Source organism: Chelonia mydas, chromosome 1 (assembly GCF_015237465.2).
Source record: "Chelonia mydas isolate rCheMyd1 chromosome 1, rCheMyd1.pri.v2, whole genome shotgun sequence".
NCBI classification, from domain to species: Eukaryota; Metazoa; Chordata; order Testudines; family Cheloniidae; genus Chelonia; species Chelonia mydas.
In genome coordinates this window covers 278,423,036-278,494,793 of record NC_057849.1, presented here as the reverse complement: position 1 = coordinate 278,494,793, position 71,758 = coordinate 278,423,036, and the positions used below count along the sequence as shown (strand labels likewise).

The 71,758-nt window shown below is 44.4% G+C and overlaps 1 protein-coding gene and 2 long non-coding RNA genes across 7 annotated transcripts in view; 2 read left to right on the top strand and 1 right to left on the bottom strand.

Annotated features, from left to right (window-relative positions):
• The window catches only part of LOC122462292, a 20,278-nt gene extending 18,789 nt beyond the window's left edge, over positions 1–1,489 (top strand). The window contains exon 3 of the long non-coding RNA XR_006284765.1: positions 1,270–1,489. This is a non-coding gene — a long non-coding RNA (uncharacterized LOC122462292). The remainder of the gene's footprint in view (positions 1–1,269) is intronic.
• A 17,401-nt stretch (positions 1,490–18,890) lies between these two features.
• Positions 18,891–50,142, bottom strand: E2F7 (E2F transcription factor 7). Of its 5 annotated transcripts, none has more exons than XM_027819646.3 (13): positions 49,916–50,142; positions 49,135–49,227; positions 44,512–44,790; positions 40,925–41,093; positions 37,596–37,883; positions 35,856–36,014; positions 34,843–34,980; positions 32,942–33,136; positions 32,345–32,429; positions 29,937–30,477; positions 28,655–28,931; positions 25,750–26,174; positions 18,891–22,905 (listed from the first exon to the last, which is right to left on the bottom strand). In XM_027819646.3, exons 2-13 carry the CDS (start codon positions 49,225–49,227, stop codon positions 22,729–22,731), a joined length of 2,826 nt encoding a protein of 941 aa, XP_027675447.1. In that variant the 5' UTR covers positions 49,916–50,142; the 3' UTR covers positions 18,891–22,728. The 5 variants fall into 5 exon arrangements, with proteins under 5 accessions (XP_027675447.1, XP_027675449.1, XP_027675448.1 ...); XM_027819648.3 differs by having other exon boundaries at positions 32,942–33,094; positions 49,916–50,113; XM_027819647.3 differs by having other exon boundaries at positions 19,599–22,905; positions 49,747–50,113.
• A 15,418-nt stretch (positions 50,143–65,560) lies between these two features.
• The window catches only part of LOC122465997, a 25,313-nt gene continuing 19,115 nt past the window's right edge, over positions 65,561–71,758 (top strand). The window contains exon 1 of the long non-coding RNA XR_006291176.1: positions 65,561–66,335. This is a non-coding gene — a long non-coding RNA (uncharacterized LOC122465997). The remainder of the gene's footprint in view (positions 66,336–71,758) is intronic.

Genomic DNA, 71,758 nt, shown 5'->3' with positions numbered 1-71,758 from the left:
CATTCGGTCCCTAGTCTGTAGCGATCCATGGGGTTCTTCCGTCCTAAGTGCAGGACTCTGCACTTGTCCTTGTTGAACCTCATCAGATTTCTTTTGGCCCAATCCTCTAATTTGTCTAGGGCCCTCTGTATCCTATCCCTACTCTCCAGCATATCTACCTCTCCTCCCAGTTTAGTGTCATCTGCAAACTTGCTGAGGGTGCAATCCACACCATCCTCCAGATCATTAATGAAGATATTGAACAAAACTGGCCCGAGGACCGACCCTTGGGGCACTCCACTTGATACTGGCTGCCAACTAGACATGGAGCCATTGATCACTACCCGTTGAGCCCGACAATCTAGCCAGCTTTCTATCCACCTTATAGTCCATTCATCCAGCCCATACTTCTTTAACTTGCTGGCAAGAATACTGTGGGAGGCCGTGTCAAAAGCTTTGCTAAAGTCAAGGAACAACACGTCCACAGCTTTCCCCTCATCCACAGAGCCAGTTATCTCACATAGAAGGCAATTAAATTAGTCAGGCATGACTTGCCCTTGGTGAATCCATGCTGACTGTTCCTGATCACTTTCCTCTCCTTTAACTGCTTCAGAATTGATTCCTTGAGGACCTGCTCCATGATTTTTCCAGGGACTGAGGTGAGGCTGACTGGCCTGTAGTTCCCAAGATCCTCCTTCTTCCCTTTTTTAAAGATGGGCACTACATTAGCCTTTTTCCAGTCATCCGGGACTTCCCCGGATCACCATGAGTTTTCAAAGATAATGGGCAATGGGTCTGCAATCACATCCGCCAACTCCTTTAGCACTCTCGGATGCAGCGCATCCGGCCCCATGGACTTGCCTGCACAGCCCCGAGTGCAAAGTGCAGAGGACTGTTAGCCCCACTAGCCACACTACACCTCCCTCCCTCCCCTGGGATGAGCTGAGAAGGACGGGCCCATGGCCCTGACCCCTGTGTGCACTGGTGGTGGCTCTAGGTTAGTGGTGGAGGGAGTGCATGCTGTACACTTGCAGTAAAGAGACTTAAGAGCTGCTCCTGAATGTTGTGAAAGCCAGAGCCATCCTGGCAGTGGGATTGTGTGCAGAGGCGCGTCACTCCAGCAGCAGTACCAGAGACATTGCCGCTGACATCACTACTGCTGAAGTGGTGCTCCACTGCAGCCTAACTGCCAGGGCAGCTCTGGGCTTTAATAGCTACAAACTGGCAGATAACGGGAAAGGGAGCAAGAAAGAGACAGAGAGTGAACACTGTGATGGTGCCCCCCATTAGGCTCTATGGAAATATGCTTATGAATGTATATATGACATAACTTGAATATGTTTTATTCTACATATGCCATATAACATGTCTCTGTAAAGGTCATGATCTACTGAATCTATTAATCCTATTTGTATGTACGCGTCATTTTTGTATTTGAAGTTATGAATATTGGCTGTGTACTGGCTTGATTTTTAAGTAGCCTTTGTAAAGCATTTGGTCAGTTTCTTGAGAAAGGAATGTGCAAATTAAGTGCCCAATCAAGAAGCACTTAAGGGACAATGGATCTTGGAAGGTTCCAATCCACATAAGAAGTCTACATGAGGATGTTCAAGGTAGCAGGTAAGCAATGGCTGCTGCCTGTAAAAACTGAGTCATGCATGGACATGTGACTTTCCCATGTGACTCCAAAACTCCATCTTGGAGCTGGACTTTGCATAGGAGAGAGGAGGGGGGTCTCCACCCACAAGAGAAAATCTATTTAAGCCCTTGAGAGACCCCTCCATTTTGTTTTCAGCTGGCTCAAGAGATAGCCTCTCCACCCCCAAGGATACCTGAAAGAAACTGGAACAAAGGACAGTAACTACAGGGGGTTTGAGTGATTGCTGGACCCAGATTAGAAGGAGACTAGTCTGTAAAAGGAAGCTTACTGGAACACCACTGAGGGTGAAATTTTGTCTGTATTCAATTTTCTTAGACATAGACTTGCATGTTCTATTTTATTTTGCTTGGTAATTCACTTTGTTCTGTCTGTTACTACCGGGAACCACTTAAATCCTACTTTCTGTATTTAATAAAATCACTTTTTACTTATTAATTAACTCAGAGTATGTATTAATGCCTGGGGGAAGGGGGGCAAACAGTTGTGCATATCTCTCTATCAGTGTTACAGAGGGCGAACAATTTATGAGTTTACCCTGTATAAAATTTATACAGGGTAAAACGGATTTATTTGGGGTTTGGACCCCATTGGGAGTTGAGCATCTGAGTGTTAAAGACAGGAACACTTCTTAAGCTGCTTTCAGTTTAAGCCTACTTCTGTTAGGGGACATGGTTCAGACCTGGGTCTGGGTTTGCAGCAGGTGAGCAGGTCTGGCTCAAACCAGGCTGGGCACTGAAGACCCAAGCTGGGAGGGCAGGGAAAGCAGGGGCAGAAGTAGTCTTGGAACATAAGTTGGAAGCCCCAAGGCAGCCCCATCACAAACACTTCCTGTTACTGACAGCTGTGCTACACATTCTCATCAGTGCCATAGTCATCATGACTTCAAGAATTCTGGGGCAGTTCCTCTTCTGGAGTAAATTCTCATAACTCCATGGAAAGCAATTGATCTAGGACAATTTGCACCATCTGAGGATCTGCCCCATTATATCTGTCCAATCTGTCTAATCATTTACCCCATCCTTGTCACTGTACTAGAATTGCTGGGTCTCTCATTGCCTGAGGATGGAACTCTACTAGTTCACACCAAACTTTAGGGCTATAGCTTCTTCAGAGATTATCTATTAACCCCCTCATTGGAGAGCTGTTTTGCCGGAACTGATGTGAGTGTTCTGTTTTTTAACTAAACCAGCATGATCCCATGCATTTCCATGTACGTGAGTTTGTACGGATATCTTCTTTGTTTTTTGACTTGCAACTCCTGTCACTGCATCCTCACTTTCCCTTTCAGTTTGAGCTATGATCAAACCCCCAGATTCAAAGTGAAACAGGGGAAAGGACAAGTATGACCTGCTATCACATCGGACTGCAAAGTTCACCCATTTTTTGTGCATAACCATAAACTGGCCTAGGTTTGCTCGACTCTGGGCCTAGGTAGACTTGAAAGGTTTGAAAGCCTCAGGGAATGTTTTGATTGGCTCAGTTCAGGTCACTTGAGCTCAAAAAGGATATTGGAGAGAAAGAAAGGGGTTTCAGACATGGACAATGAGAATGATTAGAGGCATGGCTAGACTTATGTAGAAAGAGACTGAGCCCTGATCTACACTGGGGGGGGGGGGGGGAGTCGATCTAAGTTATGCAACTTCAGCTACGTGAACAACTTAGCTGAAGTCGATGTACTTAGATCGACTTACCGTGGTGTCTTCACCATGGTGAGTCGACTGCTGCTGCTCCCCCTTCGACTCCCCCTGTGCCTCTCATGGCGGTGGAGTACAGGAGTCGACAGGAGAGTGCTCAGGGGTCGATTTATCGCATCTAGACTAGACATGATAAATCAATCCCCGCTAGATCGATCGCTGCCTGCCGATCCAGCTGGTAGTGTAGACATAAAAGATTTAGATTCTATTTGAGTTCTCTGGTGTAATAGGTCTGTAAGGCTATGGAAGCTATTCCAGCCATGAGGCAGCAGAAGCCTCTTGACTAGCTCCACTGCTGTTTTTTGGCCTGAGAGAGGATCCTTGCATCTTCTGCAGAGACCCCTAGTCCCCAGCTCCTCTATTTGGCTGGGTACTCAGTAGATGCCTGACTGCACCTGAAGTTCAGTCTCTTCTCTAATATTATACACGAGAAAGGCTGCAATAGCTTTTGCTGCCTCAGTCTCTTACAGGTAATCCTGTATCTAATGCATCTTGTAGTATTTTGCAGATGTCTGTTAGAACTAATAGGTTCCAGTTCATCTGATGTCAACCTCACCCATTTCAAGAGGAAACTCACATTAAAAACCAAGGGTGCACTAGTGGTCAACCAGCAAGATTAAGGTTATTCCAAGATTCTCAGACATGTACTGAAATAACACAATGGTAGATTTTTATTATATTGCAGGTTGGTTGGAACTGTCATGCTTTCATAACTTCATCGGCTACCTGCGGGGCCCAGGGTAACGTGAGGAAAGGAGTTGGTAAGACAGGAAAGTTCAGATTTGGTGCTAATATATTAAAGGAATGAGACTAACACTTTGCATTAACTGTACTAGCACTTTTCATCTGAAGGTCTCAAAGCCCTTCACAGCATTAATCAATGTCAGAGCACTTGTGAGATAGGAAAGTATTATTAGTTAATTATTATAACTATTTTACAGATGGCTAAACATAGAGTGATTTGTTGAGGGTCTCACAGTATGTTGGGAGCAGCGTTGGAATAAAACAAAGTAGCCTGATACTCCTCACACTCTCCCCAGTGTACATCTGTGATAACTCCATTGAAATTATTAGGGTTATGCCAATGTAAAACTGATGTAAGTAAGAGAAGAATCCAGACCCAAGAGTTTTAACTCCTAGGCCATGTCTACAGACCAGCAGTCATAGGCTGTGCATTTTTTTCTAATTCTCTCAGTTGCTCTAACACCAGTGCAGCTCCCCCAGTGCTAGAAGCAAGGGGTGCCCTAGTGTAGATCAGATGCCGGTGCTTTTACAACCAGGATAACTAGAGCTGAAAAACTGAAATTGAAAAAAATCTTAAGTGTACACAAGACCCAAGTTATGTCCTTCAGCTAAGAGTGACTGGGCCAGATTCACCTCTGACACCAATGTAAGTTGGGCGTGATCCCACGGACATCAATAAAGTTACACTGAAGTAAATGAGAGGAGAATGAGTCCCATTCATTCCGCCTCTAATCCAAATCCTGCCCAGGACTTCCATTTCTGTGTATATGCTACATTTATTAAAGCCACTTTGCATTCCAGGCACATGCAGATGCTTTTAGCATCAACTAATTGTTACCAGTTAACAGAGACAGTAGAGGGGAATAGGGTAATTAAACCACATATTGTTGGGTTATCAGTTGAGGCTCTGGGCCAATAAAAAAACGTATGGCATTGTACTGCCACTGTTCCAATACGAGATGGAGAATGAACTCACAAAAAAAGCAAATAAGAAATATTTATTCTTCCTCTAATCAGTTCATTTTTGTGGAGGAGAGTATATCCACAGCTCACTTTTACACTCCCCAAACTCTTTCCCTTCACTAGGGCCTGATCCAGAGCCCATTGAAGTACATGGAAAGATTCCCGTTGACTTCACTGGCTTTGGATCAGAGTCCTAAAGTACTAATCATGTCCAGAATATGCCCATTGCAATGGATGTTTTGGTTGCATTCTGTTGTAGCAAATTACAATATTTTGGGATCTACTGCACCTTTAACTGCCTTACCTGCAGCCTGCCCACTAATGCATGTTTTCTAGCTCTGCAAACTACTGAACAGCTTCAAACAGCTGCCATTTAAAAAAAAGAAACCAGCCTCACACAAAAAATGTTTCATCCTTTCCCCAAATATGGAATGTTCTCCCCAAAATTAAAATGGTCTCCCATTCAGGATGGGCAATATTCAGACCTGGACCAGGGACAGGATTAAGATTGGACATTGTGTGACCTCGCGAAGTGAATAATGGAAGCTTTATACATTTGGAAAGTGCCTATTTACAGTTTCCCAAGGAGCCACAAGGCACCAGAAGGTCCTGAGATATCAGACGTTGAAGTCAAGCTATCTTTACATATAGAAAAGCTCTTTTGTTACTTTTGGAGGTTTTTAAATATATCGTAGTGTCATAGAGTTTAAGGCCAGAATGGACCATCAGGTCAGCTAGTCTGACCACCACCAACACCCAGCACCTGCACACTAAACTCAGCCACTGATATTAGCCCCAAGTATTACAGACCCATGGAGACTAGACTGTTATGTGCCACAGGAAGAGAATAGGAGGGACGGAGGTGCATCAATGCCCAAGGCCTGCACAATGGCAGGGAAATGATTAAGTGAGTCCTGGCAAATGACCTGTACCCACACGCTACAGAGGAAGGCAACCGCCCCCCCACCCCCACTATCTCTGCTAATCTGACCTGGGGGGAGGGGAGGTGTGATCTGTTAGACCCTGACAGATCCATCCAGCCAAGCAGCTGAAAGAGAGAATGCTCGGTTCTATCTCAGAGCCCTGGCCCACCTCGTCCAATGTCCCATCTCCGGATGCGGACATCCTTGATGCTGCAGAGGATGGAGATTAAAAAAAAGAAAAAGAATACTTTGGGGTGTGAGGGTGGAGTCCTTCGTGACCCCTGCAGGTGGCCAGCTGAAACCCTGAACCATGAGCTTTTAGGCACATAAGACATAAACGGAAGTGAGTCCCAGGGCTGCTGAGACCTGCCCCATACCACTTATATTGTTTCTTTCTCTCTGATCCCCAGTACAGTTAGACTCATGGTAACAAAGGAATCTGACCACAAGTGGAAGTTTACAAAACTTAGTCCCAGTAGAATTTTTAAAGGTTTTTTTAAAATGTGTCATATAAATACAGTGGAACGGTGTGGCATTAACATTTCACTGGCGTTTGTTTGAGATAATATGTTATTTTATGGTGATAAAGCCTTCATCCTACACCACAATATTGGGCACTCGTGTATTCCAACACGTATGTAAATCAACCTCATATAGCTCTAATGTGAAACTGAGTTGAGGACGGTATCCTAAGAACAAGCCGCAGTGTCTCCAGGACTTTTTCCTGATCGGCCATCTATACAGTAGGACAGTCATCAAGCTTCCATTTAACAAAGACTAAAACAAAGCTCAGCATAACACATGCAATAGAAGTCAAAATATGATCACGAATGACTGAGGTTGTAGCCATTCCCGAGCAGCAAATGGTGCAGTGACAGCTATAGCCAAGTACCCATTTATACTGCCTGTGTACCAGTCTTTAAGAAACAGTGAAGGGGTAGCTTTATTGCTGGGAGGTCCGGCGTTACCATGTTAGTTCTACCTCTATTCCATCCTAACTCCTAGGATCAGAGTTTTAAAAATCCTGGAGCTCCTCCACTTCTGATGGCTGGTATTTCACTGAAGGTGCATTCGACCCTGATGGACTTAAACACTGAGACAGCAGCAGCCTAAAGATCCTGGCCCTTGTCTGGCTGATATGTGCCTGAGGGTTCCCCTGGTGGTGCAATGCTGGGGAAGTGGCTCCTACCTCATTCATTTTCTGGTCCCTGGAATGGGGGCATAGCCAGGGAGCCATGATGGCTGGCCAATTCCTAGAGGCTTGAACAGCTTCTTAGTGGCCAATGCCAGCCCGTGTAAGGTGCTCTAAGTAAGTTGCACCCCAGGACCAAGCCAACAACCCCAGCTTTGTGTTTGGGGGGCAGGGGGGAGGGAGGCAGGGGAGGAAGCTAAAAGTGGCTCAAAGCCCACCAGTGCTGCGTCAAGCACAGAAACCATGCCTCTGAGGACCTGGCCCAGTGTTAACAAACTAACAACTCAATCCATTCCCCATGGACGTCAATAGCAAAATGCCCATTGACTCCCAGTGGGAGCAGGATCACAGCTGAGGCTTTTGGGGCCTGAGCCAGTGCGCATGGAAATCAGTGGGACTCATTCCTTCAACTTCAACAGGCTTTGCACCAGGCACTTGAACAGTAGCCTAAAGTGAGGGGAGTTACACAGCTGTAGATGAGAAGAGAATCAGGACTTTCATATATAATGCCACCAGAGCCTCTCGACAGGCCACGTTTAACAACAGAGTTGCACCAGGGATAAATTTAACCCATTGTGTTTGTAGCGTTGTAGTTCCAAGTTTCCTTTCTTTTAACTTTGATACATTTTCAATGAAAATACGGGTCTACCAGATTTTTTTAACTATGTATTGTCTCTTTGACCCCGCTGCGTTGTTCTGTTAGGACAAGAAATTTATTATCTGAGTCACGTATCTCTTTGGTACAATCCTGTTTGTTTACAAAGAATGCACACAGAGTCCCATTCCCCTGAACAAAATAGGAACAAACACCAGCAGGCAGCTTCCTTGCTCAGTGATCCGCAAGCCTGCCTTGCCAGCCAGTCCTGTGCCCCAAGGAGCTGTCCTGCTCTGCTCGCTTGCCGGCCACGCTCATACCTCTCTCTTAGGCTTTCTGACTGCTTTTCTCTCTGCCACCCACACAGACACATCTGCAAACAATCAATGTCTCAGCCCCTGCATTTGCAATCTGCCCCAGGGACATGCTCTGATTCCTCCTGAGTTACTTCTTGAGCAGGCTTTCCCAGGTGGCCCAGTGCCTTGGGCAATAACTTCAACTATCTTACTCCATAAACATGGTCCCCAAACCTTTTACCTCGTACCCCCCCCCTTACTCCTGTCTGCACACCTACTCTGGAGCCAGGGCTGGGAGGGGGCCACGGCTTTGGGGGTGTGGGACACACAGACAGGGGTGAGGATTTCTGAGGCTAGGGCCACAGCTGCGGGCGAGGGCAGGGCCAGGAACAGAGCCTCAGGAGGGGGATAAAGGGGATTGGGTGGGAGGCTGGGGCCAGGAGTGGAGCTGTCCTCCATGGAGGTTGGCTCCCTCCCTGTCCTCCATGGGGGTTGGCCCAGGCCCCCCCACAAAATGTTTTTGAGCCCCCCCTGGGGGGGCATCCCACAGTTGGGGGACCTCTGCCATAAGGGGACTCAACTGCTTCTTCCATTTAGTCTGAATGAAGGGTGGCTTGCACATCAGCTTTAATGTGGTTTGTGATGGCCTATTGCTCAAAGACACATTTGAAGGCAGCCATTAATGCCTTTCAGCATAACAGTATTAGCCCTGATCTACACTAGGAGTTGAGGTCGAATTTAGTAGCATTAAATCGATTTAACCCTTTACCTGTCCACACGACAAAGCCCTTTTTTTCGATTTAAAGGGCTCTTAAAATAGATTTCCTTACTCCACCCCCGACAAGGGGATTAGCGCTGAAATCGGCCTTGCCGGGTCGAATTTGGGGTTCTGTGGATGCAATTAGATGTTACTGGCCTCCATGAGCTATCCCAGAGTGCTCCATTGTGACCGCTCTGGACAGCACTCTCAACTCAAATGCAATGGCCAGGTAGACAGGAAAAGGCCCACGAACTTTTGAATTTCATTTCCTGTTTGGCCAGCGTAGCAAGCTGCAGGTGAGTGCAGAGCTCATCAGCAGAGGTGACCATGATGGAGTCCCAGAATCGCAAAAGAGCTCCAGCGTGGACCGAACGGGAGGTACGGGATCTGATCGCTGTGTGGGGAGAGGAATCCGTGCTATCAGAAATCCGTTCCAGTTTTCGAAATGCCAAAGCATTTGTCAAAATCTCCCAGGGCATGAAGGACAGAGGCCATAACAGGGACCCGAAGCAGTGCCACACGGAACTTAAGGAGCTGAGGTAAGCCTACCAGAAAACCAGAGAGGCAAACGGCAGCTCCGGGTCAGAGCCCCAAACATGCCGCTTCTATGATGAGCTGCATGCCATTTTAGAGGGTTCAGCCACCACTACCCCAGCCCTGTTGTTTGACTCCTTCAATGGAGATGGAGGCAACATGGAAGCAGGTTTTGGGGACAAGGAAGATGATGATGATGAGGTTATAGACAGCTCACAGCAAGCAAGTGGAGAAACCAGTTTTCCCGACAGCCAGGAACTGTTTCTCACCCTGGACCTGGAGCCAGTACCCCTCCCGAACCCACCCAAGGCTGCCTCCCAGACCCGGCAGGTGGAGAAGGGACCTCTGGTGAGTGTACCTTTTAAAATAGTATACATGGTTTAAAAGCAAGCATGTTTAATGATTAATTTGCCTGGGCATTCACGGCTCTGCTGAATGTACTCCCCAAGCCTTTGCAAAAGGTTTCTGGGGAGGGCAGCCTTATTCTGTCCACCATGGTAGGACACTTTACCACTCCAGGCCAGTAGCAAGTACTCGGGATTCATTGTAGAACAAAGCATTGCAGTGTATGTTTGCTGGCGTTCAAACAACATCCGTTCTTTATCTCTCTGTGTTATCCTCAGGAGAGTGATATCATTCATGGTCACCTGGTTGAAATAGGGTGATTTTCTTAAGGGGACATTCAGAGGTGCCCGTTCCTACTGGGCTGTTTGCTTGTGGCTGAACAGAAATGTTCCCCACAGGGAGGGGGGAGGGGTGAGAGGCTAGCCACGTGGTGCGGGGAGGCAAAATGCGACCTTGGAACGAAAGCACATGTGCTATGTATGTAATGTTAACAGCAAGGTTTACTGTGAAAGAGTGTACCCATTGTTCTATAAAATGTCTTTTTAAATATCACTGTCCCTTTTTTTCTCCATCAGCTGCATGTGTTTCAGGGATCACAAGATCTTCTCCTTCCCAGAGGCTAGTGAAGATTAGAAGGTGAAAAAAATGCACTCACGATGAAATGTTCTCTGAGCTCATGCTGTCCTCCCACACTGACAGAGCACAGACGAATGCGTGGAGGCAGACAATGTCAGAGTGCAGGAAAGCACAAAATGACCAGGAGGAGAGGTGGTGGGCTGAAGAGAGTAAGTGGTGGGATGAAGAGAGGGCTGAAGCTGAAAGGTGTTGGCAGCATGATGAGAGGAGGCAGGATTAAGTGCTGAGGCTGCTGGAGGATCCAACTGATATGCTCCAGCATATGGTTGAGCTGCAGGAAAGACAGCTGGAGCACAGACCGCTGCTACAGCCCCTGTGTAACCAACAGCCCTCCTCCCCAAGTTCCATAGCCTCCTCATCCAGATGCCCAAGAACACGGTGTGGGGGCCTCCAGGCACCCAGCCACTCCTCCCAGAGGATTGCCAAGCAACAGAAGGCTGGCATTCAATAAGTTTTAAAGTTTTAAACTTTTAAAGTGCTGTGTGGCCTTGTCCTACCCTCTTCCACCACACCTCCCGGGCTACCTTGGCAGTTATCCCCCTATTTGTGTGATGAATGAATAAAGAATACATGAATGTGAAGCAACAATGACTTTATTGCCTCTGCAAACGGTGATCAAAGGGAGGAGAGGAGGGTGGTTAGCTTACAGGGAAGTAGAGTGAACTAAGGGGCGGGGGGGTTTCATCAAGGAGAAACAAATAGAACTTTTAGAACAAATAGAACAAATAGAACAGAACACTGTAGCCTGGCCAGTCATGAAACTGGTTTTCAAAGCTTCTCTGATGCGCCCCGCACACGCCTGTGCTCTTCTAACCGCCCTGGTGTCTGGCTGTGCATAACCAGTGGCCAGGCGATTTCCCTCAACCTCCCACCCCGCCATAAATGTCTCCCCCTTACTCTCACAGATATTGTGGAGTGCACAGCAAGCAGTAATAACAATGGGAATATTGGTTTCGCTGAGGTCTAACCCAGTCAGGAAACTGTGTCAGCGCCCTTTTAAACGTCCAAATGCACATTCTACCACCATTTTGCCCTTGCTCAGCCAGTAGTTGAACAGCTCCTGACTACTGTCCAGGCTGCCTGTGTATGGCTTCATGAGCTACGACATTAAGGGGTAGGCTGGGTCCCCAAGGATAACTATAGGCATTTCAACATCCCCAATGGTTATTTTCTGGTCTGGGAATAGAGTCCCTTCCTGCTGCTTTTGAAACAGCCCAGAGTTCCTGAAGATGCGAGTGCTGGGGACACTGGGGCATGGCCACTAGGTAACTTGAGGGGATGGAAGACCACGAGTGTCAATGAAGCCCCCTCGCACTAGGCCCAGGTGTCCTTGGCCCCCCCCCCACTGGAGGCACTCGCAGCAGCTCTGCATATTAGGCCCAAGTGTCCTTGGCCCCCCCCGCCTGGAGGCACACACAGCAGTTATGCTGAGAATCTGCAACAATATGTTGCAGAGTCAGACTGCCTGAAACTAAACAAGGCCACACAGGGGAGATATGGAAGAACAATGCTGAATAAAGCAACTCTATGTATAGTTTAACAAATGATACAGAGAACCAGGGAACTGGATTGGCTGGCTATATGGATACTTAGGGCAGCTTGCTATTGGATAAGTATGCTGGGGAAAAGGATGTATAAAAGCCTGTGTAATTTCCTGTTCTGGGTACAGGATTTGAGATTCAAATCTCCCTGTACCTTTTTGAAGCTTCAAATAAACTTTTCTGCTTCTCCACCCCTTTGTGATTATTGGGTGTAGCACACCGGGTAGCGAACCAACTCAAGCTGTTGTTCAGCCTCTCGGCACTGGGTATCGGCAACACGAGCATCATGTACCTTTCCCGGCCATCCCACGTTGATGTAGGTGAAACGTCCCTTGTGATCCACCAGTGCTTGCAGCACTATTGAAAAGTACCCCTTGTGGTTTATGTACTCGCCGGCTTGGTGCTCCGGTGCCAAGATAGGGATATGGGTTCCGCCTATGGCCCCACCACAGTTAGGGAATCCCATTGCAGCAAAGCCATCCACTATGACCTGCACATTTCCCAGGGTCACTACCCTTGATATCAGCAGATCTTTGACTGCGTTGGCTACTTGCATCACAGCAGCCCCCATAGTAGATTTGCCCACCCTAAATTGATTACCGACTGACTGGTAGCTGTCTGGCATTGCAAGCTTCCACAGGGCTATTGCCACTCGCTTCTCAACTGTGAGGGCTGCTCTCATCTTGGTATTCATGCGCTTCAGGGCAGGGGAAAGCAAGTCACAAAGTTCCATGAAAGTGCCCTTACACATGCAAAAGTTTCGCAGCCACTGGGAATCATCCCAGACCTGCAACACTATGCAGTCCCACCAGTCTGTGCTTGTTTCCCGGGCCCAGAATCAGCACTCCACCGCATGAACTTGCCCCATTAGCACCATGATGCCCACATTGCCAGGGCCCGTGCTTTGAGAGAAGTCTGTGTCCATGTCCTCATCACTCTCGTCACCGCGCTGATGTCGCCTACTCTCCCAGTTTCGCTTTGGCAGGTTCTGGTGCTGCATATACTGCTGGATAATGCGTGTGGTGTTTAATGTGCTCCTAATTGCCAAAGTGATCTGAGTGGGCTCTATGCTTGCCGTGGTATGGCGTCTGCACAGAAAAAAGGCGCGGAACGATTGTCTGCCATTGCTCTGACGGAGGGAGGGGCGACTGACGACATGGCTTACAGGGTTGGCTTACAGGGAATTAAAATCAACAAAGGGGGTGGCTTTACATCAAGGAGAAACAAAAACAACTGTCACACAGAATGGCCACCTCAAGGATTGAACTCAAAACGCTGGGTTTAGCAGGCCAATGCTTCACCCACTAAGCTATCCCTTCCTCTGGTATTTCAGGCAGGACTGAATCTCCATTAAAGTTTTCAAGGTGCCCCTGGCAGACCTCACCAAAATGATTGTCGGCCGTTGATTTCATGGAGGGAGGGAGGAGCAAATGAATACAAAACAAATCTGGTCTATTTCTTGTTTTGATCCACTCCATCTATCTTTTACATCTTTGGCTGGCAGCAGACGGTGCAGGAGGACTGCAAGCCATCCACATCTCCTGGCTGCTCGGCAGAAGATAGTACAATAGGACTGCTACCCATCCTCATCTCCTGCCTGCTCCCCCTAAAATGGTACAATAGGACTGCCTGCAGGACTAAAGAGAATGACCTGGTCGAGTCACTCCTAATTTAGTCCCTGCACCCATGTCTGCCCAGGCGCTCCTGACTGACCTTACCAAGGCAGCCAGGAGCATCTCGGACATGATGACAATGGTTTACAGGCCTATTGCACCATCTGCTGCCACAAGGCAATGGGTTGCTGTTGCTGTGTAGCAATGCAGTACCATGTCTGCCAGCACCCAGGAGACATACGGTGACAGTGAGCTGAGTGGGCTCCATGCTTGCCGTGGTATGGCATCTGCACAGGTAACTCAGGAAAAAGGCGCGAAACGATTGTCTGCCCTTGCTTTCACGGAGGGAGGGATGGAGGGAGGGCCTGACGAGATGTACCCAGAACCACCCGCGACAACGTTTTTTGCCCCATCAGGCATTGGGATCTCAACCCAGAATTCCAATGGGCAGCGGAGACTGCGGGAACTGTGGGATAGCTACCCACAGTGCAACACTCCGGAAGTCGACGCTTGCCTCGGTACTGTGGAAGCACTCCGCCGAGTTAATGCACTTAATGCACTTAGAGCATTTTGTGTGGGGACACACACAACTGACTATATAAAAACGATTTCTAAAAAACCGACTTCTATAAATTCAACCTAATTTCGTAGTGTAGACATACCCTTAGTTTCAGTCTGCTCTGGGCTGCTCAGCCAAGACATTGGGCCATCCAGACTTTTATCCACAAAGCTGCTGCTTTTAATTTTCCCTTCTTATTAAAAGAGCTAAATCAGGGGATATTTACCGTTCCTGCTCTAATTACCTTTTTTTACTTCAGAAAGCAGAGTTAAAAGCACAATGCAGGTGATAAGCTACTGCAATTTGCATTTCTGATCTTTCATATGAAAACTAAAATTCAGTTCTTTGTAGTGGAGTTGGACCAGAGTTAATGTTCCTCACACCACATTTACTCTTGTTAAACTTGTTATCTTTTTCAATTAAAAAGAAAAACTTAAAACTGGTAAGGACTCAGGAAAAAAATCCACTATTGAATCCACTGGGAATACTAGCAGTGATTTTTGCTACATACAGTCAGTCATAACTCACAAGTTTATTGCATACTACAAACATTTGTTCCCAATGCAGGCTACTAGTTCACATTCCCTTAAATGCTGGGGTCCCAATTTTGCACCAACTGGAATCAATGGCAAAACTCTCATTGACATTAATGATAACAAGATCAGGCTGCAGGTCAAGCAATCAACTTGTTCTTTTGCAATTAAAAAAATGGAAAACTCAACAGAAAGTGAAATGCTTTAGCTGATTTAACAAATATAGCAAGTTTTCTACATTCCTACACATTAAAAATATATTGCAGAATTGCTGCTGACCTTGACTCATTATGGAAGAAGAAAATGCAAGCGACTGACTGCCCCATCTCACATTAAGCTTCTTTGCAGGTAACATGTCTATAATTGTTTTAGGTGAGTCTCTGGGTGAATGCTAATGTATAATACCTTGCATTGTTTGCCTACACCCGCCTATTAAGACATATTGTGATTCACCAATTTAACCCAGAGAAATAATCCACAACCTTCTGTGTTCACATAGCCCTTTGTGAGAAAGAGGCGTCTTGGGCTACTGCCATATTCTCATGTTTTGGGCGGGGGGAAAGGCAGTTAATGGCTAATAAGCATGCACAACAATATGATTGCAGTTGCATGGCAACGAAAACAGACAGCAGAATATGGGAGCACTGCGATGAAACACATGAGCGTGTGAGCATACATTCAGGTACAGAGAGAGGACTCCCTGGTGGATTAATATGAATGCTTTGTTAATATCTTTGATAACCAGGTGCATGCAGGAATGTAGTTTCAATGTTAGTACTAATTATTTAGGCTGGACCGTTATGCTTTTAATAAGAACAGATTTAATTTTTTTATTAAAGCTAATATTAAAAAAAATATCTAATACATAGGTTGGGAAAAGAGTGTCTGTACATCTGAGTATAGTGCTTAGATTATCCACAAATAAAGTTAGTTTTTAAAAGTCATATGATACATAGAGTACATAATCAGCAATAACCCAAATTTAGGTGAATAGATTAACAATACAGTTTAGATATTAGAATCTGAATACTCAAGTACATCACTCATGAAAAGTTATACGGAGATTTGGTTGTGGAAAGCAAAATATATCAATGAGTGGAGATTGTCCTTCAGTAATTGAGAGTTAGGTAGGTTGTCTAGTTAGAAAATACAATCCACGAGGAAAGTATTTGTTACTTTCCTGACTGCGCTTCTCAGCAACCCACCCCCTTTGAAAATGATGGGCTATATGCAGATGGCTGACTTTAAAAAAAAAAATGTGTTTAGTTTTATAACTATAGCTGTCACATAGACACTAGTGCCATCTCGTGGAGAACAAGGGCAAGAATATTGCGTGGTTGCTAGAGGGATGGGATGGACCAGCATAATTAATGCACAATCTGTCATCTCACTAAATGTTCAATTTCTGCATTCCAGAGGAGCTGCATATAGATGTGCTGCATGCACGGACAAGGTGGGGTGCACAACCTGCTCCATGTATTAGAAAGCCATGGCCCACTCACTCAGGTGCATGGGCTTCACTGTGTAGGTTCCAGGGGGCAGTCCATGGCCTGGCCTCCTTGCCACTTCGTTTTTGATGACTTGCTCCCCAGGAGCAAGTGGGACCTGCAAAATGCTGGGACTGCTCCTGTGGAATGCCTTGGTACAACTGTGCCGGGGATTGGTGTGGCTTCTGGGTAGGCCCCTTCTACCATCCTGCACGGGCTGTGCAGGAGCCACTCGTCAACTGAGGGACTGATTTAGACAGCAGAGCGTTTATTTAGTGGAGGTGATGCACAAGATGGAAAAACCCAACTTGAATCTCTGACTAGGGGACAGATTTTGACTCCTGATGTGGCCCTTAGGTGCTGTTCTGGCTGCATATAGCAACCATACAGCTGGTTGTGGGGGGAATTCCCTCAGCATAAGTACAATATAGGGCTGCTGTCAGGCACCCTACACCGCCTGCCCCTCAACCTGCAGTGTTGGGGGCAAGGGGTTGGAGTGGAGGAGGGAGCAGGCTAGTAAAGCAGAGTTCTGTAGTGACTCTGAGGATGCTCTAACTTATGCTAGGGCTTGTTCCTGTCCCTGGAGCATCCCAGAATCAAGGTACAAAAGTGAAGTAAAACTTTCTGGAGGCACAGAATTGGACCCTGAGTTTGGAGGGTTGTAAGTTAGAAAAAAAAAATCCTATTATTTTACTTAAAAATAGCACATTTGGTACAGAAGTAGAAAAGAATAACACAAGGGAGCTCCTGATGCCATATAATAATACCTAGGTCTTACATAGCATATTTCATCAGTAGATTTCAAAGCCCTTCACAAAGGTCGGTCTCATCATCCCCATTTTCCAGATACGGAAGCTGAGGCACAGAGAGGAGAAATGACTTGCCCAGGGTCATGCAGCAGGCCGGTGACTGAGGCAGGAATCAGAGTAGCAGCCATGTTAGTCTGTATTTGCAAAAAGAAAAGGAGTACTTGTGGCACCTTAGAGACTAACCAATTTATTTAAGCATAAATGCATCCAATGAAGTGAGCTGTAGCTCACGAAAGCTTATGCTTAAATAAATTGGTTAGTCTCTAAGGTGCCACAAGTACTCCTTTTCTTTTTGAGGCAGGAATACAACCCAGGTCTCCAGAATTCCATGCAGTTTAAGGCTATGGCTACGCTACAGCCTAATTCGACGTTAATTATGTCATTAAGAGGTGTGAATTAGCCACGCCCCGAGCAACATACTTACGCTGACTTAGGCACCAGTGTGGACAGTGCTATGTTGGTGTGAGAGCTTCTCCCACCAACAGGGCTACCGCCGCTCACAGGTGCTGGAGTAATTAAGCAGACAGGAGAGCTCTTTCCCATCGGCTTAGAGCAGCTACAATAGAGAGCTTACAGCAGCACCCAGGATGACACTCTTGAAAGCAGGGGACAGAGCATCCTTGTCTATGGAGTGACATAGCAGGAGACTAGGCTGAATCCACACCTGACCATGCGTCAGAGCATGTTAGTGTAAGCGGATTCTGGATGAGCTCTCCCCTGACATCTAGTGGTGAGCTGTGGAAAAAGATTTCAGAAGCGGATCTTGTTTGCATGGACACACCCACTCTGCCTAGGTGTTCAGAATGATGGGATTTCTTGTCCAAATGATCACTTGTGGCTGGTGTTGGATCCCCAGTCTCCTGGAGCAGAAGTAATAAAGGGTTGTTATCCTTATTGTGTGAACTGAGGGCGGCTGGCAGAGAGGCATGGCAAAGAAGCTGGTGGAGAAGGCCAGGGTAGAGCCCCACAGAGGCATGGCAATCAGCTGTTAGGGGAATGAGCGAGTGCCTGAGCAGTGCAGGGTGGGAGGTGAACTCTGTGGACGAACCTCTGAACTCTGGGGCCACACTGGCCAAGGACAGCAACAATTAAAAGTTTTTGCTACACTAAGACTCTGCTTGCGAGAGGGGAAGCATTGCCTCTTAGAGGTGCCCAGGGGGTGAGTGTAATTGTCCCAGGTCACTGGGTGGGGGCTCAAGCCAGTTTTGTGTTGTATTGTTGAAAAGGAACCCCTAGAACCCTGAACCCGGCCCTTGTTGCTGCTGGCTCCACCTGGTAGAAGGGTTACATTACAAAACTTGTCTCTTAGCTATTACAAAAAGGGTTTGCAAAGTCAAGGCATTACAGCAGCAAAGAACACATGGTGTGAGACTCAGGACTAAGTTTCTGAGCGGCACAGCCCAGAATTTGCAGTTGAGGGTGGCTAAGATGGCTTTAAGCCATTCTTGAGCCCTGCTGATTCTGAGCTACTCTGGAAGCCAGAACAGCTCTAGCATAATTTAGAGAGACCCTCAAAGCAGTTTGTTGTTTGACTATGGCACCAGCACTGCCCAGAATCTCTGCAGCATGTGCCATGGCCCTACCCTGACACTCCCCTCTGGCCCATAGCCCCTTAACATACCTGCCTTATGAGGGAGTTTTTGAAGGACAGCCTGTGGCTGTCTCCCTCAATTTCTGTACTGGGACTTTTAGAGCATCAGGGTTTCCTCCCCACTCTGAACTCTAGGGTACAGATGTGGGGACCCACATGAAAGACCCCCTAAGCTTATTTCTACCAGCTTAGGTTAAAACTTCCCCAAGGCACAAATTCTTTGCCTTTGGATGGTACGCTGCCACCACCAAGTGATTTAACAAAGAATCAGGGAAAGGACCACTTGGAGTTTCTATTCCCCCAAAATATCCCCCCAAGCTCTTACACCCCCTTTCCTGCGGAGGCTTGAGAATAATATCCTAACCAATTGGTTACAAAGTGATCACAGAACCAAACCCCTGGGTCTTAGGACAATAGAGAAATCAGTCAGGTTCTTAAAAGAAGGATTTTATTTAATTAAAAAAAAAATCAAAAAGGTAAATCACCACCTCTGTAAGTTCAGGATAGAAAATAACTTTACAGGGTAACAAAAGATTCAAAAACACAGTAGAACTTCCTCTAGGCTTAGTTTCAAAGTTACACACACAAAAAAGGAATAAACCTCCCTCCAGCAAAGGAAAAATTCACAAGCAGAACAAAAAAGATAATCTAACACACCTTGCCTGGCTTTTACTTACAATTTTTGTAATATGAGAGACTTTTAGGATGGTTTATAGGAGAAGGAGTTTTATGACCTGATGCTTCTCTGCTTCCCAAGAGAACACACAAAACAAAGCCTCCCTCCCCAAGATTTGAAAGTATCTTCTTTCCCCATTGGTCCTTTTGGTCAGGTGCCAACTAGGTTATTTGAGCTTCTTAACCCCTTACAGGTAGGAGGGAATTCTAGGCTACCCTTGGCTGTATAGTTATGACAGAGCCCCTTTGCACTGTTCTGGGGCTTTTACTCAGCATACAGGGGCCCAAGAAGGGGTGAGAATCTCACCCATGGTAAGGAAAGCTGCTGACCCTGGAAGCCACTCTGAGGTGCTCTGTGTGGATCTCAGTTACTGTATTTGGTGCTCAGATGCTAAAGTGATGAGCAACCTGGATACATTTTAGATAGATAAAAGCAAAAAAAAAAAACACTCCTCCACCATGGCTGCGGTTTGTTTTTTTTTTAGTTCTTTTATTATTTTGTAAAGTTTTAAGATTTTTCTAAAAGGTATTAAAAAAATGCAACGCAACAACAGTGTGCTTGTAGTACAGTTATATGCAGGTAGCTACAAAGAACATCGCTAGATAAGAGGAAAAGGAGGAAGTGATGTCGAACCAGTGAAGAACAGTTACAAGCAGCAATAAAATTAATATCTATATAAAACTAGCAGTGCAATGATACAAAGAGGAAGCAGCTTTACATTAAAAATACAGCTTTTTAAATACAGAAATAGCACCTTTTACAAAAGAAATTGAGAAATGTAAACCTGGTAGGTAGATTCAAGTATATAAATTATACACCCCCCCCCCCCAACACTTGTACCAGAGCATAAAGGTTTCACAAACCCTGCACAATATCGTGCACGTGCACTTTCCTCAGTGCAAATTCCAATCCTGCTTCTCTTTCGCGGTTTTGCTGATTTGTTTCACTGAACACAATGGAAGAGGAAGTATAGACTGCCATTGCCTCGACTACCAGAAATACCCCAAATCAAGTGCAGCAGGCCTAACTGCTGCAAGTTCTTCTGCAGGTAGCATGGTTTGATAGGTTATTTTACACTCCACAGTGGTCTCGCTCCTGCTCCTATTTACCTGGGTGAGAGTCTTGCCATTGACATAAATGGGACAGCGTCAAGCCCCCTAGCAACCCTTGCACTCTCTGTATATTACAAAAGCTAAGTAGGCCTGATTCTGCTCTCACCATAATTGGTCTAACTCCACTGACTTCAGTAGAGTTATGTCTGATTGGCATTGGTGAAAATGAGATCAGAATCAGGCCCAGTGTTTTAATGAAAAGTCAACATGTGGAAGTAGATATTGGAAACTGAAGATTTTCTGTCCCTGTTTGTTTAAGTATAGTTAGGTCAGTCATGAAACAGAACGCCCGTACTGACAAAATGAGATGGGCTTTGCAATGATGATTTAACTGTGGAGTAAAAAGGCTTAATATTTTAGATCACTCCTCCTCCTTCCAGACTGCCATTTCACTAACATGCTGCTCACAAGTACAGGAGCAAACAGATTGTACGGAGAATCTACACTAGTCTCACAATCTGGAACAATAGCAGTCTGTTTCAGGCCTGAACAGGTACTGACTTGTACTAGCTGAGGAAGAATCACAGCATCAGTAGCTGCAATTATGCTTGGCACTATTAATGTTAGCTACAGACTTCATTTCACTTTGGAAAGCAATTTATAATTGGGTGTGTAAGAAAAAAAATGAATCAAATACAATCATGTAAACTTGCAAAACTGTAGTGTAAAAAATAAAACAAGTTTTAACAGTGGTAAGGTTTCCCTTCCCCACACCTGAAATTTTCTGTTATAATTCTCCTCTCAAGTTGTTTGTTTTTAAAAAGGGATTAAAATACTCCCTCCTTATAAGGCTGTTATTGGTCTACTTCTAACATAAGGCCACTGTACTCCCACTTCCAGCTCCACTGAAATTCATTCTTAAATTCCATATTGTAAGGACACATTTCCTTATTAAAAAAACCCACAACAACATCCTTCACTCCCAAGACTGGAGAAGTAGCACACTAGACTGTCTGCTCTCAAGGGAGCAATACCAGTAAACACACAACATTCTCACTGCATGAAAGAAGAGCTGATGTGGCTACCCATATTTCTGATAAAAACTCAACACAACATGATAATATTAAAAAAGACTGAAAAAATACAATTGCAGACTAAGTTTGTGAAAACATCTCAAATCAGTACTAACCATTACATTATTTCCACTCTTTGAGGACTCTGAATGCTAAGTGTGACATATGCCTTTCTTTATTCCTACCTTCCCTCCAGGAATAAAAATAACTACCTCCCCCTCTTTCCAAATTCATGACTCCTGCTCATTGATATTCTCTTTCTACAATTTAGCCATATATGTGCCTAAATGCAAACCCTCCCATTTTTCAAGTGTATTCAAACATGCCATTCATGGGGGACCGTCCCTGTTCTTAATCTCCAGCCACATTAAAATGTAGTTGGATAACTATTCTTTCTAATGAGAGTTACCAAAACCCCCTATTGTCACTGGTGAACAGTTATGCACACGAGTATTCCCTTTGGAAACTGGATCTAATCTTGTGAGTAACTGCTCATCACTGTAATCTGGCTTTAGAGAGAGATTCTAGACCATATATTTCAACTGGAGATGAAATCCTAATACACACATTTCAAAGGTTCACTATTCCCAAATTAATTTGTCAGATTGTGTTATTTAGGAACCAGCTTCTGGACTATTTGTCAATTAACGTGTACATTTTGCCCAGTAAAAGACACAAGACAAGGACTAATACAGTTCATTAACACAACTACCAACAAAAGTTAAGATTCACAGTTATTTTGGTCTTAATATTTTTCATATGTATACATTCATCCATACTGTAAGTTTATTAGGCTTTTGTAAAACAAGTGCAGGGAAAACTGTACAACAGCCAATTAATATTCAAGTAGTCGTACCCTGAGAAAATCTGTTATTTTGAGGCTGCAAAAATTTTGCACTAAATCCCATTCCAATGTACAAAATAAATAACAAGAGGCTGCATTAAGGCTGAGGCAGAACTTGACAGATTGGAACCCAGCAAGCCGCTGCTTTTACAACTGCAGGAGGTTGTCGTTTTTTACCACAGATTTACTCAGGGTAAGTAGAGGACATGTAAAAAACAAACACTCACCCTAGATAAGTGCTAGACAGCTCATTTAAAAACCACCACCCAAACAAACAAGAAAAAACAAAACAGCTCCATGAGACTCCAGTAAGTCTGTTTGCATCTCCTCACAGCAATATGATATTTTTCAAATTAAAACCACAAATGCAATTTGATGCTCACATTGCTGCACCGTGCACAAAGTTTGAATCCTAACTAGTATTAAATGAGCAATTAATAAAGATATTTCAGTGATAGGGATGATTCATGAAAGAGAAAGTTAAAGAACTAGTGGGCAAATACACAACAGGGAAGTGTGCCAATAGGGATGATATTTTAACATGCTCCTCTTGTTATGCGATAGCTGCTTCTTTTGTAAGAACTATGAAGTCATATTACACTATGACCACACCTTTGCAATGAGCTGGATTAGTCACTGCCACTACTGGAGATTTCTAGTCTTCTCTGAACAGAACTGGCATTTCTGGTTTGGTTGCCTTCATTTTTCTTCCATGCAATAGGATCTCCAAGGCTGCCGGGAGTTTTGAAAAATGCTTCGTGATGTGTAGGACGAATGCTCTTCGGAGTAAGCGGGGTTGATGATGGCTAATTATAAAAATGAAACAAAGCAACTCAGAAGTGTCTTATCCAAAAGTGAGAACACATAAAAGTGAGAATTTCAAACCAGGTGTCTAAAATTAGGCTTCTAAATTCATATTTACCCAACTAAAAAAAAAAAAAAATCAGACAAATTCCGTTTAAAGTGCCTGCACTACCTCACTGTCAGGTGCCCAATATGGATTTTAGGTGCCTAGTGCTAGACATCTGGTTTGAAAACTTTAGCGAGAGCTTTATAACACAATCCTTTTCCTTGGATATGCAGCCTATCACTCTTTTTAGTGGTTATATTATGATTGATTTTTGAATTCTCTGTTACAACATTTTTCATAAGTTTGCAAACATCCAAAGTTATTATTTATTTTTAATGGCTCGGCCATTCCCCAGTAGCGAAATAATAATTTTAAAAGAGTAAAACTAAAGCAAAAACAAGCATAGTGGATATGAGAAGCAGGTAGTGATGTACTACAAGTAGGGCTCCATGTCTGTCACGAAAGTCACAGATTCCATGACTTTCCGTGACTTCTGCAGCAGTCAGTGTGGCTGACCCCAGGGCCACCCAAGCAGCTGGCTCTGGAGCCAGTGTTCAAGTGGCCCCAAGGGCAGCCACACCTACTGCTGCTGGAGTGGCCCCGGGGCCAGGTGCACTGGCTGCTGCTGGAGAGACTCTGAGGCCAGCCACACTAGCCACTGCTTGGGCAGCCCTGGGCAGCTGGCCCCAGGGACTACCTGAGCAGCGGTCCCTGGGTAGCCAGAGAAGCCACTGCTCATTGGCCCTTGGTAGCTGGTGTCCCTGGCCTCAGGGCACTCCCCCCGCGCAGCAGTGGCCCCTAGCTCCTCTCTCAGTAGCAATACCCCCTCCCCCCCGAGATTTAGTCAGGGGTATTTATAGTTTGTTTATTGCTTACTGACCATAACCCGTCCATGACTTTTACTAAAAATACCTGTGACTAAATCGTAGCTTTAACTATAATGAATGCAGTTTGATCTCATTTATAGTACTAAACACAGCTGATTTCCTCCCCATTCTGAATTTGTATTTGTGATTTCTTTACCTAAGAAAAATCACAAACACTGTGTTAATGGCATTATTGTTAACGCTAGGTTGCAATCAGTGGTGAGCTGGTTCACACCAGTTCGCTGGAACTGGTTGTTAAATTTAGAAGCCCTTTTAGAACCGGTTGTCCCTAACAACTGGCCAAAAGTGGCACCTTAGGCACCGTCTCCGTGGGTGCTCCGGGGCTGGAGCACCCATGGGGAAAATTTGGTGGGTGCAGAGCAGGCACCAGCAGCTCCCTGCCTGGCCCCAGCTCACCTCACCTCCACTCCGCCTCCTCTCCTGAACACACTGTCCCGTTCTGCTTCTCTGCCCCTCCCGGTTTCCCGTGAATCAGCTGTTCGTGCAGAAAACCTAGGAGGACTGAGAAGCAAGCAGTGGCTTTGCGCTCAGGCCCAAGGAGGCGGAGCGGAGAGGATCTGGGGGCGCGAGGAGGGCCACCTGCGCTGCAGCAGGTAACCCGGGAGGCGTGCAGGGGAACCACTCCCCACCCCAGTTCACCTCCGCCTCCCTGGGCCTGAGCGCGAAGCCGCCGCCTGCTTCTCAGCCCTCCCAGGCTTCCAGCACAAACAGCTGATTCGCGGGAAGCTGGGGGAGGGGGTGGAGAAGCAGAGCGGGGCAGTGCATTCAGGGAAGGAGGTGGAGCGGAGGTGAGCTGGGGCTGGGAGCTGCCAGTGGGTGGGGGCTCTGCACCCATCAAATTTTCCCTGTGGGTGCGCTCCAGCCCCAGAGCACCCACGGAGTCAGTGCCTAAGGCACCACTTTTGATGTGATCAGTGGAGGGAGTGGCTGCTCCCCCCCCAGCTACGCTACCCCACCCCTAGGAGCCAGAGGGACCTGCCGGATGCTTCCTGGGAGCCGCCCCAGGTAAGCCCCACCGGGACTCCCCAGCTCGCCCCCCGGCAGGTCCCTCCAGCTCTTAGGGGCAGGGCGGGGTGGGCACCCACTACAGTGGCCCACGAGACCCTCCTGCCTGGTTCTGGGGGCAGTCAGGGGACAGGGCAGAGGGGTGGATGCGGCAGAGTTCCTGGGGGGGGGGGTGGGGGGGGGGAGGTGTCAAGGAATATGGGGGGTTGGATGGGGCAGGAGTCCCGGGGGGCGGGCCACAACGCCCTCGTGGGGTGAGGAGGGAACCGGTTGTTAAGATTTTGGCAGCTCGTCACTGGTTGCAATGCCACTCATAGACGTCATGGCAGAGGGGGTGACCATGCCAAATTTGAGTGAACGGTGGTGTAACCTGGCACATATGGTTGCAACACCACTCAAAATTTTACCTGGCTGCCTCATTGTCATGCTTGCCTTTGAGAGCCAAACAGGACACATACCTCTTCTGTGCTGCTGCCCTGCTTTGGAAGTTAGGCTGCATGCCTTAAACCACAACACTAACAAAGGTGTGGCTGCACCTTTTGAACCAAACCCTTCCCGCCCTCCCTAAAACCGCCCCACAACTTTCTTACAGCCTTACCAATCAGAGCACCAGGGAAAAGCATAGACTCCGATTTCTGAGAAAGAGTAATAATTTGTTCTACTTCAATATATGGTGCTAGCAAACTTGCAGATACACTTCAGCCTGTCAGGGTTTTTTTTTTTTTAAATATTTAACCGTAATGGTAACCACTGCACCAGGGTTTGTTATCCTCTCACTTTGAGACAGAGGAACACACACACTCTGAAGCTGAGTAAATAACTCCAAAACCAATTCACTTTCATTCAGTCTCAGCCACTTGACCCCAGGATTGCACTTTTGTATAGCTTCCCTTTAATTAATTCCTCACCTGTTGTAGTTTCAGAAGGGTGACTGGAGGCCCCGTACAAACTGGGGATTCCAGTTTAACGGTGCGGCAAGATCTTCCAAGTATAGGGCTCAAATGTACAGCAGAAGGAACCGGCTGCTGTGGATCCACTGAAGGTATTTTGGAGGTCTTCGGAGTAACCATTGCTGTGGTGCCAATAAAGACGGGTGTTGTTGACGTTAGGCCAGGCATGCTGAAATTCGTGGACGCAGTATTTGGAAAAGAGCCAGGAGGAGCAGAAGAAAGCGGACTGGTGATTGCTGGAGAACAGATAAGAGGGAAGGGTGCCAAGGCTGTAGATGGCACTACCACACAGGGAACACTAAGAGATGGTAACTGGCTTGCAGACAGACCAACAGCACCAGGGGGTTGGTTTGCAGAAAACAGGAAGTTAAAACCACTTAATCCTAAACCAAAAAAAAAAGAGCAAATTAAGGAATTAATGCAATTTGCTAATTGACATTAACCATACTACACAGTTATTCAGTAAAAGGGAGAAGCAGAAAGTGAAGTTGTTTAGGAAAAAGGTAATATGAAGGTTATAAACAGCCCGAGAGAGCTGCTCAATCTCTCTCCATTTGTTATACTCCCACCTTTCCTCTCATCTTCCTTTCATATTTTTCTCTTTAGATTGCCAACATCTGTAATGCACCAAGCACCATTTGCTGTTATATAAATAACAAAAGAACCATAAGCTGCACGCTGTAGACACAAGCTTAGTACTTGTTTCCCCACTAATAGAAATAATTGACTGAACTACTTAAAAAAACAAAACAACTTATACACAACTTTAAAGTAGGGCTGTCAATTAATTGCAGTTAACTCATGTGATTAACTCAAAATAAAATTAATGATTAAAAAATTAGCCATTTTAATAGCATTGTTAAACAATAATAGAATACCAATTTAAATGTATTATAAATATTTTTGGATGTTTTTCTGTTTTCAGATATATTGATTTCAATTACAGCAGAGAATACAAAGTGTACAGTGCTCATTTTATATTATTTTTTATTACAAATATTTGCACTGTAATAAAGAAAGAAATAGTATTTTTCAGTTCACCTCATACAAGTTCTATAGTGCAATATCTTTATTGTGAAAGTGCAACTTACAAATGTAGATTTGTTTTTGTTACATAACTGCACTCAAAAATAAAACAATGTAAAACTTTAGAGCCTGCAAGTCCTCTCAGACCTACTTCTTGTTCAGCCAATCGCTCAGACAAACAAGTTTGTTTACATTTATGGGGTGCTACCTGTAATTCCCCACCCTGTCAGGCACTTTCACGATAAAGAGATTGCACTACAGTACTTTTATGAGGTAAATTGAAAAATACTATTTCTTTTGTTTATCCATTTTTACAGTGCAAATATTTGTAATAAAAAATATAAAGTGAGTACTGTACACTTTGTATTCTGTGTAGTAACTGAAATCAATATATTTGAAAATGTAGAAAATATCCAAAAATATTTAAATAAATGGTATTCTATTATTAACAGTGTGATGAAAACTGTGACTAATCGTGATTTTTTAAGAATCTTGCGATTAATTTTTGTAATCTTTTGACAGCCCTACTTTAAAGAAATAACAAATTTATAAAAATCCACTTGTTAAGGGCCCAAACTAACTGCAGTCAATGGAAAGACTTTCATTGTTTTCAATAGGATCTGAACTGGCCCCCAATTTATTGGATCTTCTGAACACCTTGATCAACCTTTCAAAGTAAGACCCCCAGCCCATAAGTTGCTCCACACAGGGGAACCCCTGCATCCATGTGGAGCTCTAGTGTCTTTGACTCAGTGTCACAATGGGACTAAATTCCAAGGGAGCAACCTCTCCATTCCACAGCAGCTTACTCTGTTGCCATAAAATCCTCTTCCCTAGACTTCACTCAGGTGCCTGGAAAGGGGAAAGCTTGTAACTGTCTTTAGGAGAGCAACTCAACTCCCTGGACCTCAGTTGCTGCAGTGTTCTCCAGGCTGCTCAACTCACCAGCCTAATCTTCTAGTTCTCCACACTCTTGGCTACAAGCTGGACTTCAGCTCTGGCTCCCTGCTGTCTAGCTCCATGGACCAAAGCATACACTGTAATGCAAGTAACTACCCCTTGTGCCAACTGCAAACTGCTTCCGGCAGGGCAGGGAGCCAGAAAACAAGAATTTACGTGCCTGGCAATAACAATAGGACAAATTCTGCAGCAGCAAATTCCATGACTGTGGAATCCACAAAGCCCTGCTTGAGATGAGTGAGGCAGTTCTCACCTGCTAGAGCTATTATTTCAGGCTCATGAAAACACCAAACACTAAGGCTACATCTGTACTACAAGCACTATAGTGGCACAGCTGCAGCTACACTGCTGTAGTGTAGACACTACAGTGACAAAAGGGGTTTTTCTGTCACTGTCATAAATCCATCCGCTCAGGAGGTGGTAGCTAGGTTGACCTAGTTGTGCCTGCCGTGGGGGTTAGGTTGCCCTAACTACATCACTAGACATACAGTCTCCTTTTCAAGGTTCTCTTTACAACCGTAAGGGCTAAAACATTAAAAAAAAAAAAAAAAAAAAAGCAGCTCTGGTGCCAAAGAACAGGACTATTGTGATGGATAACATGCGTTACTTTAGGACTACGGGAAGCCCTCGTTATTCACTGTAATCCATATTTAGGTACCTAAATAAAAGTGTACTGGTTTTGAGAGAGTTGCTGAGTACAAGCAGCTCCCATTGACTTCACTGGGATTGTGGGTGATCAGGTTTTCTGAAATTCAGGTCACTTTTATTTAGGTGCCCAAATCTGGATTTAAGAACCTCACTTAAGATGCCTAGATTTTCAAGTTTAGGCCTCATCATTTAGTCATAAGGTATCCCTGTGAATCTGTATAGTCCTTACCTGAAGCTGGCTGCACATAGAGATACTGTGGAAAGAAGGGTTGTTTGGTATTTTCTTGAGAGATGTGCTCTTTTCCCAGTGAGGAATCTTCAAGGTCTCTGTTCCGAGATTGCTTTTCCTGCTCCTGAGAATCTAAAGGTTTAGTTGTATCCTCTTCTGCAGCCTCATCAGCAGCCGCAGCAGGAGTTCCTAAGTCAAGATGAAAAGCTCCTAGATGCACATTAGAGGCACAGCTGCTTCCCAGGGGATGTTCTACATCAGGTGGGTCAAAAGGTTTCTGAGCAAAAACAGAATTAGAAAGGAAGAGTCCAAATTAAAATAGTATATGAGGTACCATCTCTCAGATACTTTCCTTGACTGAAGAGTGAAATTCACCCAGGTGCAGAGGGCCAGCATAAGGCCTATGCACCACTTAAGTCATGGTTTGAGGGCTGCACAGTGCACGGGCCATCTGCACAGGGCTGAATTTCACCTTAAAGGCTTAGACTTATTAAACAGATGTAGTTCTCTTGCAGAAATACCCCTGAAGTGGGGTGCTTTTTTTTAATGTGAAGGAAAAACTAGACAAGGATTGTAGATCCCTTGTAGATGCCCCAGACAACTCAGATACAAACACTGACGTGAGGCCAGGACCTGCCCCCTACTTCAGCACCTGAAGTGGACTCTGAATGTGTTCCTCCTCCCTTTGTAGAAAGTGGCTCATTGGCCTCCAAGGCCCCATCCTCTCCCCAGCCACTCATCCTGCTGAGGGGAGAAGTTGGCCTGGGAGAACAGAGAGGGAGGCAAGACAGGGAAGAGGGGAAGATGCATATCACCTCCCCTGTGGCTCTGTAGAATGAGCCATGCTGCCAAGGTGAACCCTGCTGGGACAAGAGCTGGTGTGGAGGAACAATGTCTCCTGTGGAACTGCCAGGTTTGGAGGCAGCTCCAGTGACAGGACAATGTGGAGAGGAATCCTGACAGATTTCTTCCCCTCTTGAAGGTTTTTCTGTGGTAGGGAGTGAGCTGGGCCATGGCTCTGTGCAACAGGTGATCCATGCCTCATTGTGAGGCAGTCATTTTTCACCAGAGGCACAGCACACATCTTCCAATTAACGCTTCACCAAATGTATTTCTCCCCGCCCCTGATTATACTTGTGCAGGGAGGTGGCATTTGTTTCTCTAAATAGGTATCTGCAGTGAATGTTTATCTGCAGAAAAGACTATTTCAAGTAACAAGTATCTTTCCCCTGCTCTCAGCCTTAGCAACAAAGTTGGGTGTCAATTAAATGCACTTCCCTACCTTGGGTAGCACCAATGAGAGGGGGACATCACTCTGCTCCATAGTCTTCCTTTTAGCAGCTGGCTCTATGCTGGCTGCAGGCGTGGAGAGAGATGCACACTTCTGGGAACTACGCTTGTGACAGTTAACAGCACATACAGCAGCTTGTGGCTTTAGGGGTGAGGCCTGCCCCTCAGGGCTTCTGTTGCACTTTTCTCCTGCAGTTGGAAGGTTCTCCCTTGACAGACTTTCCTGAGGACTGCCACATAGCATGAAGAGAGATGCAGAGGGGAGGTAAACAAAAGGCTGGTTGGGGAGCAGAGCAGGTTTCCCATTCTCTGTTTTGGAGGCTGCCAAAGTGGGAATCTGCAAAACTTGGCCATTCATACCATTTGGCAGAGAGAAGTGTGACATGTCTGAGTGAGCAACAGGAAACACTGGGTGAGGTAAGGGGTTAAAGCAAAAATCAGAGTCCCCAGGATCCGGAAGAACAGAGAAAGGAGAGATTATGGCTGGGTTCCTTGATGAATTTAAGATTGTTTCAGTGGCACAAATTTTACTCCTAAAAGATGTAAGGAAAAGAGGGGGAAAAAAGTGTTTAGTTCAGAATGACATCCCCATAAACCACCCTTAAAATAAAACAGTGAGGCTCTCTGGGATTGTGTGTGGAGAATACCTGACAGAATGTAGTAATTATCCAACACTTTATCAGTCACTTAACATATCATGTCAAACCACAGAGAAGCTGACTCACAGATTCTTTTGCTGTGCTACCATTCAGTTCTTTCAATAAGTGCTAGCAGGGAGATACAACATGCACCCACACATTAAGGGCTTCATGCTATTCTCACCTACATTAGCAGAGGGTGTTTGGAATTTGGCAGTGGAACAGAACAGCTCTGTAGCATGCTTACCCCTTTCCTCCACAGAAGCCTCTCTGTGGGGTTTAACTTCCAGCCTTTTAGATGGGGAGGAAACAGTAGCTCTCATTAACATATTCTGGCTCCAAATTAATGAGTAAAGTCAGTATTAACTTGCATGGAGAGTTGATCAAAAACCCCAAAAGATTCGTCGTTTTGTTAAAAATATTTTGTTTCATCTCTTAGCTATTAAAAACTTTCCCCCTTTTTCCATTGGAAAAAATGAGGGGTTTTTTTTGTTTGTTTGTTTTTTAAAAAAGGGGAGAGGAAGAATTATTTCTTCACAATTGCAAGATGGAAATTCTGTTTTTTGCTTCAAAATTTCAACAAGCTCTACTTGTACAGGTTGCACTTCCACAAGTCCAAAAACCCCTGTAAAGGTTCTGGGTTCAGCACCCAGTGTGTGCATGGGCTATTTTTAAGAACCATGCTGATACAGGGCTGGGAACCAGTACAGAGGCACTGTGGCCCAAAGTCACAGTAGAAGTTAGGTGGCTAAATACCTTTGTGACTCTGGGCCTGGGTCTGCCAGTGGATGACCCAAGCCTATTGGTAGCTCATCTGAAACTGGTTAAGGGAATTGAACCCCCACAACCCTGACGAAAGAATGAAGGAGTACAAATTCAGTTTTCTTGCCCCATTGGGGTGGAAAAAGCTCATGGTTAAGGCTATGATTTAGTCACGGTCCATGACTTATACTATAAATACTCCTGACTAAATCTTGGGGGGAAGGGCCACTGCTGGGAGGGAGGGGCGCCAGACCCAGACCACCAGCTACCAGGGGCCGCCAAGCAGTGGCTGCTCTGGCCACCCCTGGGACCACCGCTGTGGGGGAGCCGCTGCTCGGCGGAGGGGAGCGGAGGAGGAGGTGCTGCCCGATGGTAGGGGGAGGAGGGCCAGGAGCAACATTTGCCAGGGCCTGCTGCCGGGGGCTGCTGAGCAGCGGCTGCTCCAGCTGCCCCCAGCACTGCTGATTAGGTGGTCCTCAGGGCCAGATGCCAGGGGCTGCTTGAACAGTGGCTGTTGCGGCTGGCTGCGGGGCCACCTGAGCGGCTGGCCCTGGGGTTAGCCACAATGGCTGCTGCAGAAGTCAGATGTCGCAGAATCTGTGACTTCTGCAACCTCCGTGACAGACATGGAGCCCTACTCATGGTAGGAGAGCTTGTAGCCCTAAGCGTCCAATAAATATATTGCATGAAAATTTCAAAACACTCCAGGGGATTTATGCATATATAGTCCATTAATTGTATAGGAAGATGTGCCTAATTCCCCATGACTGCTTTGAAAATCTCAATAGCTGTTTTATTTCTCTATTAAAAGTGACGCATGTTGGTGTGAATCTTTTACATGCACCTGGGAGAACAAAAGCCACCCGGAGAGCCAATTTCTATTCTCTAATGGAAGTCACTGGAAATTATAGATCTCCATCTCAAGTACAGATCTTGACCTTAAATTAAAATGCACAGGGCAGGGAACTGTGCAGACTTCAAGTTTTAAGACCCAACTTACTTTGAATCCTTTTCCATCTTCTGTCTGCAGACAGCTGCTAGATTTATCATTTTGGAGCAGTATTCATCTGAACCTACAATGCAAGCTGAAAGAACAATGGGACATTGAATTAAATTACAGATTTACTAAGCACATTTTCATATTGGTAATACAAAGAATGGAAAGCAGTTTTTCTACCAAGGCATGTTTTTATAACATTCACTATTTGGTTTGAGCAGCACCTCTGAGGAGCGGAGCACCCTCAATTCCTTGCAAGAATCACCTCAGCATCATGCAGGCTTGGGACAGTTGACAGGGAATTCTGGAAGGACCTGCAATTGCTTTATAACTTTACAATTCTAAATTGTGAAAGTGCTATAAACTGGATTACAGTAAACTCCATTTTACCAGGAGCCAAACAATAAAAATCTGTTCTCTTTCTATTTAAAGAATCTTAATCTGACTGTGCCAAATTTCAACAGAAGAAATAGCACCATACTTTCAGTGTGTAGAGAACAGAAAATTTACTGAAAAATAAAAGCACTGCTCCAAGGCTGAAAGTGACTGTTAGTGGCAGACACAATGGGTTAGGAAAGAGCAAAAATTCTTGGTAGTTACCTTGCCTTTCCCTATGTGGGCTGTTGGGTTCAGAGCTGACCTTCCTTTTGATCCCTTCAGAAGGCTGAACAGTATTAAATGAAGCATGCCGTGCAAGCCTCTGTTTTCCATTAGCACAGGTTTGATGTTGGGCACACACCCCTCTTTTCAGTTCTGGTAAAGCAGCAGATGTTGGAACATCAGTTCTCAGTTCATCTAAAGGAATTGGTTTTTGTTAAGTTATCACCTGAAGGACACCTGTTGTCATGGCAGCTTCTGCCCTGTCGTGGAGCTTTGCTACAGACACAGCAGAAGAAAACCCCTTTAAACCCTGCACTATTCTAACACCACAAAACTATGTCAGAGCTAGCGGACAAGACAAGGTCCCCCATACCCACTCCAGGACTGTATATAGCTCAGATCCTGGGCTACATCTAAGCTCTACTTGGAGCAGCTGCGGGGAGTAAAATGGGAAGATGGGGAAAAGTATCATTAACATGAACCCTTACTTCTCCTTTATCCTAGGGTTGGCCTGCCCTAAAATAAAGCGGCATAAGGGCTCTACTTTGAGCTGTCTCCCAGGGGCATGTCTGGGAGCCAACGATCACCAGGAGGTAGGCACACCATGGTCATGCCCTTTATCTCCCGAAACAAACCCCTCCATGTCAGGGGACAGGACGCAAAGGAACAGCTCTGCACCACCCAGCTGATTCCCCAGGTAGGGGGAACAGTCAGCTGCCTATTTAGGGCAGATTTATTGACCCTTTGCAGCACAAAGGGGGCCACTGGATGGGCCAGAATGTGGCCCTAAGGACCTGATTTTCCACTGCCTTGCACCTTAAACTAGTGTAACATGCAAAAACACAAAAAAACCCCAAATGTATCCATAAATATCTCCACTCTCACATTCTGGCAGGGATTTTAAAGGCTGCCTAGATAGGTGACCTACATTAGGAAATCAGACACTACACATTTATGGGTACAAAAGGTAATGAATTCTGACTCACTCTTCAACTAGAAAACAACCACGTAAAATTTGGGAAAGAGCAGGGTGGTTTAAAATTTTTTTTTTATTGTTTTGAAGAAAAACAATTGATTTAAATAAAAAATATACAATTTTTTATTTAAATTGGATTTTGTTATTTAAATTATAAGTTTTTCTTTTTAAAAATAAACCAGTTTAAAAAGAAATCTGATATGAATACAAAATATGTAAAGACCTAAACTTATTATAATCTCTTAAATAAAAAATAAAATATGCTGAATCCATGAGCCTCTATCAAAAACAAACAAAAACAAAAAACAATGAAAGGCTGCTTTTCTATAAAAAGAAAGAATCAGGGAAAAACAAATTAACTTTTGAGGTCTGGCTTTATAAATCTGGCACACTAGGTCATGTACTGTATTAAGGGCTTATTTTGTTTAATAAAAATAAATGTTATATGAGGTTGTGTGCTTAATTAAATTCCAGTTACCATCATAATGCAGCTTGACACAAATCACGAGCACAAAGTTAATTATGTAGTAAATAAGCAATATATTATTCACCATTTTCTAACACACTAAAAATGTACAATTAATAAATAAGAGTCTGACAATATTAAACTATATAATTGCTTATATAAATGTATATAGTTATTGTGTACCCTCCTAGGTAGCCAAAAAAAAAATTCAAAATTGAATGTAAAGGCGCTATTTAGCTGTAAATCAACATATTTTAACGGTTATATTAACCAGTGAGAATGTACCTTTCTTTAGAAAATAGCTGAAGTACAAATGGAAAATTATTAAAACCGCTTATTTAAACTGAGGCTTTCCACTTAGTGATTTAAATCAATCTCCTTTGGAAGAAAGTTCCAGAAAAATACATAAACAAACAGACAGCCCTCCCCCTCCCAACCACCACCAACTACACAAATTACCACTATTTCCACTGAATTCCACAGGCCCAATCCATTTGAAGGCTGGTTTGCGACCCCTTTCTTCTGTGACATGCACTTTCTTTATGAGCCCTAGGCTGGTCAGAACGTTGGCGATATCATACAGTCTTCGTACCTTTGCTGGAAGGTAAACAAAAGTGTAAAGAAATATATTGTAAATATGCCTGTACAACAGTGGTCCCCAAACTGTGCGGCACACTCCCCTGGGGGGCCCAGAGGAATTTTTTTTGGGGGGGGGGGGCAAGATGGGCCCAGGTCAACCCCCATGGGGGTCAGGGAGGAAGTGTCACCCAGCTCCACTCTGTCCTCAGCCACAGCTTCGGCCCTGGCCTCGGCCCCGAGTCCCAGGCTCCTCTCCCGGCCGTGGCTCCCAGCTCCAGACCCCTGCACAGCTCTGCTCTTGGCCATGGCCTCTGAGGGGAGGACAGGTTGGATTATGGGTAAGGAGGGGGCACAACAGAAAAAGTTTGGGGACCACTGCTGTATAAGATAATGAATTTCTGCCATAATGCCAAGGTAATTTTTGGAAATAGGTTAAAAGGAAGTATGTCCGTTTGTTCAGAAGTCACTTTAGAAAAGCATCCTCTCTTCCTTCTGTCCAATGGATGCATTCCCCAGCAAGAGCAGAACTGCTTGATAAAAATGTTTCATCCCATCCTGAAGGCAGCAGCATAGGAGAAAACTCATATCAATCCATTTTTTGTTTTTATAATCCCTACAACTCCAACGGATTGAATGATGATGTAGCTGGATGACAACACCCATAAATTGTGCAGCTGAATGCTTCTTCTCCCCCCATCCCTGCCCCCCCATATCTGAATATTCAGGGCAGGGGTAAGTTTTATATGTTATAGTTAAAAAACCCTTAATCACAGATGATTCTATCCACGTTATCTGAGATGGGGGGGAAAAAAAAATCTCAGATGTCAAACTGAATATGCCTCCATTTCCCTGCTGACTGGATGATTAATCCATTTCTTAACAGTGATACTCACTTTTAAACTTGCTGTGATCCGCTGCATCCTGGCTTTCTTCTATCAGTATTTTTGCTGCTATGTCAAGAGTGACTATCTTGGTTTTGGAAACAAGGAACAGCATGACAAACTTTTGGCTCATAATCCGCAATGACTTGTCCTTTCTGCTGTTTGCAGATGCTGCATTACAAACAAAACACGAGTCTCTTAGCATATGTCATCTATTACAGACAAGAAAGCATTAAGAAGGTTTCTCATGTACAACAAGGGTAAAGTGTTTCCTTGTTGGAAAGCATAAATCTTTTTACAGGCAGCAAATAATTATGTAAGGCAGATGGACATCAGCATTTTAGCCGTCTTCAAAAGGTAATAAAAATTAAAGCGTAAAGAATTGGTTTTAATTGTTATGGAGTCTGGGCCTGATTCCCTGCTCCATTACAGTATAACTGTTGAGTGCCATGGAGTTTATACCAACATCTGACCAGTGTAACAGAGTGGAAGATCTGGCCCTCTGTTATAGAAAAGGACAAAGACTATTTACCAGTCAGAAGGGGACGGGGAGAAGAGAGAAACAAAATGTTTGACAAAGTCCTTCATAAAAGGCTGTTATGGAAACTAGAGAGACAAGGTGGGTGAGGGAATCTCTTTTATTGGACCAACTTCTGTTGGTGGGAGAAACAAGCTTTCAAGCTTACACAGAACTCTTCTTCAGGTCTTGGAAACTTACTCAGAGTGTCACAGCTACGTACAAGGTGGAACAGATTGTTTAACATACCGTATATACTCGTTCATAAGCTGAATGTTTTTAGTAAAAAGGGGGTCGGCTTATGAACGGGTATAGAGAGGGGGAGAGGTGGGACACAGTCCCTCCCCCCAACAGAGGGAGCAAGGAGAGGCAGCACAGCCAGCAAGACCCAGAAGGGAAGAGGCAGGGTCTCCGCTTCTGGCCACACTGCTCTCCCCACAGCCTCCGAAGCAGCTGCAGCTCCGGGGCTGGCAGGCTGCAGCCGCGCCGCCCAGTCTGGCCCAGCCCGCCAGAGCAGGTTGCAGCCAGGTCAGAGACATCCTCCCCTGGCCCGCCCCAGCTAGGGCGGGAAGGGATGGGACGGGGAGAGTGTGGGGGTCCTGGGCTCGGGGTGGGGTCATGTGTGGGGGGTGGTCACAGGGGTTACCCCCAGCTTCTCCCTGCCAAAAAATTTCCCCACCAGTTGATGTCCCGGCCCGTCAGGGTAAGCAGCTGGCACGCCAGGACACTTTGTTTACTTAGGTTTACCTCTGTGCCTGCGGACACTCGAGGTAAAAAAAAAAACAAAACAAAACACCATCTCGGCCTGCCAACGGCTTATCCTGATGGTCCGGGAGCCAAAGTTTGCTGACCCCTGAATTATAGGGTCGGCTTATGAATGGGTCATGGAAAATTTTCCATTTTTACTTATCCGTCTTGGGGGGCAAGGTCGGCTTATAAACAAACCACCTTATGATCGAGTACATACGGTAACTAGTTAACATGCGTTTCAAGGGACTTGTCAAGGACAGGCCACTGAGTGTGAGGGGAAAGACTGGAATTGCTGCCATCTGTGCTGTACCTGCACTGTGAATAAAAAGAGGAGCCTCATTTCCGAAGTGGTGAATTCAGCACCTTTCACAAGCAATATCGTGTATTTTACATTAATAAACAAATCAATTAAATAAGAAAAAAGCTACAGTGTATGGTGAACAGTATGACTGCATCTGTATACAATCAACCATTAGTCATCTTACCAGAGGGGCAATCTGCCTCCGAAAAGTCAAATAACTGTCTGTCTTGGGAATCCAGAAAGGTCTCCTTTTTACATTCTCCAAATTTATACTCAAGGTCCTGCTCTTTATGCTGGAAGTAAGCCATCTGTTCTTCGTACTTCTGGAGCTCTCCTATTTCCTGAAGGTTTTTCAGAGTTTGACTCAGGCTGTGTCGTCCGTGCCAACAGTACTGATTCTTGGCCACCCGGCTAACGAGGTGCAACGATTCCAGAACATTCACTATGTCATAGATGCGCCTACGCTCAACTCCTGTTTTAAGGAAGAAAGAGACTTAAAAGCATGCCTGTTTTTAAACATGCTTCTACTCACTCCTCCTTTTTGTATAATCGTGCACTGAAAAAGATCTACTCACAGCAAGTTCCCTCTTTCATCATTTCCCTGGGTAAGTCACAGAGTCTGCTCCTACTTAAATCAATGGGAGTATAGCCACTGGGCCCGATTTCCCATTGCCTTGAACTTGTGTAGTACTGTGTAAATTACAGGCACCGTCAAATACGTCACAAAGTGTAAAGCAATGGAGAATTGGGCTTATAGTCTTCAATGGGAGCAAGAGCAGGACTTTAATCTCTGACCTCATCTACGCAAAGGGAAATTTTCAAAAATTCCCCATAGGTACCAACTCTGGTTCAGCTCTACTGGCGTTAGCAGTGTTCGGAGCCTGAACCATTTCCAGGCCAATGCCTGCAGTCACCATTTTAAACAGTCATCTAATCCCACTAAGAGCTAGTCTAAATGACAAAGTGCTGGCTATAGCTGTCTGCCTTAGGGCTCACAGCATTGCTACCAGCAGTGGAGCAGAACAAGCATTGGTAATTGTGGGAAGTTTTGAAAGATTTCCCTAATGTAGACAGGGTCTCTATGTGCATGTTTACCCATCTGTAAAATATAGATAATATTTACCAGTCTCGTGGGTACTGGGACTTTCCAATTTGTTAGTGTTTTAAAGTGCATGGAGATTTTTTGAGTGAAATGTGCTACGAAAGTGCTGAGTGCTATACATAGACATAATTTACAAGACTAGTTCCTTTGAGCACCAGTACCATAAACCCTCTCCTACATGATTCTCTGCATAGAATCCCAGTGCCTTTAGCAAAGGTATGTTGATGGGAAAGGAGATGATGGCACATTGTCAAGATATTTGTACAGTGATTCCCAGACCCACATTGCCCCCAAACACAGGCACTGGAGCCCAAAAACAAATAAGATCAAGATATATATTTTTAGCAAAGTGCACCAATGTCACCCTCCCTCCCATCCCAATCCTCAGTAGTCTGCCAATAGGCTAAGAAGCTGTTCAGAAGAAACAAGACTAAGTTGCTAGAGTCAGTGAGAATCTATGCACCCTGTAATGTATTGAGATAAATTTAGTCTCCATCTGCAGTCTGATCCTGCGTTTCTTAACATTGCTTTAACATTCCTATGGACTTCAGTGGGAATTTTGGGCAAACAAGGAATGCAGGATCAGATCCCTCACAATAAGATTTAATTAGCAGGAGAGCTGGAGTGATGTCTGAAGAATTTGTAGATAAACAGGAAGGGAGAGAACAGACAGACATCTAAGCTAAAGTCTGTAGGCTTGACTCACACACTTCTATCACAGGGAGAGACTGTCCCCCAGGCAGTTTAACCCTGGGAGAGGGGAGATGGTGTTTGCACCTCTGTCTTTTCTCATGGGTACAGCCAAAGAAGTGCAGCTTTAATCTGTGGCCAGAGAACTATTGGGAACCCTATTAATGAAGGCTGCCCAGGTACCATAGACCCTGAGCAGAGACTGGGAAGCACTGTGTACTGCTGTGACTCGTAAATGGATTTTTCATAGCCAGGAGCTGAGTGAATACAGCTTTATCTATTGATGGCAAAATCTACATTAAAGCCATTATTTGCTACACAAAGGTCAGGAGTGGTATAGGAAATGAAAACTAAGGGGAAAACAAACCACTATTTTAAATGAGACACAAACTCTACATTTAAATAAACTCCTTTGTTTTAAGTCACCAATGAAATATTCCTCAAAAGGAAAAAAAATCCAAGTAATTTCATGTCCAGTTAGCAGTGGAGGACTACATGTGTTCAGCTTCATGAGGGCAGAGCACTGAGATTTCATACTAAATGGGGATAACTCTAATACTTAAAACAACAATTCCTATAAAAAAAATTCTTAAAAAATGATTACCATTGAAATCAGTCCTTATCTATTTTATTTATTCTTTTCTGCATTCTCTTCTGTTTCGCTAAGTCTTTGTGAGGTGCCCAAAAATGAACACGGTACTTTAGGAGCTGTCTCACTAGAGCCCATAGGGAGTAAATCCCATCTCTGTTCCCTCTCCGTCCTCCTTCCCAAAATATAAAAACTGCATCGAATTTTCTGAAAGTTCTTATCTAATTTGCTGTCTCTTTCCTATGAAATAAATCTGTGATCTGAATTATTTTTCTCAGATGCAATACTTTGCATTTATTCAGGCTGAGACTTATTTTGCTATCTCTATTATTTATAGTCTCTCTGGGTCCCTCTGTATTATTTCTTTGTCGTGGATGAGGTTCACAATAGCTCCCGATTAAGTCTGACTTGCAAGTTTAGTTAACACGCAGTTTACTACTTGCGGATAATTAAAGAGGATGTTAAAGTTGACCAAAGATAACATTGGTCCCTGAACCACACCACCCAGATGCCTCCACCCAGTTCAACACATTGCCATTTATCATTCCCCTTTTTGCAGTCCTTCTGCCAGTTTTCAATGTGCAAGACATTGTTCACGTCCAAGACAATTTGACTATTTAGATTCTGGAAGATACTGTATCGGATGATTTATTGAAATCAAGATATACAACCTACTGATTTCCCTCAGCCACCAATTTGTAGTTCTATCCAAAAATTCGCCACAGTTCTTTTGCATGATTTGTTCTTTATAAACCCTGCTGCTTACTGCTCAGACTTCAATTAGCAAGAAAATAAAAATTTAGGCATACATTTTTAGCAGCAAGATTAGTTCACCATGAGAGCATTCAGAGTGATTTGCAACTTTTTTTTTAAATGATAGGGTTATGTAATAATGTAGTGGTAGAGATTTTTTTAAGTATTGAGCACCTGCAGCTCTTGCTTAATTTAACTAGAAGGGTGCATCCAGCACCTCCAAAAAACAAACAAACAAAAAAACCCAGACCTTAAATGTATTCTACAAACAGGTCAGTTCTTTTAAATGGGATCTACTTTAAGTGCCTTTATGTGATAGACATATTTTAAAAGACTGAAGTTGTCCAGTTCTTCCAGCATTTATTTCAGGCATACATACCGAGACTAGAAGCCACTTCATCCAAAGAAATGGTAGATTTTTCTGCTGACAAAGGGTAACTTGGGTAGCGAGCTAGAAACTTTTGGCATAAGAGTCCTAAGCTCTTCTGTTTTCTGCTGGGTCTCTGCTTTTCAAATTCATCCACTGCGCCATCATCTACCATATCATACTGTTGAAAAATAAATGTTATTCCTTTATTGTAGAGCTTCAACAGGCATGACAATAGCAAAACAGGGAACATTTCAGATGCTAACATTCAAGCTCAGACTACTGTTACAAAGGATAAAATACACATGCCCAAGTGCCTTTACACAGGCTTAGAATGTGATCTTCTCTCTAAGCATCTGGGTCACATGTCTTGACTCATGAACTTGTTTTATCCAAAATCCAGATACTGTGGAGATCATTATGAAAGCATTTACAAGGACATCCCATGGTGGCCAGGTGTTGGAGGACTCAAAAGGTGTAACTATGTTCCCACCACCAACAGATAAGATCTTATTTGGAAGTAACATTTCCTTTTGAGACCATAAAAAGGAGGATTTCTGCAAACACCTTGGAGTGTCACTGACCATAGATGTCTACCAGCCACCAGAGGGCTCCTGAAAAACCTCTGCATAGAAATTCCACCATCCCTCTATTTGTGGGTATATTGCTTTAAGAGCTCAGAGGCATGTGACCCTAGTTCTGGGGGATAAAATTCAGCTGTCTCAGCATCTTTGGCTTTTTTTTAAAAACATGTTTTGGCAGGTTGTTAACTGAATAAAATCCTGTGGAAAAGAATTAGTAGGCTCTTGTAGTATTCCTAAAAGCTGGAGACCTCAGGTATATATAAGAAGGTATGTTTGTTACAATAGCCCCTAAACAATGAACTGACTGTAATTTTTATTTGGACTAGTAATTCTGAAGTATTGATTCTCTTGTTGGAGTGAAGTTGTGTATGTCAATTGCCTGTGAGCTTTTTTTTTAAACTCTTAAGACTTTCAGTATCTCAACTACCTCTTGCTGCAGCATAAGTAATGAACCCCCATGCAACAGATTATGCTTGGGAATAAATGCCCTTGGTTTTCAAATGGTTTGAAAACTGCAGTTTTCACCTAATGTTTTTGTAATCTATTTTTCCACAGACAAGATTTTGTTCATGAGGGTAAATTTAACAAAAACTGAAATATGGTCTATTAATTTGTTCCAAGTAACATACTGAAGAAGTTCAGAATACTTGGAGCAGTCACGTGCACAATAGCTGAGTTAAACTCCATTTTAAACAAACTTTACTGTACTGTTTAGTCAATAACTACTTTTAAAAATGCTTAATAATAATACTTACATGGCTTTTCAGCAGTAGCTCTCAAAGTGCTTTATAAATAAGGCCCTACCAAATTCACTGTCCATTCTGGTCAATTTCACAGCCAGAGGGTTTTAAAATTGGTCAATTTCACAGTGTGTGCCCTCCAAACCCAGGCTGCCCCAGCTGCAGTTGGCAGGAGCGAAAGCCTCCAGTCCTGGCTGGCGCTGCTGGGGGAGGAAGCCTGGAGCCACAGCAGGAGCCACCGGGGGTGTATGTGTGTGCAGAAGTCCCGATACCAAGCAGCGGGAGGTGCCCCAACCTCCAGCTGGAGCGACAGGGAGCAGAAGCCCAGAGTCTGGGCTGCCTCGGCGCAGGGGGCAGGAAGGTGGAATCCCCCAGCCTGGGTTTCCCCAAGCCCTGGCTGGAGCAGGGAGAAGGCCCTGAACCCAGATTGCCTCAGCTGCAGCTGGCAGGAGTGGAAGCCCCCAGCCTCAGGAGCTGCCAGGGGAGGAAGCCCCAAGCTTGGCGCCCCAAGCAGCGTCAGGAGTCACGAGGGGGGGGGAGCGGAAGCCCCGAGCTTGGGCTGCCCCAAGCCCTGGCTGGAGCAGGGGAGGCCCCCCAGCCTGGACTGCCCTGGCTGTAGCCTCTGGGAGCGGAAGCCCCGAGCCTGCCAGGAGCTGCTGGGCCCGGAAGCCACAAGCTCAGGGCCCAGAGCCGCGACAGAAGCTGTGGTGGGGGAGAAGCCCGCAGCCCAGCTCCTGGACTGCTGCAGCACAGAAGTTAGGGGGTACCACCCTCACTTCTGTGCTGCCTCTGGAGGTAGGTCTGATCTCCCCACCAAGAGCAGCCGTGCACGGGAAGGACAACTCCTGTCTCTCCCCAGCATGGCTGGACTAGCAGCTAGGAGCCCCAGGCTATCGGCAGCAGGGGAAATCAGATTTTATGGGGAAAAGGCTTATTTCATGGTCCGTGACATGTTTTTCATGGCCGTGAAATTGGTAGGGCCTTATTTATAAAGGTCAATATTATCAGCCCCATTTTACAGATGGGCAGACTGAGGCACAGAGATGAAGTGATTTGCCCAGGTCACCCAGCAAGCAATGGTAGAGCTGGGAATAGAACCTAAGACTCCTCAGTCCTAGTCCAGTGCTCTATCCACTAGGCCATACTGCTTCACCAAACCCAGCAATTATTTCAGTTATCCTTTTGGAGAAGGAAACAACTAAAATTTAATGTAGCATATTTTTGTACACACTGCTTGTTGAAAGCTAAGTTGTGTGTGATCTTTCAATAACTTTGTTAGTCTGCTTGCCCCAGCTCTGTCTTTCCCCCAACATTATTCAAACAAGGAAATGCTATAAACTGGTTCAGTGCCGTACTCGCTCCTAAAGAACTGTGAGCCTTTATGCCTATAAAATAGCATTTTCTTAGAACGAGGGCCTAGTGACTAAACTCTAGTTAGTTTCATGTTGCTGTTGTTGGAACCACTGGCAAAAGGGGCATCTTATGAGCAATAACTTGGGATGGGGAGCTAATGGAGCAAGAAACAAAAAGAGGGGAGGCTGCTGTTGGATGAAAGCTGAAATTGCTCTCCTCCCGCTCCAAGCTGCTTGGAGCGTGTGGGTCCTTTTTTTTTTTTAAAAGGAACGATGGAGAGCAGAATCCCCTAACAAAAACCCAACACCACGTTGAATGTAAAATCCTGCTTAATCAGGAAACCATTCAGGTGTAATTTTTGACTACTCTCATCCTGACTGTTAGATGTGGAGGTGTGTTTTGCTGAATGAGGTATAAATGTGGCTTGCCAATCCAGTGTGGCTAAGGTATACAGCTTCTACAGTCCTATTTTTAAAAATGCCCAAGACTTGGTTAGTCTGTCTTTAAAACAGCTGTACAGTAGCCAACTGCGCTGTTATGCTGAATCTGTTTAACTGACTTGGCAGTTTTCCTCTCCTTGTGGCTAGGCCTTAGTTTGAAAAGGACATCAATTGGCAAGGGAGGGGAAGTAACCATGTCCAGTCTCCGAGTATCTGAAGAAATACTTAGACAGTAAGCTTTTAAGATGGTGATCTTTGTCTGAAATGGCTTGCACGTTGGCATTGCTACATAAATGGTCATCTTTGAGGATGCTTTCAAATAGCGCTGCTCTCCACTCCTAGTAAAGGTGAGTGGCAGGAAGACTGAGGAAGTAATAGTATTTTTTTAAACCAAGTAATATATCAATTAACTAGTCAGCCTGAAGCAGGTAGAAGGCAGTGTGTGTCAGTTATGTCCAAGCTTACTAGATTAAGTCTCTTACCTGTACAGAATCAGGAAAAGCATCATTCTGCTCACTGTTCTCAATTGGTCTGAAGAGCTCTTTCTTCTTTTCCCTGTCCCTCATGTCAGGGCTAGCAGCACTAATAAGCATCTTCAGGTTAGCTGTGGGGGTCCATGGATCTGCCAGAGGTCTGTCGACAAGCTTAACAGGTGTAATTGGATTTCTTTCTGGGGTGCAGCCTTTTTGCTTTGATAAATCAATTGGTTCATTTTTCATGGGAGTCTTTGGAGTCATTCTGGATTGATCAAATATGTTTTCCTATGAAAAAGAGAGGATTGTTTAGGGTTGAAGAGAAGCAACAGTCCACCAGTCAATGCCATTGTTCATATGAAGGTAATGAGTCCCATCATACTCTGACAGTCCAAGATTATATTTAGCACAGCTCTTATTAGCATCAGATGCAGCAAAGTGTATACCATACATCAGTGTATGGTGTACAATGCAGATAAGATACCAGCATGAATTGCTTAAGATGAAATCAGTCAGTCAAACCTGTTGTCTGTCAGACTTCTATGTTCTGCCTTTTCATATAAGCCAACTGTGCCATAACTGTAAACCAACTGGTCCAAATTATGAACCCAGTTTATCCCCTGGAGTCTTCCTGCTGAATTTGGACTGAAGCTTAAATAGTTCACTAGTTACTTTGCACTTAGAAAAAACATAGCATTCTATTTTGGAATCTCCATAAAGGAAAGCCCTTTTTGGGGATTTCACTGAAATCTACTCAGCCCAGATGGAACACTTCCCTAATTGAAGCAAATTGACTGCTAAAGTATCTGCTGCTCAAAACAATGAAAATATATAACTAAAGCAGTATTAACGATAGTCAAGCAAGCTGCTGGGAAGGGGAAATCTACATATGACTTGTTCTCAAAGTAAGGTAAGAACAAGAATTACCTCCTTGCCCCCAGCTACATGATCTGATACTCATTTTTCACTTAGGTTCTTATACAGGAATGACGCTGTGACTACTCTTTTGTCCCTTCCCCCTACCACAAAAGTTGTGTTACAGTCCAACTTACTTAGATGGATTGACTCAAGTAGGCATCAATGTCATTCCTTAATTAGCAGGAAAAGCTGCTTTTGAGCAACAGGTACTCCCTCAGTTGAACAGGTTTCTCACCCTACACCAGAGGTGGGCAAACTACGGCCCGCAGGACCGTCCTGCCTGGCCCCTGAGCTTGTTGCCAGGGAGGCTAGCCCCCGGCCCCTCCCCTGCTGTTCCCTCTTCCCCCACAGCCATGCCGCCGCGTGGGCAGCACTCTGGGTGGCGGGGCTGCGCGCTCATGCACGGCAGCGCGTCTGGCTCCAGCCCGGGTGGTGCGGCTCCAGACATGCTGCTCTTAGCCGCATGGTAAGGGGGCCAGGGTGTTGGATATGGGGCAGGGGATTCCGGGGGCAGCCAGGGGACAGGGAGCAGGGGGTGGTTGGATAGGGCAGAGGTTCGGTGGGGGGGAGGGCAGGGGATGGGGAACAGGGAGGGTTGGATAGGGGGTAAGGTCCCAGGAGGGGGCGGTCAGGGGTAGGGGGTCCTGGGAGGGGGCGGTCAGGGGACAACGAGCAGGGGGGTTGGATGGGTGGGGAGTTCTGAAGGGGGCAGTCGGGGGCAGGAAGTGGGAGGGTGCGGATAGGGGGTGGGGGCCAGGCTGTTTGGGGAAGCACACCTTCCCTACCTGGCCCTCCATACAGTTTTGCATCCCGATATGGCCCTTGGGCCAAAAAGTTTGCCCATCCCTGCCCTACACTAACAGGATGTAGAGAATGAGAAAAATTACAATCTTACTTGGGCTTTGTTTGCTGCAACGGAGTATTACCAGTGGGCAACACATCGCGCACAGTTAACCTAAAGTCGATGGATCTAATCTGTTTACTGAATCTGCCAGCTACCATTGGATTTTTCTTTGTTATTGTTCTGATCACTGATTCTGGACTGACCAGTACCTAGAGAAAGCCATTGGTAATAAAGTCCTACCAAAAATTTTTTAGCCCTGAGAGATCACAGGACATCAGACATTAAATCATTCTGATTACCATTTAATAACTTCTCTCTGATGCTTTACATGGATTAAAAATGGCAGTTTCTGGCTTTCAAATGGTATGACTCAGTTTCTCAATCTAGCAGTTTGAAATACTGGTTGCAGATATCTCAGATGAAGTGAGAGGTAAGAGATGAAGAAAGTAAAATGATAACCAGAAAATATCAGATTTTACAACTTGCTGTTCTTAGAAGCCAAGCCTTTAGTATCACTGGAAAGTGTTCTTAAACTATAAGGACTAGAACTGAGACAGTTACTGGTCCCTCAGTCAAGCAGTGTTCTTGGTGTTTGTCCTGAACCGAACATAAATTCCTCCACCTCAGACTAGTGATGATTTAAAATCTCTGCAAAATGAATTTTAAAAACATAACCAAATATACATAATAGAACTTTTGGGATAGATATCGTTATAAAAGTGGTCTCATTTTCATTGCTGGTGCTGCAAGGCAAAAGTTCACAGAAAAATGTACAAGATGGAAAAGCTATCTAAAAGGCATAAGTTTTTATATGAATTTCAGCTAAAACTATTGCTCCGTTCAATTCTCAGTGGCTCGAGAATTATAGCTAATTGATAAGGAGACATCATAGAATTTTGTTTAAACTAGTGCACTAGTTTATCCAATTTAATTGGAATGCAGAAACTGGATTTTAAAGTTCAAAAATTTAACCAGATATTACTGCTCCTAATAGAAAGCCTTCCATAGTTTGCTATCTGGGGATGAGGACAGACTTCCAAAGGGTAGGAAAAGGCACTGTGCTCTGGACGTTCAGAATGATTACATAAAATATTATAATGCCCAACTGGATTATCCACAAGAACGTAAAGGAAGATATTTTTATTTCAGATAAGTGTTGTGACTTAATACACTGACAAAAAGGGTTCAAGGTAGGGGTCATGGTGCTTCTTGGTATACATGTTCAGTATAGTTAATCCACTTAATATATTCTTGCAATTTCAAATGTGGTAAGGATTCAACACTTAATCTAAAATAGAAAAAAACCCCACCTTTATATAAAGCTGTTTTTTATTATGCTTGGTGCTAATGTAGTTATAACAAAAGCAGATACCTATAACTAGCAATCAAGTTACTTGAAAGTTATCCCTCTGAGCTCCCATTAATTCACCCAGGTGTACAAACGTTACACTGAGCAGCAGTAAGTAATGGCTGAAGCTGTAAATGGATGCCGAACATGTACCTACTACCTAGCCTTGACATCTTAATCCTCCTCATGACTCACCTGTCCCAGTTTATCTTAAAAAAAACAAACAACAAAACAAAACACAACCCTTCCTTTCTCCCAGTCCCATATACTCCTTGGGAGGTCTTTAGATCCCAAATTTGCCATTACCCACATGGATTCACAGTATGTGTAAAAAGAAGAGATTCTGGGGTGCCTCTTGCTCCAAGGAGGTTGAAAGTACAAGGTGAATGTAGAACAGGGAGAAACAATTTTGATTATGTGCATATAATATAATGTTCCATCAGAAGTAGAGGGCCAAGTTGAAGTGCTCACATTGTTAGCTAAGACACTGCATCAATCCATTAAAAGGCTAGCCAGAGCAGTGATGCAGCTGTCCGGTTAGTCTTGATTTGCAAACAACAATATTGCCAATCCTGAAAGCTTTTTTAAACATGCAGACCCATAAGATTTTAACCTTAATACACACAACCAGCGTCTAGTGCACATATGTGTATTCTATGCTCTATCGTAAGCCAGCAGGAAGCTTACAGAAATGCCCTGGGGAGGGGATATTTAAATGATGTGCTCCTGGGAAGCACATCTTCAGATGCATCTGCCTCATTACTCACCTTAGACCTGTTTCAAAACTATTTTGGCTGGGTCTAACCCTGCCTCATCTAAGCCTATGCTTTCTGCATCCTTTCACAACCATATGTAACTGGGTCTCAGTGTGCTCCATACAGTTACCCAATATGGCTTTATACATAGGATTTTCTGTAAACCTTTCCCCAGATGGCAAAGGTATTGTTAATGTCCTCTTTAATTAATCCTGACTAAATTCTTGACTGCTTCCTTGAAAGGAGAAGGGGGTGCAGGGGAAATGGGCCTTTCATTCAATTTAAAAGCCAAGATGTCTCCTATTTCCCACCCCAAAATTATCAACTTGACATGCTGGCAGGAGCAACTGAGCTGGGAAGGAAGGAAGGAAACTAAAATGGCAGAGAGAGGAAAGATTATTACAATGTTATATTTTAGTCTTGGTGTTTAAGAGGGCAAACTTACTACCTTGGGCCTTATCTCAAAGATCAGTGGGAATTAGACAAACAGTCCTGTAAATAATAGTTTGTATTCTTAAATAGCCACAGACTAGCAGGTTATATTCATCTCTAGTACAGAAGTACTAGTACACTTTTGTAACATGCTAAAACCGTTTTCAGAACCTACCAAAGTCCATTCACCTGGGAAAAAAAAAAAAAGCAAAGGTAGTTCAAGGTACAACACATTTTGCAACAAAATTCGAAGTCGTCAGGTGTTGGTGTTGCAGTATTGGCCATAAATCTTACTCAGAAACACTGTTAAGTGTTATCTGTGTCCATTTACTCACCTTTTGTGCATTTTTCCCATCTTCATCTGCCAGATCGATTCTTGTGTGTCTTGGGCTGATCAAGTCTTTTAGTGTTAAGCAACTTACCTCCATCTGTAAGTTATAAAATTGCACAGGTTAAGTTTGATATTACTTCATTTAAAAAACACACACACACACACACCGATTTCCAGAGGCTAATCTATAGTTTCCCTCCCATCCCCAAAAGGTGACCTTGGCAGCCTGCAGCTGCCCTCCTGTGACCGTCACCAACTCTCAGCGTTAGCCCCAGGAATCAGCCTTTCCCTGAGAAATGCTGGAAAATCAACCCCGTGGGACACGGCTGCAGTGCGTGAGGAGGGAAGGCGGCGGAGTGAGCTACCCCAGCTCGGTGGGAGCCGGCGGCGACCGAGTCAGCAGCGCCGAGGGTCTCCTGCGGGGCAGTTAGTTTTGGCGCAAAGAACCGGGAGGAATCGCAGCTTTGAATGAATGGGACAGAAGAGCGGCCGGCCAGCCCCCGGCGGGGAGAGCTCGGCAGAGCCCGCTCCCCCTGGGCAGCGGGCGGGGGCTGCCGGGCTGCCCCTGGCACTGAACCCCCAAGTCCTCAGGAACGAAAGGCGGGGAGGCTCGTACCTGCTGATGCAGTTGGAGGCTCAATTCAGAGCAGCCTCCCCCCGCATATTCCCCAAGCCCGGCAGGCTGGAGCGACAGGGGGAGTGCGCGGCAAGCCTAAAGAAGTGGCTGGGGCTCTACTGGCGGGGGGGGGGGCGGCCCCCCTCCCCCGCGGCTCGTCAGCCCTTACCTCTGGGATACAGCCCTTCCCGGCCCTCGCTCACGGCCTCCCCCGCAGCAGCGCCACGCACTCCGGAGCAGCCGGGAGGCGGGGGGTGCATGGGGGCAGCGACGGGAGAGGAGAGCGCCCTGTGCCCAGCCGCTGCCGCCCCGCCAACGTGCCGGCGCCGCCGCCGCTGCTGCTGCCCGGAGATGCCACTCGGCGCTAAAGCTTCTATTCTGGCGCCCTGAGACTCACTTTTACAATCCGGCCAATCAGGCGCGGCCGGCGGGGGAGCTCCCGCGGCGGGTCCCGCCAATCAGCGGCGCCGCCCGGCGGTCGGAGAAGTTGGCGCTAGAGTCGGCGCCTTCTCCCTCCGGCGGCGGCCGCTTTTCGCTCCCTCCCCCGCCTCCCCCGCCCACCTTGGTACCTGGGATGCTGCGGGGCGGCGCAGAGGGCCGGGGGCCCCTTTGTTAGGCATGAATGGGCCGCTCGAGTGCTGCTGCTGGGAGCCTGGGCGGGGAACCGATGGAGCCGCCGGGGAGATCACGGGGGTGGGAGGGCGCGGAGCCACTTCGCTTTCCCCCTGCCCCGCTGCGGAGGATTGTTCAGCCGCTTCCCCGGCCACGGGAATTCAAGTCACTAGGGACGCGCTCCCTGCTGCCATCCTTCTGACCCGGGGAGGGGGCACCGCTGTATTTCTGAGCTGGGAGGCAGTTCAAATCCTCCCACTTTCCGAAACAACACCGGACGCTTCACTGTTAGGAGCTGATCTTATCAAAAGTTTACTGTACAACTGTGTAGGATCAAGCTTGCAGATGAGACCAAGCTAGGGGGAGGGTTACAAACACTTTGGAAGACAGAGCTAAAAGTCAGAGGGAGCTTGATAAATTGGAGAACTGGGCTATAGACAACAAAATGAAATTCAACAAAGACAAATGTAAGGTGCTACACATCGGGAAGAAAAACCAAATGCACAAATACAAAATGGGGGATAACTGGTTTGGTAGCAGCAGTGCTGAGGAGCATCTGGGAGTTGAGGTGGATCACAGCCTCAACATGACTCAGCAATGCAATACTGTTGCAAAAAAAGCAAATGTAGTTTTAGGTTCCGTTTTCAGGGGCATCGTATGCAAGTCAGGGGATGTGACACAGTACCGCTCTACTCAGCGCTGGTTAGGCCTTGTCTGGAGTACAGTGTCCAGTTTTAGTTACCAATGTATAGAAAGGATGTAGAGAAACTAGAAAGGATCTAGAAGTGAATAGCAAAGATGATCAAAGGGATGGAATGCAAGCCATAAAAGTGAAGGCTGAAGGAACTAGATATGTTTAGTTTGGAAAAGAGGAGTTTAAGGGCAGGGACAGGATAAGATACTTGAAAGGCTGCCATTAAAAAAGATGGAGAAAAGTTGTTTTGTTCTCCAACAGAGAACAGGACAAGAGGCAGTGGGTTCAAACTACAGCATAGCAGATTTAGATTAAATCTGAGGAAAAACTTCTTAACTGTAAGAACATTAGGACAAGGGAACAAACTGGCTGGGGAAGTCATAGAAGGTCCTTCACTGGAGGTTTTCAAAAGGAGGCTGGATAGCCATCTGTAGCCATCGGTTTAGTCACAAAAAAAAAAAAAAATCCTGCATCTTGGCAGGGGGTTAGACTAAACCCTTTTGGTACCTTCTAACCCTATGATTCTAAGAGAGCGCAGTCTTGGGGCGGAGACTGGGGGTGGTGGTGGGAATGGACCTAAAGCTGCCTGTATTCAAACGCTCCCAAACTTGGAGTGGATGAGGGTCAGGATCCAGATTGTGTAGTGGCCTCCAGTCTCTAAAAACAGGCCAGGTCACTGTGTGTTTGATAACTGTGTTTATGAACAGGATCAATATTAGCTGGTTGACGTAGTCATAGAACCATAGGGTTAGAAGGGACCGCAAGGGTCATCCAGTCTAACCTCCATGCAGTCCAATCAGCAGATCCATGTGAGTGAAGCGAGGAATCTACACCACAGTACTTAGAACTTTAAACATGAGGTAATTCCTCACAATCTCACCCAGGCTGTTTGAAAGGTTAAATGCTAAAATAAGCATATGCTTCTATGAAGGCAAAGATCTTGACACAAATTCTTCATAGAGTGCTGGGTCATTCCCTCTGGAGTGATTCCCGCCACCCCCATTCAAGAGACACAGAAGTAAATGTCCAATAGTCCTCTCAAAGACCAGAAGAATCATTTTCCCTGGAAAAATTCACCCTAACAAGATGTTGGAGTTTGCATGAGATTGGTCCCAGAGATGAACTTCAAACAGTTAGTATGCCTTCATGAATGGCTCAGAATATGTACTATGCTCATTGAAATGGATAACAGCAAATTTTAATCAGTGGCTATACATAGTAAGCACAGATGAGAACTCTGTCTCTAACATCAGTAGAAGGCAAGGGCACTATATTGCCCGAAGTTCAGTCTGACGGCACTCCAAATGCATAAAGATAAACTAGGGAGAGCTGCAGCAACTAATGATAGGGGTGGTTCCTATTTTTCTGGAGTGTAGAAACTCAATGTCAACTGCAAGTTCAAAGGGGATGGGAAAATGACAAAGTAATTGATGTCTGTTGTACAGTTGTACAGCAAACTTTAAAATGTTCAATCTAAACTTGAGGTCATTTAGAGCATTCATGAAGAAGTCCCCAGCATGCAATGTTGTTAATGGTTTTGTTTTCTATGTTTAGTTTGTATTTATGATAATTAGTCTTTTGCTTCCTTAGCTACAAGCATACTGATGCACCTGTCCTGTGCTTTTTGTTTGTTTGTTTGGGTTTTTTGGTTCTTTTCCAGAAGGATTCCCTTCTTGAGTTACTTGTGACTCTTGTGGGAGTTTTCACATATGATTAAAATCACTAATTCTGGTAACTTGTAAAATATTAATTTTTTGTCATTACATGGCATTTGTTGCTCAGAAGTCAGCTTTGAATTTAACTTTATTTCACAAGTCTAATCACTAGGAAACAGGATTATGAGTGGTTAGTCTGTATTCACAAAAAGAAAAGGAGTACTTGTGGCACCTTAGAGACTAACCAATTTATTTGAGCATAAGCTTTCGTGAGCTGCAGCTCACTTCAGCGGATGCAGTGAGCTGTAGCTCACGAAAGCTTATGCTCAGATAAATTTGTTAGTCTCTAAGGTGCCACAAGTACTCCTTTTTCTTTTTGAGGATTATGAGTGGTATTGAATTGTACAGATGATACCTTAATTTACTTATTCTTATCAAGAATAGTACCCTGCTCTATTCTATTCTCCTTTCAAGGTTACTTACTGGGAAAGTTCCCAGGTCACTATAGTTTGTTGAATGGAATGAAACACTAACTCCTTTCTTTAAAAAGACCGTGGAATTCTTTAATTGCTCTTTGTGTGCCTTATGGGAAAATGAATGCTAATTTGTGATCCATAACCTATTAAAATGTATAAATTATTAGTAATTCTGCATTCGTATCAGCAATTACATATTTAGAAAACAAACTTTATTCTACCCAATAGGTAAACTAATACAGCTCTGAGCCACTGTCTATGCAGTGACTCATAAAGCATACCCAACTGAAAGAACTCAGTCAGGCCAAACGAGAATCTTGCATCACACTTTACTATAGTCAGATACTGGTTCTGACAGGCTATTGGGGAAAAACAAGTTCAAGATCTGAGAACCCTTTGCAGTGAGCTGCACTCCCCTCTAAGCAGGGCCCTACCAAATTCATGGTCCATTTTGGTCAATTTCATAGTCATAGGTTTTTAAAATTGTAAATTTCATGATTTCAGATATTTAAATCTGAAATGTCATGGTGTTGTAACTGTAGGGGTCCTGACCTAAAAAGGAGGGGTAGGGGTGGGTGTGGGTGTGTGTCACAAGGTTATTGCAGAGGGGGTTGCAGTACTGCTACCCTTACATCTGTGCTGCTGCTAGCGGGGCACTGCCTTCAGAGCCGAGGGCCTGGCCAACCAGCCACCACTCTCTGGCTGCCCAGCTCTGAAGGCAGTGCAGAAGTAAGGGTGACAATACCGTGGCCCCCTAAAATAACCTGGCAACCCTGGCAAATCCCTTTTGGATCAGGTCCCCCAATTTGAGAAACGCTGGTCGCTCCCATGAGATCTCTATAGTATAGGGTAAAAGCACACAAAAGACCAGATTTCACGGGGAGAGACAGGTTTCACGATCCGTGACGTGTTTTTCATGGCTGTGAATTTGGTAGGGCCCTACCTATAGGGCTGATAAAAATGAATGTGCTATTTAACAAACCCATTATTTATCCTGATAAACTTTCACCTTGATTGATATCTTATCTCTGTTCTTAAACTGTAGATTTTATTAATCAGCCATAAACAGCTGCACATTAATTACTAATCTGGCAAAAGTCTGTGAATTTATTAAGAGTAATGGCTTTCTAACTGGAGTGTAACTGCATTGGCTATAGTTCCAGAACAATGACCTTCTGGTTCCTTTAGAAGGTTGTTGATGATTGTGGGCTTGATGCAGCAATGGCTTGGTGAAATTCTATGCCCTATGTTATTCCGAAGGTCACATTAGAAGATCATAATGATCCTTTCTGGCCTTAAAATCTATAAGTGATTAAACAGAAGCAGAGGCATCTATAGACTGGTGTGAGACCAGGGAGTCAGAACCAGATAGGCTACACTGTGTGTATCTCATTTAAAATGCTACTGTTTTCTAACATCTTCAATGGAACCGGGGCCTTTAATAGACACTTGGGTCATTGTCTCTTCTTGCTCTAAGTTAAAGATGTCTCTGAATATAAATTGCTGAATATTTAAGCTCACTGGGAATATTTTTTGGAGGACTAATTCAAATCAGAATTGGTACCATCACTTATTTTTATTGAACGTTTTACACTCATACTAACCTTGGCAACTGAACTTCAAGCACTGGACACGTACAATGCTGCTGACAAACCCCTAGATAAAAGCTCTTGTGCTGGTAGTGGGACAGAACATCAAGGTACCTGTAGTGTTCAACAAATACAAACTAGAGAACTCCTCCTTGTCTTTCTTGATTCACAAAAAGCATTTTAAAAAATAATCTCAAGAATACTTGCACTAGATGTTATCCATCAGAAAGCAAACAGTTTTATTTAGTCTGACCATCCTTAAATGTGTTCTGGTAAACTAAGGAAAACTTTTGAGTGAAGATGCCGTGATTCAGCAAATGAGGTACGTGAGCAAATATCCACTGACATAAGCTCTCTGGACTGGATTTTATGAACCATTAGCCAGTGTGGAATTGGACCCAAAGAATAGAACCTACTTTCAGGGTGAAATTCAGCTCCTTGTGGGTGGTCAGCGAAAGGCCCTTTGTCACAGAGCCCTACACTGGGAAGAGGTGCAGTCAAAGTAGCCACACTCTGCAATCCTGTGTTCTATGGAAGTGGTCTCCATAGGCCTTGGATAGGCTGGTGCATGCAGTGGGAAGCATAGGAGAGTGTTGTATGTATGTTGGCTGGAGAGGGAGGAAGAAAGGTGGCATGGCTTTTGATATGTGTTTCAATTGCTAGGAGTGGTAGTGCTTATGGAGGAACAGTAACTGCTATTCCACTTCCATAAAAGTGTCCATCTAGTCTGGACGGAGCCCCTAACTTAAGCAGGAAATATTGGTGGCAGCAGTATTGTGTAGTAACACTCTCTTCTGGGATACAGAAATTAAAAATCTCAAAACAAGCCAGTTTCCAAGATCAGAAGGCCTCAGGTAATTTTCAAGTTGTAGTAAGTTTGCTTCTAAGTTTGTTCACCGTTAGAAAAGGTTTGTATTGGCTAATATGCACTATTGTAATAATTTCTTAACAAACTAATTACTCGGGATAGTTATTACTTTACTGAAAGTAACTCAGACCATTTCCAGGAAGTCATGTTTTGCACTATTGCTTTACATGTAAATTAACAAGAGCAAGGACCGGGTGAAACAACACTTCCTTTTCTAGATATTCCAACTGAATCAATCTTGCTGTTCTTGAGAGGAGATTGTATCCTCTATTGTATCTGTGAACATGCATATCAAAAAATGCTTCTCCTAATTATTTTCATCTCCATACATAATATCTACAATGTATGTCAAATATTCCAGTACATCACACAGGGTAGGCTTATAAAAGTCAAATGCTAAATTTAAGCAACACTGATCCATTTCTGACTCCTCCACTTTATTCAGTCTCCTCTAAAGAAGCAATATTCTGTAAGAGTATTTAAATTTCTTGATGACTGGAGAGCACACATAGCATATGTAACTTTCTATTTTTACTGTGTAACCTATATTACACTCGCTCTCTAGAGCCGTGCCGTGTATATTACTGAAAAATAAAACCGAAATATGTTAATTTAATGCAATTCAATTTTATCTTTCCTGTTGCAGACCCTGAAAATATATTCTCTTCTATGCAGGATAGGGCTAAATATGCCAGTGCTATACAATATATAGGTAGCACAATACAAATGCTGTACTCTGGCACAGGCGACAGAAAGCATTTGGTTACAAGTGAAATACTTGCACACAATTTTATTTAATTTATTAATATTTCTATAGTGCCTTCCACCTGAAGAGTACAAATAACTTTGTAAACGTTAATGCTTTTAAACCTCATAAGATTATTTTGAGGGAGGGAAGCATTATTGTTTTTGTTGAAGACTGAAACTGAGACGTAGATCAAGTGACTTGCCAGGATACACAGGAAGTCTTTGGCTGAAATAGAATTCTAATATCCAGAATCAGTCTTGCACTTCATCATGAGATTCTTCGAACTTGCTGCTTTCACAGGGTCTTGAATCTTTAACAATGACAGGCTTACACTCAAGTGTTTCTCATTCATTTGTGTTAAATGTATTAACAAAATAAACATTTCTAAGCTCTCTGAATAAAACTCTCTTCCCTCTGATTCAGATTTCACTTGTTTGGTGTCAGTCATAAACCGACTGTACTAGTTCTTCATTTGGTTATGGTCTTTCCTGAATAAGGGAGAGATAAAGACTCAAGAATCTAATATAAAGAAAATCAAAATGATTATTTATATTATGGCACCTAAAAATCAGGACTGAAGTCTTATTGTCCTGGATACTGTAGAAATATGGAGACAGGCTCTATTCTGGACAGTTTACAATCCAAAAATTTTTTGGGAAACCTTTCAGAGCTCCTTTATACATCAGAAAGACACAGGAGAACACAACCCCCACTCTTCCGTTACAGGTTCCTGTTATGGAAAAGAAATTAAAATAAGTGTCTGTTTCTTTGGTTTCATATTGCATTAGATCCAGAGGTGAAAGTAAGCCAGTCCAGTGGACCAGCAAGAGCCAGTACACAGCCAACCATACCAGCAGGAGGCAGCTTCCCCAGGCGGGCAATTTAAAAGGGCCCTGGACTCCTGATAGCAGCTGGACTCCTGATAACACCTGGTCCTTTAAATTGCTGCCAGACCCCTGGGGTAGTGGCAGCAGCTGTGATTTAAAGGGCCCGGGGCTCCCGGCTGACACTACCACAGCAGGAGCCCCGAGCCCTTTAAATCACCACTGGAGCCCCGCTGCCAGAGCCCTGGGGTAGCAGCGGCAGCTGGGAGCCCCGGGCCCTTAAATTGCCACTGGAGCCCCAGGGCTCCCAGCCACCGCCACAGCTACCGCTACCATGGGGCTCTGACGGTGATTTAAAGGGCCCAGGACTCCCAGCTGCGGCTACCGAAGCCCCAGGCCCTTTAAATCGCTGCCGGAGCCACAGGGTAGCAACAGCGATTTAAATGGTCTGGGGATTTAAAAGCCCCGCCCCTTCCACCCAAGGGACACCCCTCCCCCTCCGCCTGCTCAGGATCCCATCCCTGCATACCAGTAAGTTCCTTAAGTTACTTTCACCCTTGATTAGACCTCTACATCCCAATAACAGTTGGTAGCCCATTATACTGATTGCTGTTGAGACCTAACATAAGATCATCTCTGTCCCAAAGGGCACAGTCTCCACTGCTTTAACTTTAATTCAAGGGTTGTAAATTTGCATACCCAGCTATGAAACTCCAGAAAAAAAACAATGCATAACCATTCCTATATAACATTGATAGATTAATAACTATAAATGTAGTGAACATTCTGTACTACAACTATTCAAAACTGCTCTTTGTTGCTTAAGTGCTAAATTTTCATTGTGCAAAATGGCCTGCAGGCTAGTTCTCCCTATGGCTCTGCCACTTGGAAAGTTGAGCTTTTTTAATTGTGGGTCCAAAAAAAAATAATTTTACAGCCCAGTATTTCCCCCCCTGACATTTTCAATCCTTTGAGACCAAGTGTAGAAAACTTCAGCTGAAAAGGAGGATGTTTTTCTGAATGCATAAAAAGAGGTTATACCGGAAGTCCCAATGTAACCCTAACAACATGTTCTACCAAGAGAAATCTTTAAGGATCACACAGCAAAATAGTTATAGTGAAACCATCTAACTCTTCACTAACCACAAATATCATCCTATTTGAGGAATACAATCAAGATAAATCCAGGCAAGAATGAAAACAGAGCTACGGGTACTTACAGGTCCCCTCAGTTTTGTACCACCTTTGTCTCTGGCCCATTTCTATTTAGCTCTGACAGTGAATACCACTTCACTGTAGTTTTGCCATTCTGCCCCCATTCTTGGAAAAGTTCCTAGATTTTCAGGCCAGAAGTCATTGGATCATAGTCTGACCTCCTGTATAATACAGGCATTAAATTTCACTCTGTTACTCCTGTGCTGAGCCCAGTAATTTATGCTTTCATTGAATGCAACTTTCAGATAGGCGGTCAGTCTTGATTTGAAGATGGTAAGAGACAGAGAATTCACCACTTCCCTTGGTTGTTTGTTCCAATGGTTAATCAGCCTCACTGTTAAAAAGTTGTGCATTATTTCTAATTTGAATTTGTCTGGCTTCAACTTCCTGCCAATGAATCTTGTTACATCTTTGATCTAGTGGAGGATGAGCCTTTTGGTACCAGGTATTTTCTCCCTGTGAAGGTATTTATTATACTAATCAAGTAACTTTTTTCAGAGCTGGTCTACACTACCGCTTAAGTTGATGTAATTTGCGATGCTGAGTGGTGTGAAAAAGATACTCTCCCTCCCCTCCTCCCCCCCGAGTGACGCAAGTTACAGTGACTTAAGCACGGTTCACACTGACGCTTCTGCCTCTCGTGGAGGTGGAGTAATTATGCCGACAGGAGAACGCTCTCCCATCAGCATTGCGCATCTTTACCAGACGTGGCGTAGCTGCACTGGGGCAGCTGCATCGATGTAGCACCATACTGTAGACTTGCCCTCAGTCTCTTTTGATTGAGCTCTTTAAGTCTCTCACTGTAAGGCATTTTCTCCAGCCCTCACATCATTTTTGTGGCTCTTTCTTGCACCATCACCAATTTGCAACACCAGTTTTTTAAAACTGACACCAAAACTGTACAAGGTGTTCCAGTATCAGTCTCATCAGTGCCATATACAGAGGTAAAATCATCTCTCTACTCCTACTTACTACTCTCCTGTAGAGGTAGGTGGGAAATGGTTTTACTATCCTGGAAAACTTTGAAATTTCAAAAAGTTGGGATGAAAATGCAATCTTAAATTTGCACAAACTGAAAATTTTGGTTTGGATCAATGGAAACATTTTGTTTTGATTTTGATCTTTTTAATCTCAAAATAAAGTCTGCTTTGTCCTGTCTTCATCATTATTTACCACTCCGCCAATCTTTGCCATCTGCAAATTTTATCAGCAGTGATTTTATGTTTACTTGCAGAACATACACTGTGTTCCAAAATACCAGGTGCCCGCCTCCTATTTGAAATCTGTCCCCAAAACTCACTGCTTCCACAAACTAGCCCACACCATTAAAACTGCCACTGCCCACCCATCTAGTTAAAATAAAACGGTGAAAGCAGTTCCAAGATGGTCTCCTGTGCTTTTTCTTTTTGCCTCTTTAGGCTCTGATCCTGCAGTCCAATCCACACAGGCACACCACTATGCCTACATGAAGCCCTATTGAAGGATTGGGCCTATTACGGTAAGCTCTTAAAGGGAGGGGCACTGATTAGTTCTGTGTTGTGTACAGGGACAAAACACAACAAAATGAGTTGAATAAGTTCTCCATCTGCAAAAATGTCACAATAGAATCCATTTTACCTGAAGGATTCTGATAGCTCTGATGTTTTATGAATTCCACTTTCTAGAACAAGTATGTTATGCTGCACATGCAAGTATATTTTTGTCTGTCCTACCTTGAATTAAAAGATCTACAACTAGTTATCTGAACTTAACACTCCCTGCTCCCCACTAAATTTGAGGTACCTGGATAAAAATGGACCTATATCCAAAAACAATTGCAATTAGCCCTTTAAACAAAGCTGTTAAGCAATGGTATTAAAAGAGCAATACCTTATACATTTCCTTTGTGAAGAGCAGTTCCTTTCTTTGGGCCCAAATCTGCAATAGGAAGGTGTCTGGCATGCTGCAAGATCAGACCCTCAATTTATTGGTTTTAGTGAGATGTAAGAACAGAAATATCCAAAACACAAGACCTGGTGGCAGTAATGGGGGACTTTAACTACCACCAAGATGTCTGTTGAAAAAGTAATACAGCAAAGTGCAATGTCCCACACATTTTTGGAATGTACTGGGGACAAATTTTTGTTTCAGAAGGTGAAGGAAGTAACCAGGGAACAGCCATTTTAGACTTTATTCTGACTAACGGAGAGGAATTGGTAGTGATTCTGAAGGTGGAAGGAAATTTGGGTGAAAGTGATCATGAAATGACAGATGTCATGATTCTAAAAAGAGGAAGGAGTGAGAGCAGCTGAATAAGGACACAACGGACCTCAAAATAGCAGACTAACAAATGCAAAGAACTGGTAGTAAGGTCCCATGACTCCTGTGTCTACACTACAGCCTATGCTGGCAAAATTTATGTCACTCCGGGTGTGACTATTCCACACACACACACACACACACACACGTACACACCCCAAGCAACATAAGTTACACCAGCATAAGCTATCATGTGCACAGCACTATGTCAGCGGGAGAAGCTCTCCTGCTAGGGTGACCAGACAGCAAATGTGAAAAATCGGGACAGGTGGTTATAGGAACCTATCTAAGAAAAAGACCCCAAAATTGGGATTGTCCCTATAAAATCAGGATATCTGGTCACCTATCTCCTGCCAACATAACTTACGCTGCTCGTGGAGGTGGGATTTTTTTATGGCGACGGGAGAGCTCTCTCCAGTCAGCATTGAGCATCTTCACCACACGCACTGCAATCGTACAGCCGTACTGGTACACCTGTGCCACTCAGTGCTATATGTATACACATGGCCTTAGGCAGAGGTTTTCTGAGCAGTATTTGGCTGGTGAAAGACTTCAAATATTGAGTTTACATTACCATTCATTTTAATTCTGAGAGAATAAATCATAGCAGGCGCATGTTCTCCTGGTTGTGTCTGAGCTTAGAGGCTTTATGTTGTTATGCTGAGAGATACTGGTGACTGCTTGGATCACAAACCTCTTTGAGATTGGGTGTGAGTGCACCCTTCACTTAAGACAGTTGTAAGAAACACTTAACAGGCCACACCTAAAACAGTATGTCTACACAGCAGCTGGGAGGTGTGATTCCTAGCACAGGTCGACAGACTTGTGCTAGCTCAGGTCAAGCTGGCTCATTAAAAATAGCAGTGTGGCTATTGCTGCAAGGGCTAGCGGCTTGAGTCCGAGCCATAGAGTCTGCTCAGAAACTAGCACCATGTGGGCACCACTGGGTATTGGTCTGACTGGGCAATGCAGGAGCTGGGGTCAAATGAAGGCAAAACAGAGGAACTGAGGCCTGGTCTACACAACGCAGTTAGGTTGACACAAGGCAACTTCCATCAACCTAGCTGAGGATGTGTCTACACTTAAATTTCACATTTGCTGATGTAACTGCCCTGCTATGCTGACTTAATAATGCCACCTCTCCGAGTGGCATAGAGTCAAAGGCAATGTAGCTAGAGCAGTGTAGACACTGCATTACTTACATTGACTTACCGGCCTCCAGGCACTGTCTCATAATGCCCCACACTGACTGCTCTGGTCAATGTTTTAAACTCCGCTGCCCAGGATCCAAGTGGACAAGAAGCCATCCCTCCCCTTTAAAGCCACACACATACTCATGGCTGTGAGCTATCCCCCCGCTTCATTTCTCCAACACCCCCTCTCCCCAAGGGCTATACTCAACCTGGCTGGTGCTGTGACTGACACTATGCTATATCAATCCCAAGGAGAAGTGAGAGCTCATAGCTTTCTGGGATCAAGGAGAATGAGTTCAGTGTCGTAAGTTTTGATTTCTGTCGTGACTGAATATACTGACAATGGTACCTCTGGGTCTTGTATCTGTACCTGCTAGTATTGTGGTCTTGAGGGTCCCTCCCTCCACCCCCATGGAATGCCTGAACCATATAAGGAGAAGAAAGAAGTGGACTTGGGATGACATGTCCCAAGAGATGCTGCAAGCCTGTGCTGCATCAGAGAATGAGACCAGAGCCTGGAGGATGACCCTTGCAGACAGCATGGAGAAGGAAAGAGTGGAGAGGCCTGGGAATCCAAGCAAGAAAAGGAGAGGGAGATGCACCAGGACACAATGGGGCTTCTCATGTACAAACAGAAATGCTGTGGACTCTGGTAGATCTACAGGTTCAAGAATCCCATGCTTGCCTCCCTCTTCAGTCAATAGCCTCAATGTCAGGACCTCCCTACACCCCCCTTAACATTCCATGTTGCATCAGGGGTCACTGCATTGCCCTTCCACTCCACACCAGTGGACATTAATGACAATCACATCTGCATACACACCCTGACCGGTGAAAGACACGGTGGGCATATGCATACCTGAAATGGAAATGACTATTCTTTCCCCTCCATAACTTCTGTTCCCTTAATTTATTAAATTCTAAATGCTTGTTTACTTGCTGGGTTACAGAATAAAATTCTATTTTTTTGGAACATATTTCATCTTTATTAGTTCCCAATATATGTTGACTGGTGCTGAGTAGACCTGACATGCACCAATTTCCTGTTATTTCATTTTATTCAGAACCCATAACATCATTCACAAACAATATTAATAGATGCATTGGCAATGTTATATTCCTGCATACACAGCACTCACTGCAAGGTTCACACTGGGCTGCAAAAGAGCAAGGCCAGACAGAGCACACTGCAGCAACACAGACTACTCTAGCTCACTATTAAAATGGTCTTTCAAAGCCTTCCAAAGCTGCATAGCTCAGCATTGAGCTCTTCCTATAGCCCTTGTATGTGGCTGTTCAAGTTCAGCAGACAGCCACTCCACATCTGCACATGCAATGTAATAACTGCGACAGCTGTATGCCGATGTAACTTAGGTCAGTGTAGCTTTGTAGTGCAGACATGGCCTGAGAACAGACAAGAATAGAGATAAAGGTAGAGGCAGAAAATAAGAGAGCCAGGCAGCAACTTTCAGCTAGAACATCCCCATGGCCCTAAACTTTGATTCAGACTGAAAAGGGGCAACCAATATTTACATCTTTGGAAATAAAACTCCCTTGTATAATCATAATGCCCAAGTGTTTTGAAAGGTGGATACACTTGCCTAACATTGTTTGTCTTTTATATGCAACTCAGGTGCCCTTAAGGGCAGTAGAACACTTCACTCAGATATTCAGAGATGCCAATAAGAGGATGTGGTGAAAATAACATAAAATCATTCCTGGCTGTTTATTGTATCTTATGGAACAGAAATTTGCAGATCATGCTAAGTGTTAATGAATAAAGTAGTACTTCATGTAAGCATGATACAGTGCAGTGAGTTTCATGAAGAACATCCCTATGAAGTATTTACACCTATTTTACAGATAGTTTAACTGAGACACAAGGAAGCTAAGTGACATGCCAAGAATCTGCTGGTGACAGCAAAGGGAATAGGCAACCGGAGTCTTGTCTGTTCTAATCATTGGACTCTTTATTTCAGGAGAAGAGTAAAGACCTGTCTCTCAATAACTTCTGCTGGAGGATTTACATCTGGGTCAGTTGCCCAGTAGGGGCTATTATTGAGTTCCTCCTTACTGAAGCTAATGCTGGTGAGACCAGTACCATGTTCCATTATATTTCTCAAAAAATTGATGGTTTAGAAAGCCATTAAAAATAATTTCTTAGCCATATTACTTGACAAAATTCTTGGTTTTAATTTCACATGCTGGACTTAACTCTGCTTCAGATAAGACCTTTTCCCACCAGCAGTTCCATCCAATCCTAGAGTACTCTCTTAGAGAGGGAGAAAAGCAGAAATGGAAATCACTTATCTTGGTCTAAGCCAAGGCCCACAGATTACTCTGCTGTTTTTAAAGGCACTTACAATATTCATAATGGACATATAGCCAGGTGTACCATAAATCATGGGAGTACAGCTTTAGCTGAATCTTGCAACAACCGAGAATCGTCAGGTGTCACCCTGTCATTGTTGCTGTGATCATCTCAATCAGATTTTAATTTTTTTTTAAAGTAAAATGTAAAACGGAAGGGCTTGTATTTTTGGAATCATGATACAGGATCTTATCCATTGCTACCATTGGCATTACAGCTATAAACTGCATAATTATGCTGCAGCAGTATGCTGTTTTTGTACAGCCCTCTAGATTGTGTGAATGAGCTGCAGGATGTGCTATCAGATGCTTCCTCTACCTTGGGGAATTCAGTCTTGGCATGAAATTAATCTCTTACAGCTGCTTTGATAGAGCAGGTGAAAAGTGAAAATAATCATCAAAGCTCCATAGCTGCTGCTAATTGTATGAAACCTCTGAATATGCCTGTACCATAGGTCTCTAGCATAGCTTGTGATTCACTGAAATGACAGTGTTTAAAATAAAGAGCAGCACCATTTTCTTCTTGAATGGCTGCAAAGGCCAACTAGTCAATCACACAGCTTTAAAGAGTCCCTGATATTCTCAGTGCAAGCTTTGAATTAATTGCTTATTCAACATGCTCAAAGTCCTAACATGCACAACCTGGGCTACCCAGAGTATGTAATGAGGCAAGAAGAAACTATTTCTCAATCTATGATATAGGACAGTGGCTCTCAACCTTTTCAGACCCTTTCAGGAGCCAGATTTGTCTTGTGTACCCTCAAGTTTCACCTTACTTAAAAACTATTTGCTTACAAATCAGACACCAAAATACAAGTGTCAAGGACACTATTACTGAAAAATTGTTTACTTTCTCATTTTTACCATATTATAAAATAAGTAGAGTATAAATATTGAACTTACATTTCAGTGTATAGTAAGTAGAGCAGTATAAACAAGTCATTATTTGTATGAAATTTTAGTTTGTACTCACTTTGCTAATGCTTTTTATGTAGCCTGTTGTAAAACTAGGCAAATGTTGATGAGTTGATATACCCCCTAGAAGACCTCTGCATACCCATGGTTGAGAACCACTATTCTGAAACCTCATATAAGGTAGTGATACATAAGCTTGATAGAAGTGATACACAGTAACAGCATGATCTGTCCTTTTTAAGGAGGCATGGAGCCTGGGACCGTCCAATCGCTGTTCCTTGAAATGGTCCCTTTAAGGAAATAAGTATTTTTTTTGAAGCAGAAAACTAGCTGGGTAATGGGGCCAGGTGTTATTCAGATAGTTTCCTTCTTAACATGATAAAACCCAGCTGCAAGGTGACTGATGTAAGGAAAGAAAGCAGATAGCCTAGCGAGGAGAATTACAGGGAAGTATTGAGTCAGGAAAGAAGCTTTCTGGAATATGCACCAGAATCTGAAGAGATTGGGGGCTGTAAAAGCCTGCCTGAATCACAGCACATCCCCAAGAAGGAGGGCTGAGGGGACTCTGAACCAAGGTGTTGAAGTGTGAGAGTCTCAGGATTAAAGTTGTCATCAACGGGAATATGGATGGTCAGGCTTACTGCTTAAGGCAAGGGTGGTCAGGCCTAGGGGTTAGAGCTGGAATCAGGAATAGAGTACAGCTGGGAACAAGGCAAGCATAAGAGAGATCATAGCTGTGGCCATGTGTATTGAATAGCCAGATATTAAATCTTGCTGTTAAGCAGCCAGGTGGGGTTGTCAAGCAAGTAGCCTGCCCTGCTGTAGCTCAGCTGTGCTTATAGACCCCCTTTAGAGTGGGCAGGGGCAGTTATGAGCCCTCATTCCTGACAAAGGGAGGCTCTGTGGAATGGGGCTAGTACCTGGATAGAGTGCACTGTGGAAGCCTACTCAAACTGTGGCCCAGCCCCAGGGAAAGAAGTAGTAGAACCCCTTTTCCAAGAAGGAGTTGAGTCAAAGAACCTGTATAGGAGGAGTCCTGACCAAAGGACTCCAGAAAGGCTAGGGGCTGCAGTGGTACTGGTAGAGCTCCCTGGCTCAGAGGGAATGGGGAACATGAAGCCTTGGAACAAGGGTGAGTTGGAACTGAAGCTACCTGGTGCCCAGGTAAAGCCCCCCCTTCCAGACAAGACTTTCCCCTCATCAACCCTACCCCCTTGAAACGCACACCATCTGAGCCCCTTTGTACTCCAGCCAGAACCCCTACCTTCAGTGTAACCTTATTAGGGCAGGGTGGAAAATGATTTTCCCATCTTGTGAACATTTTCCTGATCTCAAATGTTCAGTTTTGTCCTGGTGTGAAACCTGAGACCTTTTGAAGTTCTATATAAACTCCCAACAGTCAGTTTGTTTTGAACTACAACTGAATTTTTTTCTTCATGTTTTTCTCGTCAAATCAGGCAACAGGAAAAAGTCTTGTTTGGGTTGAACAAAACATTTTCAGTGTTGACTTAAATCATTTTAGAAATGCATTTTTGGCAAATTTACTATTAGCTGAAAAAATGTCACCTAGCACTATTGACAATTCCTTTCATTGGGGAGGAGGAACGCTGCTTTGTAGGTAAAGAGGCTTGTTGCATCTCATAAATGTAGGTAGGTAGATCATGGTTTATACAGTGCTTTGAAAAATTGTAAAGTACAATAAGTGCAAAAAAATACCTAGAAAAAGTGCATTGAGCCATATCAATCATGGATGTGTGGAATTGAAGCGTACAAGATTGGGTATATGTGTCACATTTTGAGTAGAATTTGACTTGATTCATGAATGTGCTAATATATGAAATGGCTGTCTGTCAGCAGATTTTGATTCTGGAAAGCAACTAGTGCTAGAAAATTTGACAGGATAAAATTTAAATGTGTGTCTGTCATTCACTACTTGTTGGTCCTTATGGACTTTTTTTTAAAAAACAGGTATGGTATATGTCCATGTTGGCATCTTAAATGACAAACCATGATGCTATAGTTCAGAAATGATACATGCATGAGATGTGGAAGAGAGAGTACAGTAAGTAACCTTCTGTATTCTAAGTAATTTCAACAAGAGCACACTAATAGCTTCAGCAGACAGGAATAACTGTCAAACTGGTGCTGAAAAGATCCTATTAAATCAAAAGGAAAGAATATAGGCCCTCTATCAGCAAAAGCAGCTGGAATGCTCAAGTCCATTCTGTGACTTCTGAAACCTACCTCCTCAAAGAAAGAATATTGCCTCCACAATGAACTTCATGGAGCCCAAGAAGGCAGAGGAGAAGTAACAGCAGAACGGAAGCTGGGCAGAACTAAGGGCAAGTACAGCACTCCACTAGGAAGTGGGAGACCTGGGTTCGAGTCTATGCTCCAATTCATGCAGAGTGGGGATTCATATCTCGGTCTCCCACCTCCTGGGTGAGTGCTCTAACCACTAGGCCAGAGGTTCTCAAACTGTGGTCCACGAGTTCCATTCAGGTGGCCCGCGGAGAGTTCCCTCTAAGGTGCACACTGGGCGGCCGCACACGAGAATGAAGAATGAGCGTGAGATCCACAAAGGGACTTAGCCACTTAACTGCCACTTTAGGCACCTAATGCCAACATTTGTCACCACTGGGTCTTCAAACTCACTGCTCAGCTGTCGCATAACCCTATAGGTGCCTAAATTCCCTAGGCACCTGAGGTTCTGTCAGTAAAGGCCCGCAAGCACCTAAGTGGGCATGAGCAAACCCACCTAAATTCTGATACTGCCAAGATGATTGGTGGCCTTGCTCGCACCTAAGCCCTAGCAGGGTTCACAAACTAGAAGTTCCCCCACCTATCTATCCTGTTGGGCCTGATCCGGTAGGCATGCTCTGAGAGCACCTAACATGCACAAAAGATAGCCAGGCACGTGTGTCCTCAGATACCCAATAGCCTAGTGCAGTGGTTCTCAAACTTTTTTTTTCCACGGACTACTTGAAAATTGCAGAGGGTCTTGGTGGACCACATAATGATCCTTCCAAATGTTTGTACTGTTAGCTAATTATTGTAAAGCGCTTTCGATAAAAGCATTATATATTAAAAAAAAAACACCTTAATAATAACTCATTTTTTGTAAAACAAAAATAACGATTATGTGCTTTTATAATATCTGCAGTCTTACCTTTCTAATGTGATGGATGTGCCCTCTCTCCCCTGCTGTGGCAGCCCCAGAGGTGAGGCTGGGAAGGAGGGCCATCTCTCCCCGGCAGCCGCAGCCCTGGAGCTGGGGAAAGTTGCCTCTTTCTCTGGCCGCCGCAGCCCTGCACATCCCAAATTCCTCCCTACCTACTCCTCCCAAGGCAGCCACCTCACCTTACATGTGCATCTTCTCCAGGGTCTAGGCATCTAATTAGTGGAGCCATGCCTGCGTGGCTCCACTAATTAGGTGGGTGGCCCTTCATTCTCTTGTGTGCGGCTGCCCAATGCGCACCTTAGAGGGAACTATCCACGGGCCACCTGAATAGAGCTCGCAGACCACAGTTTGAGAACCTCTGGCCTAGTGGTTAGAGCACTCACCCAGGAGGTGGGAGACCGAGATATGAATCCCCACTCTGCCTGATTTGGAGCATAGACTTGAACCCAGGTCTCCCACTTCCTAGGTGAGTGCTGTACTCCCAAGGCCATTGTGGGACTCTCTAAAGCTCTCCTGTTAAAACTGTTCCACTTCATATAAGCCCAGGGGTTCTCAAACTTTTTTATGGGTGACCCCTTTCACATAGCAAGCCTCTGTTGCAACCCTCCCACCCCCTTATACATTAAAAACACTTTTAAATATATTTAACACCATTATAAATGCTGGAGGCGAAGCGGGGTTTGGGGTGGAGGTGGAGTCGTGACCCCCAGTTTGAGAACCCCTCATATAAGCCATGGATATGTATTGGGCCAGAGAGGCAGGCTGTAGCCCAGTGGCTAGGGCACTTACCTTGCAGACAGGACATCTAACTAGGGGGCTATTGGCTATAATAAGGGGTGTCACATTTTTCATGTGAGGTATGACATGGCTTAGGTGTCCAGTTCCAGGAAAGGGTTCATGGCTGAGAAACCTAAATGGAGAGAGGCACCTCCCTCTCGCCTGGCCTGAGGCACCTAACTACCTTTGAGGGGCAGAGTTTTGGCCTTGCACCACTCCTTGGCATTTACTATTGGTTAGCCTAGGTGGCTCTCTTCACTTACCTGCTGGTTTCTGTGAATCCTATTATTAAGCACCTAACTCTCCCCGTGCATTGTATAGGGAGCCTGGGTGCTTAACTTGAGGCTGAGGGCTCCATGGGGGGCCAGGGGCCTCAACACTCAAGTCCCTCTATGGATTAGGCTGATGTAACTTGTACAACATCTAGAATGAAGATGTGTGCCCTGAAACCATTCTGCTGTTCATGTCCCTTCAACCCTCAAGTCAGTTACTGGGGAGAGTAACTTTTACATGAACCTGAACCTTCTTTCAATTAAAAACTATCTTGTACTTTATGAAAGAGCAGGTACAAAATATGCTTGAGTAGAGTAGTTGTAGAGAGGTTTCTAGAATATCTAGTCAGAATAAAATGAGTTATCAAATTGTATGAGAAATTGGACTTGGTTTAAAAATATTTAATAACCACAGATGTAAAGTCTTCAAAGGTATTTTTAGCCATTTCTTGTCAGTTTTACAAGAAATGAAGAAGGAGAATCCAAGGGAGTAATTTTTGAACATAAAGTGTAATTATCATGGGTTGGGGAAGTATGGGTATTAGTATGAAGGAGGCCAGGCAACCATATTTTATTTTATAGCCAATATAATGTGGTGACAAAACACAAAGGGGGGGATAATTTCTCTCTTCCCTTCTGCCCTGAAAACAGCTGCATAAACCTGGTGCTTTGAATTTTGAAACATTCAAGTTGCCTAGAATCCCATTTAGTAAGTTGGATAGCAGTCAGGCAGGGTGGCTGAGAAGTCCTATCACTCAGCAGCATGAACACACCCCTTCCTTAGATCATCTCTCCCAAACTGATGCTGGAGAAGAAATTCCTCCTGGTCTTAATGGGTATGTCTACACTGTGTGGTAAACCCAGATTTGTGGGACCAGGGCTTGGGGACTTGGTGTTGTCAAGCCTGCACTTGAGCATCTCAATGGCATGGGTTTACAGTTGCTGGATTGGAGTGTCTCAGCCATGCTAGCACATGCATACTGCACTACTCAGGCCTTTTGATTCAGGTCTGCAGCCTGACCAGCATCTATCCTGCAAAATGGCAGGGCTTGGCCCCAAATTACTGCAGAACTTGGACTCTGAACCAACCCCCTGGCAGGGTTCTAGGAGCTTGGTCCTCAGTGCTGGCTAACCTGAGTCAGACTGATTTATGTGGATGGAAGAGGGGCTGGGGTTCAAACCTGACGCAGAGCCCAGGCTGTGTACAGTGTTGATGTACCCAGGTTCCTCACTTCCACCCATTTTGCTCTGAAGGACATCCTTCTCAAACTGACTGGCTTAATCTCCAGTGACAAAATTGGGACTAATAGCTTTTCACCAGTCTTTACAGCATATGTGGCAATGTAGACAGAACTCAGGTACTCCTACAATTGTTGTCTAACCCTACTTTGGGTGGTGGTAGACAATGTGGTGATAAACATAGCTCAGCGAATCTAGACTAAACTTTCACCATGGCAGCTCCACATGCATTAGCAGTGAATTAAAGGTCTGATTTTTCTTGATGTATACAAAACCATCCTCTAACCTCTATGGTGCAGCTGTTATGCATAGGCCTGAATTTGCTCCTTTAGTGTCAGCTAAAAGCCGCTTCCTGGACTTTATTAAGGGAAATCTTTATTGCCATTGTAGTGGAGATCTTGGCATATACAAGGGCTTTTATAATTCCAAATGAGATTAGGTCAGATCCTTGCCTCCTCATCCAGCTTCTTGCACTGCACAGACAGTACAAAGTAGCCCTCTAGTGTAACTGGGGGTTCCCCCGAAGGAAATAGCTGGGTGGTGTAAAGCTGATATACTTGCCCCTTACCACTGCTCTCCCCTGCATGTCAAGACAAGAAGATAAGCCATGGTAACTGTGGAAGTGGACAGGGCTAGCAGACTTTGTGCTTTTGTGATCCTTTGGCTGACAGAGTGGTAGACATTGTGTAGAGACAGACTTATTTTTTTTTTTAAGCCCCCAAATGAGTTCACCATACTTCAGCAATCATCATATGGAGATTTGGCAGTGCCTATTATTTTTACTTTGACACTAGTATGTGTCTCTCTTGTGACCGTTATGCGTTTGATTTAGAAATTACTGGGTGAAAATCTATGGCCTGTTTTATGCGGGAGGTCAGATTAGATGATCATAATAGTCCCTTCTGGCTGGCCTCTGAATCTATGAAAGATTCAGTCGTCTCTCATTCATACTCAGCACTGTAGTTGGAAGGCTAAAGTATGCAATTGCACACTTCATTAAAAAGGGTGGGGGGTGTGTGTGTGTCATATGTACTCTTGTGTTTTCCTGTTAATTGTTAGCAGCCACCCAACTTATAAATTAATGCA

Excerpts from the sequence above, each read along its gene's own strand:
- E2F7 (XM_027819646.3), bottom strand. The coding sequence starts at position 49,227 with ATGGAGGTAAGTTGCTTAACACTAAAAGACTTGATCAGCCCAAGACAC. Across the intron at positions 36,015-37,595 it reads GGAGGCAGATTGCCCCTCTG|CATCTGCAAACAGCAGAAAG; the intron begins GTAAGATGACTA and ends TTTGTAATGCAG. Across the intron at positions 34,981-35,855 it reads GGATCACAGCAAGTTTAAAA|CAAAGGTACGAAGACTGTAT; the intron begins GTGAGTATCACT and ends TTTACCTTCCAG.